General features: G+C 42.6%; 4 protein-coding genes and 1 long non-coding RNA gene across 10 annotated transcripts in view; 4 read left to right on the top strand and 1 right to left on the bottom strand.

Moving 5' to 3' along the window:
- LOC128143342 (C-type lectin domain family 2 member A-like) overlaps positions 1–2,366 on the top strand; it is an 8,945-nt gene extending 6,579 nt beyond the window's left edge. For all 3 annotated transcript variants that reach the window (XM_052790443.1, XM_052790444.1, XM_052790442.1), the window contains exons 5-6: positions 672–775; positions 1,673–2,366. In XM_052790443.1, coding sequence (XP_052646403.1) covers positions 672–775; positions 1,673–1,778 — 210 coding nt within the window. In that variant the 3' untranslated portion in view covers positions 1,779–2,366. The remainder of the gene's footprint in view (positions 1–671; positions 776–1,672) is intronic.
- Positions 2,367–17,835: 15,469 nt separating this feature from the next.
- Positions 17,836–27,828, top strand: LOC128143432 (killer cell lectin-like receptor subfamily F member 1). 2 transcript variants are annotated; one of them, XM_052790633.1, is made up of 6 exons: positions 17,836–18,017; positions 22,179–22,277; positions 23,680–23,811; positions 24,405–24,556; positions 25,459–25,574; positions 26,035–27,828. In XM_052790633.1, the coding sequence occupies exons 1-6, from the start codon at positions 17,954–17,956 to the stop codon at positions 26,162–26,164; spliced, it is 693 nt and encodes a 230-aa protein (XP_052646593.1). In that variant the 5' UTR covers positions 17,836–17,953; the 3' UTR covers positions 26,165–27,828. The 2 variants fall into 2 exon arrangements, with proteins under 2 accessions (XP_052646593.1, XP_052646594.1); XM_052790634.1 differs by lacking the exon at positions 22,179–22,277.
- Positions 27,829–39,497: 11,669 nt separating this feature from the next.
- Positions 39,498–52,184, top strand: LOC128142806 (killer cell lectin-like receptor subfamily F member 1). Its single transcript, XM_052789370.1, has 7 exons — positions 39,498–39,609; positions 45,558–45,635; positions 46,753–46,851; positions 47,669–47,809; positions 48,831–48,982; positions 50,340–50,452; positions 51,121–52,184. Exons 1-7 carry the CDS (start codon positions 39,528–39,530, stop codon positions 51,251–51,253), a joined length of 798 nt encoding a protein of 265 aa, XP_052645330.1. The 5' UTR covers positions 39,498–39,527; the 3' UTR covers positions 51,254–52,184.
- Positions 52,185–55,267: 3,083 nt separating this feature from the next.
- Positions 55,268–62,198, bottom strand: LOC128142807 (C-type lectin domain family 2 member L-like). The gene is given in 6 exon segments (XM_052789371.1): positions 55,268–57,177; positions 58,849–58,949; positions 60,059–60,243; positions 60,949–61,032; positions 62,013–62,075; positions 62,078–62,198. Coding segments are annotated over 6 exon segments (657 nt in total). The 5' UTR covers positions 62,184–62,198; the 3' UTR covers positions 55,268–57,059.
- Positions 62,199–62,522: 324 nt separating this feature from the next.
- LOC128142796 (uncharacterized) lies at positions 62,523–70,516 on the top strand. 3 transcript variants are annotated; one of them, XR_008235507.1, is made up of 2 exons: positions 62,523–63,911; positions 66,316–70,516. It is a non-coding gene; the product is annotated as an uncharacterized LOC128142796 (long non-coding RNA). The 3 variants fall into 3 exon arrangements; XR_008235508.1 differs by lacking the exon at positions 62,523–63,911 and adding an exon at positions 63,926–64,537; XR_008235509.1 differs by lacking the exon at positions 62,523–63,911 and adding an exon at positions 64,545–65,047.
- Positions 70,517–70,763: the final 247 nt, after the last annotated feature.

The following is a 70,763-nucleotide window of genomic DNA, read 5'->3' as shown; positions in this document are numbered from 1 at the left end:
GCTAGAGGAGGGTGGAGGAGTATAAGGGTGCACTCTCTCAATGTCCATTAGAGTCCATGCTGACAGCTAATATTTATCTCATTTTTAAGTTCACTGAGTCTACTGATAGCTTGTCACAGGGAATTCTGTAATACTAACCCATTGCAATTACTGTTTCTGTTCTCTTCCATCATTCTTTGCTGTGTTTGATACAAGTTGTTGGAAACTTCTGGAGCAGTGAACTGTCTTTTGCTCTTTTTATCTGTACATCCACAGATAAAAAACTATAAATTACTTAATAATTGGGAAGGGGAGGAGTTCCCGTATGCCCACCTGAAATGCAGGAAACACCTGTATGTACCAGCCTATTTAGACCAAGCTGCATATGTAGAGATTGATAAACATATATAGACAGACATGACCAATACATGGTTTTGGGGTATTTTTGTGTGTAGTGAACAGTAATAATTTTCAAGGGTATAGAACTGAATAACTTCACTGAAGTTTATGATACTACAAGGGTCAGTTCAAAGGCAGAATTAGGCTCTTAACTCTCAGTGAAATGCTTATGAAAGTGTTATAGATGACAGTGATGAACTAGTCCTCAGAAGTCACAGGAGGAATTTGCTTCTTGTTGTGAAAGCTCATGTTGACAAAAAAAAAAAAAGGGTATATGTTGGTTTTTTTTTTAGCGTTCTTTAACTAAGCGTTTGAAAATAGATGACTCCTGGATTGGATTGCGCAAGAAAGGTGAAAGCTTCTACTGGGAGAATGGTATTGCCTTGAAGGTGGACTCGTAAGTTCCTTGTGATTGTCTAACACATACTTAAGCGATTGTAGAATTATGGTTTGCAGCACAATGTTATTTCTATCAGGATTCTTTTTTTTCCTATGATTTATAACTATGACTTTGAAAATGAACTCTTGCAGTTATTACTGATCTAACTCCAATAGCATCAATGTAGAGAAATCCCTGATTCAAGAAGGGGTTTTTGGTAGCTCAGCACATCAAGTTAATGTTATTGATCATCCCTATTTACCTTAATTTATACATATTTTTCAGTACATAGTATAGACATTTCAGTCTCTTTTTCAGATCTTCAGAATGTTTGGTTTCCAGTGTGATCCTTTGTGCTCGTCTTCCTGAAATACACAATATCTAGCAAATATACATACATTTTTTAGGGATGAAAGAGAATGAAATGACAGGTGTGAGGGAATAATCATCTTCAGATGTGTTAAGCAGCTTCATAAGAAAAATCGTACCTGCTTTAGCGAGTTTGTCACAACCTGCAGACAACCCAGATTTTTCCCTCTATTTATATTAGAAAATGTGTGGGCTACATCAGCTCTGCATCAGGCGCATCAAACAGCAGTTCCCCTTGTCTTGCTCTATGTCCTAGGCAGGATATATCATAAGCTGTCTTTTGTCTTTCCTTCTGTTATTGTATGATACCTGGTACGGACCATTCATAGAAACGGAGGTTCATGCAACACTGCGTGAGCTAAACAGGCTTTTCAAATGTGATTTAGCACTCACCTTGCTTTTAGCAGCTGAAACTACCATATCACAGGGGACCAAAATCAACTGGAAACTACTTTAGCAGAAGTTTTGTTTTAAAGCAGGCTAGAATATTTGACTCAGTAGTAGGAATTATTTAGTAATCACTATTTTCTTCCTGTATTTTTTCAGGTTCCAGATACGGAATCACTCTGAGTGTGCCTACTTGGATGCCTTCACTGTTTCTACATCAGCATGCTCTTTGCCCAGGCGCTGGATCTGTGTCAAACTTCCCTGAAGCGAGGACTTCAATCTTCATTTGATATGGGCGGTTAAAACACATCCATTGTACAGTCACTTTGGATTGTGCAGCCACACTGTGTCAGACCATCTGGAAGCCTAAATCTGAGAGAAGAGCTTTTGTCTTGTCTTCCAAAATGTACTTCTAGGTATTCTCTCCTAGGACAGAAGAGGAATGCGTTTAGTCCAGTTTACAGATAACCTACAATGGAGTCTACCAGTGTTGGCTGACAAAGCTGAAGGTTCAGTGGGATTCCTGCCAGTCTCTTCTGTGTTCTGCTGCTTCTCAGCATGTGACCTTGGGGATACACAGCAGCCAGGGACAACAGTCAGCCAGCACACCTACAGAAACAGTTCAATGAGGGCTCTTCAGTTTCTCCAAAAATGCCTTGTGCTCTTTGCTGAACTTGGTACTGACTGACTATTTCAGTACAACATTTCCCTATCTGCTGGTGTTCTGACCTCACCTTCAGCCCCCATTTGTCCCTCTTACCTCCTTTTGTTTCTGCCCTGACTTATTAATCTTACGGTTTTCCATAAAACTTTTGTTCTTTTAAGTAAACAAATATACTCAGTCTGTACCCTGGCCAATCTGCGGCCATCACTGTCATCAACAATTCCTATGGCCGGAGTGACAGGAAATTCAGTACTTATCAAAGAAAGGGACTCACAAAGTCTTTCCTGCTCCGCCTGGCTTTTCCGTGGGCTTTCATACTAATGGTTACCAGGTTTGTTCGTGCTAAGACTTGAGCTTGTTCAAAAAAGCAACGGGCACCCCCCACCCGAACACAGCATTAGTGGCCAGTTGCATTATCTGCACATCTAGTGCACAGTAATCTGAGGAAAAGGGCATGTTCAGATTTTTTTTGTACCCCCTGGAAGCAGTCTATGCAAAAATCTCCTGCCACTCAAAGGAGAGTGTGGCGTTTACTGATCACAGAGTACAGGAAAAAATTGTTCTGAGCAGACAGCTGTGGCAGACTGGGACTTGAGAGCTGGCACCGTTTGCTGGTGCCCCTCTGCCAAAGCTTCCCAGGCATCATCAGCACAAGCCCTCAGCTGCTCCATTCCTGGGGTGGGTGTGAGGGGTCCACATTAGCTTCTCACAGTTGTTCTATCTTGCAGAAATCTCCAGCAGGCAGGTAGAGCAGATAGCTGGGGGCCAGTAATTTCTGTTGCCTCAGCGAGATGTGCTGGAATTTCTGTTGGAGCCTTTAGCTGGCTGGTTACTGAAAGGACGTCAGCAGAGGGTTGTGTGTTTCCCATCACTTGGATCATACCTGCTAATGATGATAGAGTCATAGAATCATAGAATCATTTAGGTTGGAAAAGACCCTTAAGATCATAAAGTCCAACTGTAAATGATGTAGCAGCCTGGTAAGAAATTCCTGTAAAATATATGTGGTGCTAAAGGTGGCAGGCTGTGTCACTGAATTACTTCTTGAGATGCTGTATGTAGGGATGCTAGTCCTGAATCAGGTCCCACTGATGCCAACTTCACACCCAAGTGCTTCCACAGTCAATTGCACTAAGGTTATCCCTGCTTTACAGGGGTGCAACTGAAGTCAGAACTTATGCTCATTTCAAAAGCTGTGCAGGTCGTTATGGCCTTTATAATTTATTTTGATACAAACAGGATACTAAAAGGAATGTACTGAGTCTCAAGGAGTTGCAATATGGAAGGCTCCCTTACTGACTTCCTGGGAAGGGACTGTCTGCAAGAGGAGGAGGAGGAGGTGTAAGACAGTTTGGGGCTCTTAGCTGCTATAACTTGCATGTTCCTTCTGGGATTCTGAGAAAGAAACTGTCTTCAATAAATTGCACTGGATACAACTACAGATTTTGAGTTTTGTTTGTCTAGGCTGAACTAAGCTATTTTCTGGTACCGAAGGCCTTCCTCATGTTGGCACTTTTCAGGGATCATTTTTATTGTTAAAGGTTTGACTTGAGATCAGCAGCTTTCAGGCAGCACAAACAACTGGTATGCCAGTCAGTGATACTTGCACACAGACACTCTTCTTCAGTTTGTTCTTCTGAAATTAGTGTTCAGGATCAGGTGCTGAGGATGTATAATACACATACACAGACAACTGCCAAGGGAGGGAATTATCCAAGAGCGACTGATAAAGCAACAGTGACACACTCACACAAGCCTGTGTTAAATAAACAAGCATTGCGATAACTGATTCAAACATTTCTAAACAGAAATGGGAAGGTGTGAATGTATAGTCATGCGTGATTCCTTGAAGTCCAGCAGAATTGTCATTTTTCTCATAGGTTCATTCCTAAGCTGCATAAGAACTTGCTAAACAGAACCCTTCCTTCCTGCAAATATCCCAGTTTCAGCTATTTTCCAGCCATGCATGGTAAACTTAAAAATAGAAGACACTTCAGAGAGATATCAGTCTCAAAGCCAGTAGTCTTTAGTCTCCGAATAATTTCTATTCAGAGGTCGTTGGACATCAAGGTCCTTATTTTTTTGCCCACATTTGAATTTTGCCTCTCCAAAATTATAGATCCTCTTCTATTTGGGGAAAGGGGAATCTCTCCAACCTGTGTGCATTCTGCAGCATCTTTAAGTAGCAGGTACGGTACTGTATTGTCATTAGAAAGAGTAGTACTGCAGTGGGAGTATATGAATCCAGAGTGATTGAGAGAAATTCTACTTCCGCCACTTACAGATAGATGAACAGAGAGCACGATCCACTGCAAAATCACTGGCACTTCCCAAAGACCAATTTTTGCAGGTTACAGAGGCTCACTGAATTGTTTTTTTCTATCAGAATCAAAGCTGATGTGCTGCTGAAGACCAGTTTCAAGGAAACAAATGGCTCTGTCCCCAGAAGGAGGGCATTTTCACCATGTGAATTACAAATTCTCGGTATCAAATGAAAGTAAAGGCACTTGCAGAAAAGTGTCAATACTTGGACTGGGGAAGAAAACACAGGGAGAGGACTACTTGAGCATCTGACGTTCTTAAGTTGTATTTTATTCCTATGTTCTGAAGCCTGTGTATTCTATATCCTACCTTATAATCTGTATCATATCTGTATTTTAAATTTCTGTTCCTGAGCTTTCTGTAGTCTGCCTTATCAGAACCTCAGGACCAGCAAGTGTAAAGGCAGAAAAGTGGACTTCTTCTGGAAAGTAGGAAGTGGTGGTTTATATTTTGGGGATGAGAGATTAGCAATGAGAGTGGTGGCAAGAGGGAAGGAAAAGCATAGTTTACACAGTATGGTCCAACCAACAGGTCAGAAGTAGCCTGTAGGAGCAGCTACTTTCTCCTTGAAGAAGACAAAGAACAACTGTTAGATATCTCCTTCCATGTCTGGGTAAAAGAAGCGGTGGGAACAGAGGTAGAGGCCATATGACTATAACCTTGACATTCAGCCATAGGCTGGTTCGAAGGACATTTAGTAGGGAAAACAGAACAGACATGAGGCAAAAAGTAATGAATGGTGAGGTTTCATTTTATCTGTATGTTGAGATGGCTGGGAAGCTGATGAAATACAGTTGTCTTGATTTTCTTGTGGCATTAGATGGGCTTGATTTTTCTTGTGTTAATAAAAGGAAAAATGACATCTCAGTCATTTTCTCATAATCTGCTCCCCTGGCGAGTCCCATTACGGCCAAGGAGGCTGAAGCCATGAAGGTGAATGTCCTGTACAATCCATGTGCATATATATGGAGCTGAGGCTGACCTGAAAAGAGATGGTCTTCGTCAGTGAGACCTAAGTGATGTACACAGGCACCTCCGTGAAACCATCAGTGCTACCCTGTCGCTCAGTGGGCTCTGAAGTGTGAGGAGCAGCAGGGACACCCTGAATGCGGACAAAGGAGTCAGCAGGAGGCAGAGTTAGGAAACACAGAGGAACGGGAACAGAGTGGGACATACTATGGCATATAGCAATGGCTTTTGCACTGGTAGAGGATAAGGAGCTGCCCTGCCTAGCCACCAAAAATTTGAGAGGAAAATTCACCCCAGATATCTTAGTATGGGATACTTGGTCCTTGGAGGGTCTGGCTTCTGATTACTGCTTACAGGGGAAGCCTAGACATAAAACTTAGACTACATGCCTGCTTTTCTGGCACTTGTAATGTTAAGTGAGATAAATGTAACTCTATTTGATGAACTCCCACTTTCTGAAAAACTGTCCTGTCTCACTGAAAACCTGATAGCAACCACTACGTTTAGTTTATCTGGCAACCGCTGATGTCACATGCAATAATCCTGTTTCTGCTAGCACTAACTGAAAACTCTCTAGGTTGTGTGGTTATAGGGATCCCACTGGACCTAGAGGTTTTAGGGTTCAGAAACCGCAGTGACTGTAGCACCCAGCAATGCTGCACACTACTTCTGAGGTTTGATGTTCTCACACCTGAATGGGGTGAACATCACAGCCCTCCCGACAAGGCGGGTCAGCCAGGACTCACAGCCCCCGTCACTCCGAGAGGGGAAAAAGAGGGGGTGAAGTAGAAACGGTCTGATGTGCGGCACCACAGCAGCCAGGCTGTCTCATTGCCATACACAATGATGTAGCGGCTGCTGGGGCAGGGCTCTGACAAAAGCAGCTACAGGAGTTTTTCCCCCTGTGTCAGGGCTGAGGGCTATTTACACCCACAGACACCTTCCTTCCTTCCTTCCCTTGTTGACCCCAATATCCGTGGGGGGTCCCTGGAGTCCCCCGACAGGGGCACACATCCCAGTACCCCTGACGGTCCCCTGGGGGGGCATAACATTTAGTGCAGGAACAAGAACACGTGTGAGAATTATGCCTGGGTTCTGATTCTCCAACTTTCTATCCCCTTTGTAGGGATTCCTGCAGTAACAAAGAGAGCACCAGCTGGAAATAAATTGTGGGTTAAAGAACTTGTGCTGACCGTGACATGGTAGGTGCTGCAACTGGAAAGCATAGAGAAGAGATGGGTGATTTATCAAGACCGTAGACATTTCTAACCCCGACTCCCAAGGCTTCACCTCCGACTTTGTACCAATGCATCTGCCAGCCAGCCCTGATGCAGCTGTAAGTGGATGTGACAGGCGGTGCTCACCTCAGCCCTGGCAAGGAGAGGATGGAAACTGCCCCTATGTAGACACTACCTCCACTTCCTGCAGCAGCCATTTTCGTATTACTCGGAGAGTTAAAGGTTGCTGAAACCACAGTGGTATTTGCTGGTAGCTCAAATCAGGTCATCTAAAAGCTTCCTCGGACACTATTTGCACTGTTTTTCTTAAAAATCATTCACCAGTAAGAGCAAGGCTACTAAATCCAGACCTATTTCCCAGGATGAAACAGCTTTACTTTGCTTAGGAAATGTAACACATTAGTCCAGGCTGCATTGGAGAGGGCAAAATTAAGAAGGAAACTGCAGAAGCAATCCGAAGGCAGAGTAAGGGTCTTTATGGAAAAAGGATGTCAACCTCCGGCTTCTTCTGACATGGCGAGATCTGCTCGTGATCATAGTGCTAGCAGACAAGAATGGTTTTGAACTTGTGAACACAAGGCCACAAAAGCACGTGTAACCCAATAAGAACTGCTCTGGGAACTAGTAATTTGAAACATTTGCAAAATTCGTTTGCTCATGTTTTTCTTTTGACTGTATGAGAGCGTCGACATTCTATTAAAGCACCTTTACTGTCCTTTGATCTGTATCATAAAATCTCTAGGTAGCTTCCTGCTTCTTTACATGGCGTCAATGTTATTTACAGGATTTTGACCTTAATTTACACGAAACATGTTTTGAAGTGGAATTTTGAGAAATGTGGTTTTTCTACATGTTACACTGTAACAATGTTCGCAATACCGTTAAAATGTTTACAAAAATAAATGTTACTGTGTTGCAGAGTTAAATGAGTTTATTTTCCCAACACATCTGAGTGATAGCAAACCACTCAGATCTGCTAAAAACACAGTTGGCTTTAGGCATGTAAAGATATTTCTCAGACATAAAGCCCAAACACTGCAAAAAGTCTCCACCAATTGTGTAATCAGAAACTCTGAGTTCTTGTGGTTCAGGATTTTCATAGCATTTTTATAGCTTATGGGAAGCATCATTGACCTAACAGAATATTATAGCATAGAATCATAGAATCATTTAGGTTGGAAAAGACCTTCAAGATCATCGAGTCAAACCATCAACCATGCGCACTAAACCATGTCCTGCAGTACCCCGTCTACTTGCTTTTTGAATACCTCCAGGGATGGTGACTCAACCACTTCCCTGGGCAGCCTATTCCAATGTCTGACAACCCTCTCAGTAAAAAAATTTTCCTAATATCTAACCTAAATCTCCCTTGCCTCAACTTGAGGCCATTTCCTCTTGTCCTATCTCCAGCCACCTGACAGAAGAGACCAGCACCCACAAGCCAGCGACCAGCTCTGGCTTCAGAGCTAGGAGAACAAAATAGGATGTCAGAAGGATTTACTCAAAGTAACAGCAGAGCTTGTGACCACCAGTTCCTAGCTCTTCCCATCACTGCTGAACATCTACAGTTCCCACTGGTCTGAGAGAAAAGCTGTAGGCGGCCACCAACGTGAGCAGAGCTTTCCTCAGTTTCTCTACACCATGTTTTAAATTTACTGGCTATCTGTGCTGCTTCCTTGCTCAAGCCAAAGACATTGTGGAGCATCCCAGCCATTACAGAAGAGAAAACCACAGCTGTGTCTTTTACTTCAGGGCTCAGATGAGTGCCCCGTTCATAGCTGCACCGTTGTGTCTTCCCTGTCTTTCCTATTACATGACAATGTTATCCCAAACATACATCCCAGAAAGACCCTAAGGTAGTCTGCCGCAGAGCAGAATTGGGAAATGCAGGCAGCCTGAACTCACATGCACAGCGTGGGCACACCAAGCCTGCTTTGGGCTTCAGGCTATTCACAAAGCCTGCCAGTCCAGCTGCCATAGGGGGTCTGTTCTTAGTTCTCAACATAGTTGGAAAGAAAATATGTAATCTGATGAGGAAATTGTAAGAAAGATCTCTCTCGTTTGTGCTTTGTCCAAAGCTAGATCTGAAGATGCTTTGCTCGTGTGCTGAGGCTTCTTCTCTCAACCGTACAAAAACATTACATGGGACGTGCAAGGCTCCCTCTCTTCAAAGACATCAAGAGCAAAGGCACATCTGACTGTAGCCTCAAACCTCAAAATCACATCAGGAATCTCACCTCCCCAGCTGGAAAGAAATACAGAGATTTAACAGTCTGCAGTCAGTGTTTAGGAGAGGGAAGCGCATAACTTACCAGAAGTCACGTCCCATCACCGATCTGATGCTTCAGACCTCTGTGTAAACACAGGAACAGTGCATCTGCACATTGTGTTAACTGTTGCCAAAACCAGAAGAAACACTTTACTCTTCAAAGAAATCTGCAGTGTAGAACGATAGCCTCAAAACAACAGAACTGAGACTGGCTTTGTTTTACAGGAGGCCTAACGTAAATTTGATTCCATGAAGAGCAATTAAGTGAGGCATAAATTCAGTATAGGCAATATATTCTCAGAGAACTGACAACTTATGTGTGCTGCCAGTGGTGCTGCGAAGCCAAAAAAGAATTTCTTATTTTAAATGTCCTTTTCATTTTCCTTAAGTCAAATCTAGAAGCACTTATTATCCTTCCTCAGGTATTTCTTAATATAATTGCTGAATTTCAAAGATGAGATACAAACATTATAAGCCCATGAACAAACACACAAATCACATTTATAATGGAAACTTATTGTAAATCTCAGCAGAGGATTTGTGAATTCCTATGTGAAGCTTCATTCTACATGCTAACCACAGTAACACATGCTGGGGAACTCACTTGTGTTTGTGGTGGTGGTGGTAATGTGAAAAGAGAACACACTTGTCTGAGACTTCAGCTAATGACCAAAGCTCACTGAATTAGAAGGGAAAAAGGGCAATTTTGGAAGTGTCCATGGAAAGTTACCTTTCTAAAAAATTTACTTTCCAACCAGCTCTATTAGCCATATTTCTGAATAGTTTTGCATAGAAGCAATCTCTTAGGCCCTAACTCAGTAAGACAATTAATGAAATACAAAGCATTACACAGCAGGCTTGTTAAGTAGCAAACCTTGGGTTTTGCTGAGAATTTCTATGTTGGGCAAATTCCTCTTTGAATGAAATGTCAATATGTTGTAGTAACATTTTAGTGTGTGACCAAGTCTCATTGAGCATAAGCATTTCTAGTCTGTCATTTGTGATAATTTTAATAATAAATGAAGGAGCATTTTAATTCCAGGCTGAGGTCACTGCTACTAGCTGCCTATATGAGAGGCTGAGATGCAGAAAGATGAGAGCTGACAACACTCAGGGGAACAATCTCTCATAGTTTCATGGAGGAGTTGTATGGATGGGGACAGAGCTTGAAGGGTTTGCTTCTCTTACAAAAAACTATGGAAGTGTACAAAAGCGTAAAAAGAATCCTAGCCAGTGTTGAGAAATTTGCACATAGAAGATTGGAAAATTTAGAATTAAGCTTGCCTTCAAACTCTTAATGCAGATCTTTTGAGTGTATGTGTACTTTCACATGATTACACACTGCTTTCTGCATGCTGAATAAGTAGTGCAGGTAACATTTCCTCCCTTAATTTTTTTCTGAAAAAACTGCAACTGGATATCATGGCTCATTACACAGAAATACTCTATTGGTAATTATAAATAGAAAATTCTGAACTACTATGAAACTATCATTAAAACCTCATTAATATTTATCTTCTGATAATAGGAAAAGCTAAACAAATAGTGACATTTTGCCGAGAATCTTAAATCTAACCAGCCTAAGCCTATTTACAATATAACAGGACATAATTTTTTTCTTAGTATACTATGCAACATGTACATTTGTTTATTCTTATTCCTTTTAGATATAATGGCAACACTGACTTCGAGCATACTTCTGTTCTGGTCTCTAAGAGCTGCAACGATAGACCTCAACCAGCTCACAACCTTCTGATGAAGAAGAAACTTTCTGATGAAGAAAAAAAACCCTCTTTCATCATCACTGCTGAAGTTTCATTGATACAAATCAAGAAGTCATTAGCATCTCAAGGTCAAAGTGGTTGGCTTCTCAGTTTGTTGCCAAAGAATATCTGCTTGATCTCCCTGGACACGCTCTGGGAGCTGCAGTCTAGACAACTCATGTCCCTGTTCTCCCTTGGCCGATGTTTGTCTCACCAGAGTCAGAGTGATCCCCTGGGTTGCAGCTTGCCATTGCTCTTTCTGGAAGTCCTATGACCATGGACAATTTGAGCAAAAAAAATCAGATCGCTCTTGCAACTAGCTACATGTTTTACATACAATTTTTGTTTCTTTATTAAAAAATATAACTGTGTGGTAAGTGGAACAAGAAAAGGCTGAGAAGGCAGACAAGAAGCCATGAAGACTCAGAAGGCTGCTACAGTATTTGCTAATAGGAGATCCAAATTAATACCATTCATCATACAATTAATATAATATATATTATACAGCTGTAGTGTCATGCAAACTGATTCAATCAACCCTTTATTTGGAAAGAAGGCTAAATTAATACCTTGCCCTCACAGACAGTATTCAATTCTGTTTTCATATGTAATTTCCCTGCAAAAGAGAAAGGATTTTAAAATCAGATTCTTCTTTTGCAAGTGTAGTGGGTTAAGGAAAGCACAAAATGGATAACGATTAAAAAAATCATGTGCTTTCATTATGGAAAAAAAAATCCTCTATTAATAGTTGTGGTCTCAAGAACACCTTACAGAAAGTCAGTACCTTGGAGTGCATGCACAAAAGAAAAGTCGATCAAGACAAAAAGCATAACTGTAACTCCAAAGGTCTGGACTGGGAGATTGTTTCATTGTTTTCTTGGTGGAGGCAGAATACTATTAGAGCAGGTCTATAACTTTTCATTTTAGAAGATGGTGTATGCAGTGGGGTTTGGAACCTTTTGCAAATGGAGCAAGTGAGACAGAAAACTGGAAGTTGCTGCAACGTCCATTTTTACAGTGAAGCTATTTTAGATTCTTGGAAGAAGTCATGTCTTTTCAAGTCAAAACTGATCATCACTAAAATCTCATGCTATGGAGATTTTCCTTTGCAGAGAGAAAATAATTGAACTTTTGGAGTTCGGAATTATTCTTCAAGAAATTCCCTTGGATGTGTGAGACATGATTTCCCTCTAAATATCTTTCACTAGTGAACATATTTAACCACATGACGACAAATTCTTTTCTTTATTTGAGTTTGGATTTTTGGGTGGGTTTCTGGTATAAAGATCAGATTTACTGATTGGAAGCATTCCAGATCTCCTTTGAGACCCTTAAAAACTAGACTCACCTTCTGACATGAGGAAATTCCTAAGCAAGTTGCATACCACTCTTGGCAGCTTGGCTGTCTGTTTGGTGAGTTGCTTTAGAAGTCTTGGATGAATAGCATCTGACCTTACCCATTTGGGCCCATTAATTTTGCTGGTTTGTTTCATAACCTCTTGCACTGACCTTCTGAATTGAGACACAGCCTCTTGTGCTGTCCATGAAGAAGATTCTAGTATGGGAACCTCCCCAAGTTCCTCCACAGCAAATACACATGAAAAAAAGCACTGATACCCTCCCCACCTACCCTCCTACCCCCCGCCCCACTGTGTGCCCTTATCTATAAGCTGATCATCTATTGCCTTACAGACCTTTTGGCAGGTTCCCTGCTCCTGAAGAAGGGGGGATTTGTTATTTTTATGTTTCTTGCAAGCTGCTGCTTAGTCTCTTTCTTGTTTTGCTTTATTGTGTTTTCATATTGAATTTTATAGAATTTATGGTCCTCTCCTTTTGCTTCATTTCAACACCTACCTTTCTGGGTTGGCTTCTTGCTCTTCATAGCTTTTCCTGCCTATTTGTTTAGGTCTGCCAGCATCGTCCAGATCTATCATCTCAGTAAAAGGAATATAAATATCCTTCCAAAATAAAGAAAAAACCCAAGTGGTTTTGACTTGGATTCACAACACCATGTTGCCAAGAAAGGATGCTTGTTTGCCTTTCCCAGAATTCAATTTGAAGGCTCTTGTTTTCAGTTAGAAGCATAGATTGGACTTCACAAAAGAAAAGGAAATGATACAGCATTTTATATATGCATGTAAGTGGTAGCTTTGAAGTTTTCTTTTTGCTGAAATAAAATGCGAAATGTGAAGTCTGTTTGAGAAACAAGAGGCAGGATGAAAGAAAGACAAAGCCAGTTCTCTGAGCTTGCAAAAATAAGAGGAACTAGTTTTGCGATCTTGTAAAATACTGTGCACCTCAACTGTAAGTACACATATACTCAAAAAAATCCATGTGGACACTCATGATTAAATATAACTGTGCCTACATTTTCCTGGATTGCTGCCCTGGCTTGATGTTTGGAGCCAAGTTGCATGCTTCATCCTTCTGTTGAGACAGTGATCTACATTTTCAAGGCTGTCTCTTACCTTCATCCCTGCAACATCGGTATTGGGTTCTACTGCCAACCTGCGAACAACCTTGAGCTTAACTTAACTTACTAACTTATTTAATAAGCAGCTCTGTGTTTTCCCCTCTGGCCTCTGCCACAGCTGGAAGACACTTCCTGTAAATGTCTTACTCCTTGACTTTCTTCTGGTACTTTCCCAAAGCTCTCCTCTACTACCGTGGAACTAAAACCTCAGTAACAGCTTAGCTTAACTTTTATGGGATCACCACCCATCATTCACAGCATTATTGGCTTACACTTCTTGTGTTCTCCATGCTCCCCCATATTCCTTCTGTATCGATCTCATTGGCATATCTTTTTGTAGAAGTAGCTAATAAGCTTTGACAAGGTAAAATCACCATCTTGTCATACATTTGTATGGTACTCACTGTTCCAGGACAGTGTTGCTCCAGTACACAAAACTAATAATAATGCCACCCTTGGCAGAATGATGTCAAAAACCCAGATCCTTGAAAATACTGTAGCAAGAAGGGCTGCTCGAAGATTAATATTTTGCTGCTACATAGGATTTATTATGCATGTTAATTGGCTGTATCATTATTGACTGTGTACTGCATATATGCATCAATTGCTTGGTTAATTTTTGAGGGGGGATGTTATTCTTTTTAGCCTGAAAGACTGTTTTTCTGTTTTTCCTTTCCTTGGGTGGGTTTTCTGCAATCTTTATGTGTAGATATACTTCTACTCCAAACTTTAAAAAACTAGTTTAAGAGTGTAAAGGGGATTTAGTACAAGTGAAACAAAAGACTATAATATTCAAACAGTGTATTTACCAGATACTTGACTTTTTAAAACTGGTTTGTTCCTATGCAGGAGGATAATCCACCTAGGAATCAATTTCTGTCATTATTTCCATGGGTACTCCCTTGCTATTCTTTTTAAGAGCTTCCTGAGACAACCACAGGATCCACTGCCTTTGATTTACTAGAGTTTTACATAGCTTTGCAAATATACAAGAAAAAAAGGAAAAACAAAAATAATATATACTGGTAAGATGATTGTGGTGGGTTGACCTTGGCTGGCTGCCAGATGGTCACCCAGCCACTCTCTCATTCCCTCTCCTTGAAAGGACAGGGGACAAAATAAGACAAAAAAGCTTGTGGGTCCTGATAAAGGCAGAGAGATCGCTTACCAGTTACCATCATGGGCAAAACAGACTTGACTTGGGGAAAGTTGATTTACTGCAAATTGAACTAGATTTGGATAGTTAGAAATGAAGACAAAAAGATTAAAGCAACACTTTCCTCCTGCTCCCTCTTCCCAGGCTCAACTTCACTGCTTTATTCCTGACTCCACTATCGCTGCCAGCCACCACCCTGAGTGGCACAGGGGGATGGGGAATGGTGGGTTATGGGGTCAGTCCATAACAGCTTCTCTCTGCCTCTCCTTCCTCCTCACACTGTTCTGCTCCTCCAGCGTGGGTCCTTCCACGGGCTGCAGTCCTTCAGGATAAACCTGCTCCAGCGTGAGTCCTCCATAGACCACGATTCCCGTCATGAGAACCTGCTCCAGCATGGAGTCTCCATGGGCTGCAGTTCCTTCAGGAAATATCCACCTGCTCTGGCGTGGGGTCTTCCATAGGTTGCAGTGTGGATGTCTGCTCTGGCATGGGTCCTCTCCAGGGGTTGCAGGGAAACACCTGCTCCAGCGTGGGCTCTCCAGGGGCTTCAGGGGAATCTCTGCTCGGGCACCTAGAACACCTCCTCCGCCTCCTCCTGCTCTCCCCTTGGTGTCTGCAGCGCTGTTTCTCACACTTTTTTCTCACTCCTCTCTGCCTGCGTGGCATTTTTGCCCTTCCTTATATATGTTTTCCCCCAGGAGCCACCACCTTGGCCGAGGGGCTCGGCCGTGCCCTGCGGTGGGTGGGTTGGAGCCGGCTGGACCGGGCCGTGTCCGGCACGGGGCAGCCCCGGCTGCTCCTCACAGAGGCCGCCCCTGCAGCCACCGCTGCCGGCACCTGGGCACCAAAACCCAAGACAGCAATAAACAAATATAATCCTTCAAAAAGCGCCATTGCCAGCAGAACGACCCTTGTGTCAGGGTGCTGCAGAGGGGTCAGGGACCGGGAGCGGTGGTGGCAGGGAAGGGCCTGGCAGCCTGGGCCTGGGGCAGCCCCAGCCCCGGGCATGGGGCACCCCCCTGGGGCCACGACGTGGGCCTGCAGGTGGGCCCAGCTTGGCGGAGCCGCTGGCCGGGCAGGCCATGACGTGGGCCTGCTACGGCATGGCTGGGGCAGGGGCTGACGGCCCTGGGGGGCTGACATGGCGTCCTGGGCCTTGGGCAGGCAGGGGGAATCCTGGGGGGGCTGACATGGGGTCCCGGGCTGTGGGCAGGGTGGGGGGAGCCCCGGGGACTGGGACGGGGACAGGCAGGGCTGGTGGTGCCCTCGGGGTCTCAGGGCAGCTTTTTTGTAGTCTTCATACGTCCCTTTATCCTTCCTTAAACACTGGAAGCAAAGGGCTTGGGAGAATATATTTCTGCGTAGCCAGATGATATAGCTGCGTCTAGATGCTTGTTAGCGAGGAAGGGGGTGTGCATAAAGAAAGCAGTGGTCTGCACCTTAATAGACAAGTATTCATGACAGAGTCTTATTCCAGAAATCTGCCCAATGAGAATGAAAAGGGAGAAAACTTCCTTTGAGCTTTTCTTTGCTGATGAAGTGTGTGAAGATTCATCTTGTGTTTCTTCTTATTTCATATTGGGTTTTATTTTAGTTTAAAACCAGTAATACCTCCTCAAACATAGATTTGGAAATAGATATTTACAAAATAATTGTAATCTAGAACTTGCGAATATGAAATGTTGTTTGCGGAAGAAGTTTTGGGGTTTTAGAGGCTCCACCTTCCTGTTAGAAATGAGTTCCCAAAAAGCTTTGGGTTAAAAATGACTGATATGTGCATGTAATTCCAGTGCAGTTGAAGCCATGCATTTAAAAAACCACTGCACAGGTCCTGAAACCATGACAGGGAAAAAAAAAAAGCATCATATAAAGAAATATATCAGGTTGTGAACCCTTAGTTTCTGTGTTGTTCCTGTTTACTTTACAGTAAGTTCCATATATCTGTTGTGGGGCTGGATGCAGAAGAATCTAAGCATGTTAAGTGAAGTAAGACTTGTTTGGAGTTGTATCTTTTTTTAGACCAACTGTTGCATCTGGTGGACGTAAAAGCTATAGCATGTACATCATTCGAGTGCTGTTCTAGAAACAGTTAAAAACTGCATATTCAAACTTTGTCCTCCAAGCATCTTCTGAGAAAATGATTCAGAAAGCTGGTAACACTGCAAGAGTTTGTCCGCACCGGATACAGGAGAGTTATTTAGCATTGTGATGCTGCATGGTAAGTTCTACCACTTTGTGGAAACAGAGATTATATCTGTTGGTCACTCAGTACCTTTGTTTCATACTGATCTATCAGCCTCAAGTAGTATGTTTGTGTTTGAAAGACTTCTCTGGAGATCACTTTTTTTTTTGAGGTATGTGATTGTACTGCATACAGCTTGACCCTGGCTTTCAGGTACTAATCACAATACAGAAGCTGAGGTAAAGTTACTTTGGTTTCCAAGCTTAAATGACCATTGCTAATAATCACAGCTGTTCTGTTTAAGCAATCAGTGAATAATTTGTCTAATGCTCTGGATGCATTTATATTCCTCCAAACTGAGAGAAGTGTTTAGGACACTAGTATTTAATTGCCTGCTACAGCTAATGACATAATGGTCTATGTCTCCCATGATGTATCACCACTAGACACTATATGGACACATTAAAGGTGAAGCCAGGATGTAGTCCTGACCCAGAAAACCCCTTGGTTAAAACCTGGTGAATTTGACAACAGCCAGAAATCATTATAACCATTTTGGAGAAAAAAACCCCCAACTTTTCAACTTTCTGCTGAATCCTCAATTTCCAGAAAGAAAGATTCCAGACTAGCACTTCAAAGAGCACCAAGAACTTGCTAGAATCCCCAGCTTGGAAAAGACCTTGCACAGTAATTTAAAAGTAAACACCTCCTTGCTGATACATAAAGCCCAGGCTTTCCCTTTTGAAGTGCAACAGGAACATTGCAAACTGTGATGTTTGAACAGATCTGCTTCAGTCTCCTTTTAAAGAAAGTCATAAGTTGCTCAGTCTATGAACAGTTGCTCAAGTGGACAGGCACAAAGCAGAACCAAAGATGAATACATGTATTTAAATGCTATTTCCATCTATTTAATGAGACATACACACACAATCTTCCTTTGGTAAAGCAAGATTAATTCTCAGCATTTGAGAAAAACACAGAAACTGAAACAGCTGATTTTAATATAAAGTAAATGAGAAAAGTCTATCAGTCCAGTGAAATAGGCTTGAGGGACTCAAATCTATTCTCTCATGCAAGAGTGTGCGTGCATCGAAAGACTGCATTGGAGGACTGGGATATTGCATTGGAGAAAATGGGGTGTTAGTATCTGTTAGAAGGGGCTGGAATTTGTCAGAGAAAGAGGAACTGAAAAAGAAGAGAAAAAGAGTTCACTTGTCTGTGCAGTTTATACTGTTAAGTTCCTTTTCATAGTCCTGCTACTGCATGGCTTCAGCTAAAAGCACAAATGGCTATCCGCTGTCCCCTTCCTGTTTACCACACTCATTTGAAGCATTTCTCATAACCTACTTTGACACTAACAGTCAAATAGTCTTCAACAGGAAGAAGTGATAAAAAGACCTTGAGATGGAGAATGAAGAGGGTTACACAGAACTTCATTTCAAAGGAAGGAAGAAAAGCTCCAATGCAGGTGAGCATATAAGCATTTATGGTATGCCTTCAGGCTTATTCTGTAAATGACAAATCTCATATTTGACTTATCATAAAAAAACCCACAAATCTGCCAAAATTTTAGTTGGTGCTACTAAAGTTGCCAATGATACATGGCAGTATACAGAGAAATATGATGGACAGTAGATAAAATGCAGTACTAATAGTACCAACAGACCTGAAGTACTGGTGCTGACAGTCCCAGTTACAAAATTGAGACTAAAAGACAGAGGCATTTAAGAAAAACATGAGGCAGTAGCTGGCAGCAAGTTTGGCAGTGGTCTCAGCTCATTGGCCATTTAAGTTTTCTCTGGGGCTTTTGGTTGGGTTCTTTTTGTTTTGTTTTCAGGAATCACAGCTAAGACGAATTTAAGAATAATTTAGATGAAAACTGTAAGACAGTAACTTACTGTCTGGTAAGCTTTTGCAACAACTTCTGGGGATTTTGTCAAAAGTGTCAGGAACAGCATGGGAGAAAGTACAATGATGTATGCTGGAAGTCTTTGAAGCTCACCCTTGCTAACCTTTATTTCTTTTAAGAGTCCCAGGGAAGAGCTTCTCAGATCATAAATAGCAAGTCTTCAGAGCAATTAGACATCCAGTTTCCAAAGAGTTAATTAGCTATGATGATCAGTTCCTGAGAAATCCTGGCTGCACATTTATGTGAGAACAATTTTTAATAGAAAAAAAGCAAGAGCCAACTTCAGTTACTCAGTATGGCAGGATAAACTGTGTGCAATTTTATTGACGTAAATTGTGCCGGTTTGTCTATTATTACAACTTAGCTGAGAGCCTGTTCCCAACTGTAGTCAAAGCACAGAACCAGCAATATTAAAAAAAAAAAAACCAAACAGAAAACTGATCATAAAAGCTAATATTTATTTAACTAAGAATTTTCAATGATCTTTAAAATATTTGTCAAATTGCACAAAAACATTGCTGTAATGGAGTAGACTGAATATTTCCATAAGTCAGACAAAGCGTATTGCGGCACATACACAGAATGGTATGTGAGCACAAACATGCAGAGCACACAGTGACAAAGCCAGGTTTAAAATGCTCTGTCTTCATTGTCTACCTGCATGATTGGGTAGCACGACACGACAGGGCAGCAGAAGAGAACAGTGCTTTAATTTAGGTTGTTAAAGAATGTACTGCAAGCTGAGTCTCTGCTTGTAGTGAAAGGTGTGCGAGCTAGCTTTACACCAGACACACATACATCATGGTAGCATGATATACATATGGACTACAGAAGCGTATTTGCTGGAGTGGTTAGAAATGGTTGCAATGCCTCATTGGCGTAATCTAGTGCAGTATCTGTGCCAGTTCATGTGGTACAGAAGGAAGACCACAATGCAGAGCTCCCCTTCCACCTTGCAGTCCCATCCGGTCTTGCCAGTGGTGCAAGCTGCAGAGCTGTCTTGGGAAGCTGGGCAAACGCTGAGCTATTACCCCATGCTGCGTTGTCAGCTCTGTGGTTATTGCTGCTACCAGAGCTCACCCTGGGTAGCTGAGTGCTAATCTGAGTATTTACAGGAGTCACTGTTACCGTCTTGCCTGCAGTCTAGCCATTGTGCAAATCATGGTAGAGTTACGATTAGACCCCAGATATCCTAATTGCCTTTTTTATGTCAAAATCACTGCATAGCACCCAAAGGAAGAAGGAAATGCACACAGATGCTTAACCATAACATGTTGCATAGCTAGCGAAAAGTACTGCATTCTGTTTACATATACTTACATAATACTTAGCAACATCTAAAACATTGGTGTGTTATCAGTATTATTGTCACACTAAATCCAAAACACACTGTACCAGCTACTAAGAAGAAAATTAACTCTATCCCAGTTGAAACCAAGTCAATATGAATAGGGTGGCGATATAAAAACAGTGGTGATTAGCTGTTTGAATATTTAAAGATGACTAGTCACAGATACAGCATTTCCCAAGTAAGTATGATTGAATAGACAAATGAGGAAAAAAGACGTTTGACCTCTGTGCAAAACAGTGATAGCTAGAAACAAGACATGAAGTGAAATTGTTAGTGGAAATGAGTTTATCACGTAGCACAAAGTTCAAGTCATTTCATGATTTGAAATACAGATCCATGCATTACATTTTTGAAATAACAGTGTTAAAAGCAGAGAAAATAACAGTGTTAAAAGCAGAGAACTTTTCAAACAGCTGATTCACATCTGATCTGGACCACCAGCATTTGAAATGTAATGGCTTTTAAAGGATACTTCCATGGGGTACTTCCTGATATTATTAACTAGTCAGAGAACAAGTTCTCAACAAGGTATAACAGTTTGGCACCCTGTTTTCTCTTCCAAGAATGGCCATTTGCATGAAATGGAAAATCATTCTTCTGTTATTCTCTGACTTTATTCCTGGGTCCTAATTCATGGAAGGTTTGCATGTAAAATCTTTTTTCCCATGAAGTTAAGTTTGGACAAAGAGAACAGTGTGTTATGCCTTGGTCTTTCTAGAAGAACATTCACAAAGTATTTCCTGAAAACACTAATGTTAGAAAGCTAGGAAGAAAAATTAACATGACATTTCCTGCATAGCTGGGCAACTTCCATCTGTTCTTCCTGCTCCAAGGAATCATTTGAGGTATCACAGAACATCTTTTATGCCTCAGTTATTTTAAAAAGCTTTGCTGTATTGCAGCCTACATTAACTATATCACTACCCCTTCCAAAAGCACACTGACAACCTGCTGGAATGAGTCCAGTGGAGGGCTGCTGAGATAGTGAGTGAGTTGGAGAAGTGACACAGGAGAGGCTGAGACAGTTGGCTTTGTGCAGCCCTAAGCGGAGAAGGCTGAAGGGAGTCTTACCTTTCTGTTTAACTGCTGAATGGGAAGGTGTAGAGAAGACAGAACCAAACTATTCTTGAAAGTGCACATTGAAAGACACAAGTTGGAACATGGAAAACTACAATTCGATACAAGAAAATTTTTCTTACTGTGGTGGTGGTCAAATACTAGGGCAGGAGCCTGGAAAGGCTGTGAAATCCCTATCCTTGGAGATATTTAGAAATTGGCTGGACAAAGCCTTGAGAAACCTGCTGTAAACTGACCCACCCTAAGCAGGAGTCTGGACTAGATGGCCTCCTGACATTCTTTCCAGCCTACATAGTTCTGTGATTCTATGTCAAGATATGTAGAAATCCTGAAATAAAGTGAGTGAGCAAACGGAAGCAGTGGGTTTCACTAGGAGGTGGTATGGCAGGAGTGTGGCAATCCTACAAGAATAAATTTTAAGACCATTGGGTAATACTGAGAAGGAAGATTCACCATAACTGCACGCCCAGGCTTTTCTGATTCTAATTAAAAGTCATTTTCTTTGAGTTGCAAGGAAGCTTATTTTTGCATTGCTATTCACTGACCTTAATCAAGCATCCAGTCTGCAAAGAAGCCCTGTTTAATGCACTGCTACTTAATTTTTCAAACATTTTGTAGTAATTTTCCAGGTGGGATTAGCTGAACATCAAGGACTCAATAAAAAAAAAGATCTCCAAATTATAGTGTGAACTTTGCTAAGGCCTTTGACTTGGCATCTAGTGTACAGGTGATAAAACTAATTAGCGGGTCCTGGAGTTACAGAGTTTAATTCTCAGAGAATCTACTGGTCCTTTCTTGATTCATAGTGTTGGTATTCATAGCCCTAGAACCTCATTTTTGTTCTTACATGTTATATACACCTCTTTCTCTGCAACTGTTAGGAACTTCAGTTCTTCCTTTTTCACTAAGTTTGTGAGGTTTTCTTTTGCAATGTTTGTTAAGTGGTTGCTGTGATAACTAACGGTCTTCAGGATATCTGCAAATGACATCCCCCTGCTATGAAGAAGCAGAAACTGTTCAGTAGCCACTCAAAACTTCAGGTGAACTGGCAAACAGTGAAGACAGCATGAGAAAATTCAAGCCCCCCAAAAGTTTTCATAAATGAAAGTTTATTAGAAGCAAGAACCCCTTGGTATGCAGGAGGCAACCAGAAGGGAAAAAGCAACTGAGACAAAGCACATGGCAAAGTGACAGTGATGGACGTTCTGCCTGAAAGATGTCTAGAGAAACCCAGTTTTATGTCCTGGGTAACAAATCATGCTGTGTTTGTAAAACCCTCTTATTTCTTTCAGAACTTCCCTCTAATTCTTCAGGCTTGCGGTATCTTGCTGCTTTCTCAGGATTTCTGAATGTTGTATTTCTGGGAGCTGTGATCACATTAATTCAGCAATGTGAGTGACCAAGTGAAATGTTTTGCTTTAATTCCTGCGAAACCAACATGTATCAATCCTTAACTTAAACAAGTTTTGCAAACAAACTGTTTTGATAAGGTGACAAGACCAGTCATGCTTTCTGTTATTGTGTTTCTGATGAAGGTGGGAGGGAGTCAGTGGCATTTTGGGGCTGTGGATCTGCAGAAGGTCAGTGGCTTTCAGAGAACCGTTGCATGTTTGGGGTGTATGAAGAGCGCTGGAGTCTTTCTCATTTTCCAGTCCCCCAATCTGAAAGTCCCTCCTATTCCTTTCCAAAACTAAACAAACCACCAAGGTTTCTAGCCAAAGAATCCATCTATCCATCAATTTGGAAAAACTCTTTTAGTAATGAATCAGAACTCACTCCAGGTATAATGGTACAACTGGAACCCCTGCTATCTCCGCCTCCCCTCATCCTCACAGCCGGTCTTTACGTCCTGATGCCCTGCGTTGCTTACCTTAAGTCTCAGCCAGTCCTCCCTGGCATGTACAATGGGAATGTGAGCCAGACTTCAGGGATGGGTGAGATAGGAGGCTGGAAGACAGCACACATAGTTGGAAAAGACCTCTCTGAACAGAAATAAAAATGTATGCCTCTGAGTTTATAAAAGTGGCCTTTGCATTGTCCACAGAATTTGTGCAGAAGCCCTGGGTCACTGCCAGCATTGATCATGTGTGTACAGATCTTACCTATCCAGCACAGACCTGTACCATTATCCCTGAGCATCTAAACTTAGACATCAGAGAGAAATGGTTGCAGTTGCCCTGGTCAAGCAAATTGAACAAGTTTTTAGGTTGCCATCAACAAGCATCTGAATATTGATCAAGGAGTCTAATTTTAGTTTCCTCCTTTAGAAAATCTTGGCCTGGTAGTCCCAATGTTAAGCCTGCTTCTGGACGTCCAAATCACTTTGCACATCAAAATCACTTGAGAACACAGGAGAAAATGAGAATTCAGAAGCACTTCTGGGCATAACTATTCTGCAGAGTCAGCTGCTCTCCCTTTCTCTGGATGCGAATCCTGCCCTCTCACATCAACCCATTCTTTTCTGAAATAAGCTCAATGCAAATTTTGGGAACTGGAAAATCAAAGGCACAACCATGTTATTTGAAAGACAACTGTTGCATACCATGTTGTCAAAAGTGTGATGATAATGGACTCTTCACTGTCTTTGTGAAGTCAGTCACCTCATGTATTTGTTTAATGTATATGATTTGGATGCTCAACTCTCCACCTCCATTTACAGGAGAGTTGGAAGGACAAAAGAGCAATCTGAGTTTCCACTTAAAGCTCCTATTATTATCCATGGAAAAATACTATGGGGTTTCTATACAGTTTGCTTGTGAGCTTTACATTAAAATGTTGGAGATTCTTGTCCAGGTGACTTGCTATCAAGTGACATGTGGAAGCCCAGAGAAAATCTTTCTGAAAGTGACAGTACCTTTGAGGAAGATCTTAATGAAAACAGCTTACTGACTACATTAAAGGAGAGCTTATGCATGCATACAAATGGTAAGGAGATAAAGTCTCGCTCATAGTAGTATAAATGGTTTGAAGCTCTTGAAAAGATTAATATGAAAATAAACACCTGCACAAAGGAATTGACCTTTAGATACCAAAATAAGCATGTTTATATTGATAAAGATGTATAAAGTGATCTCTTTTAGAGTTCCATCCTTGAAAATTTTAGTTAAAGCAAAGAATAAAAGCGGAGCAGTGTTACTGAAGGTCTTTGTTATTTCTCCATGGATGCCATTGAATTGTGCTATTCCCGATGATTTCAGCAGAGCTGGGATTTTATCCATGGCTTTTACCCCAATTATTATGCAAAATATTTAGCACAATTATCTAGAGTTCTGAAATATTTAAAGGCACAGAGTGATCCCTAATCAAAGAATGACTATCCTTATTATCACTGTACAGCAGGGACAACGTGCTTTCTTAAAATGAGCTATACCATCACAATTTCTGCCCTGCCCCTGGTTTAAAGCTTCTTTACTCACTTATTCAAAAGCTGCAGAAAAAGCAGGAGGCAATAATAATGATACCGGTTGTTTAAAAAAAAAAAAAATGACAAAAATCCCTTCACCCCAAACTCTTCACAGACTCCAGATGTGAACTCTGCCCCATTGGCTGGAAGCTGCATTGCGGGAGATGTTATTTCTACTCAGAAACTCGTGACACCTGGGAAAATAGTAGAAAGTATTGCTCAGGAAAAAAATCTGAGCTCCTGGTTATAGAGGATGAGACTGAAATGGTAAGCTTGTAAGGCACTCTGTGGTTTAAATATTCTTTTTACTTATACCTTGTGAATCCACATATCAAAGTATAGCTTCCCACGTATTGTTAGAAGCCATTTCTAATCCAGATACGCTCATAAAAGGCATTGTCAGTGGAAAGTGCTCTGATGATTAGCTTCTGCATGTTAAGAAACATTTGTGTCAAACAGAAGACCAACAGCCTACATTTCATTTAAATAGATGCAATGGTATGCCTAGGGATTATCTCCAGCAAGAAGCAGCTGGCATTTGAAGGATTCTTAGTTCAGAACTAAGCTGTCATAAAGGCTGTTGCCTTTCTTTGGGGGATGGAGCTGCTTCTCTGTACTTTGTACATTTTTAAATGTCAGTGCCAGGTCTGTGGCAATAGAAAAAGCAGTTCTGTGGACCAAATCCTAACCTGTAGTGTGTCTCTTTTGTGCTCCTGATTTTCCTTAAACATGACCAGGTTCAGACAGTCACTTCTACAGCACCCAGGAGGGTGAGGTGGCAAGAAAAGAGGAAATAGCTTCAGCTCCTGTAATTCAGATCAGCCTGATCCTCATCTAAAATAAATGTGCTAGTGGAATGGGCCTGGGGCCAGCAAGGTGCCAAAGGTTAGCTCCTTGGTTGCTCCACTTACCATCATTAGCCACAGTAGTGGTTGCAATTGAGAATCTGAGTGAGTTTCCATGTCGTTTTGGATTTGGTGTTTTCTTTTTTTTTTTTTTTGGGGGGGGGGGGGGGGAGTGTCTCCTCAATTTCTTGGAAACATTCTCTGGAATCTTTGGGCATGAAAGCCTTGCTGGTTGTAAAATATTAATTACCACTATACATTACTGATGCTGGAGTTTTATGAAGTGTCATTATTATAAGAGTTCAAAGACATACCTCTCTCCAGGATTTCTTAAACAAAATGAAGGATAAAGACATTGGCTTTGTTTGGACTGGATTAAGCTTTGATGAGAGGGAAGGAAGATGGGTATGGCTCAATGATCCCAAACATCCAGGGCACAGGTAGGTTCATTCTGGAGTGAATCTATGTTGGCTTCTGTGATGTGTTCTGCACTCGCTGTGCCTGGGCTGTTCAGCCATTAGACCACGAGAAAGAAGTAGTAAGGTATCAGGGCCCATACTCCAGTTAGGCAGCTCAGCCTATTCTAATTTTTCTCAGTACAGAATTCTGATCAAAACATGCAGTTGAAAAATGAAATTCCTTGACAGCTCTCAGAAAAGGAAGTAATTTTATTAGGAGGTGCCTATGCTGTGTAAGTTTTATACTTACAGCTGCATAAGAAGTAGGGAAACAGAGAAAGGGTGAAGCTTACTAAACAAATAAAACCTGTCTGTATGTCAGAGAATCGAAAGAATGACAGCATAAAGACAAAAATAGCCAGTCTTGCTGGTATCACTCTTTGTATATGCAAACAAATTTTTTCAATGGTCCTCATGCCTGTCTGTTGTTTGGCTCTTGCAGTTTTACAATAAAAGGAAGGAAGAAAGAAGAAAAATGTGCTGCCTACAAGTTGACAGAAATGCATGCTGATAACTGTCACTCCCTGTACAAGTGGATTTGCAAGAAGAGTGCAGTCCTTCTGGGTATCTAAGATATTGTAAAGTGAAAGTGAATAGCATCTTTGAAGGGTCTTTGAAGGTTTACACCGCTTTACAATGGGTAGGATATCTGATGTAAAATGAAGGGGAAATTGTTGACCTGAATTGTGATGAATCAATGCATTGTGATTCAGGGTTGTGTCTCTCTCCTTTTCAGGATGAAGGTATAAAATCTGTCTTTGTGCACACTGATTGCCCCTTACAGCTATTAAAATAAGCAGCTTACTAATTTTAAGTAACTTATAGTGTCTGAGAGTTGTGTAAACCACAGGTAGAATGAGGGGCTTTTTACCAGCCTGGCAACTAGATCATACAGCAGACAAAAAGTTGCTGTTGCTACTTCCTTCAGGTGAAGAGGTGATAATCAGTGCTATGCACTTAAATGAGCCTGCAGATCTCGCCACTGGAGATCCAATACGGGAAGACAGCATAGCTGTACACAACAGAAAGTCAAGGTCTGGTATTTTTTAAAAAAAGTTTAATTTCATGTATGTCATTCAGTGTTACAGAACCTGGTACTTAAAAAACCCCCACCCATAAATACTTCTTCATTTCGGACATGAGATTTAGTTGCCTGATATGATGTCTTTGCTCTATTAGCATGCTAGAAATGGCAAAATCATACTTATGGGGCTACAGGGCTATAATCCTTCCTTTTGTTAGTCCACTTCACAGACACTTTTTGCAATTCAAAAATGGATGTTGCAACCCTTCTACATCTTAAGGCTACTGATCAGGATGACGCAGCAGACCTTAGAGACATTTGCTCTTTTCTGTCTGATCTTACCTTGAGATAACTTGTACAGGTCTGAGAGTAATCTGTAGTTCTTCATTGTTATGTATATCCATAACATACTTAACATTTGATTTTTATAGCTAAGAAAAATCAGTATAATGATTGAAATGATGGCTCTAGGATGTAAAGCCAAGTTCCAAACTCTTCTAGGTGAGGAAGATCACTCCGAGAGGCACTTCCACTGCATTTTGGACTGTGGTAGTAATGTAGTTTATTTGGTGATTTTCTCAGTGTACAGTACCCTCTCTCTTTATGGCTTCTATACCATGTCAGACTTCAGTGTAAGAGTGGGGTGTTAGAGCATTTCTGGCAATTGGTTGAAAATTGTTGAAAATTGCTTGGCAATTCCAAAAGACATTGAGCCTAACATAGCATAGAATCTCAATGATTCCTGTGAGATGAGTGTTGCTTCTATAGGTATGATGTAATTAAAACCACATCCTTCAGTAGACGTTACTTTACTTATGCATATATTATCAGATAAATTATACACAATGAGATAATTTGCAACAATTTGTAGGCACTTGATGAACACACAATTGCAATGGTGTTATACATTTCTAAGATTATCTGGCTAGCTCCTTGATAACAAAAAGTCTTTTTCATAAAATCGGTGCATGGTTGTATGTCATACTTGTGTGTAGTTTTTTATATCTCTGTAAGTGAGGAAATTCTGGTTTCCACCATGATCTGTTTTCTACCTAGCCCAGAAGCATCCACTTTTAGATAGCTGTTTTATATCTCTGGCATCATATATAACACTACACAAACATGCAGTCTTCCCAGTCCCAATGTTGCAAATGTACATGTAATAGCATACATTCTTCTAAAATAAAATTTACCATTGCAATTATTTCTGTACTTAATTGATTAAACTTTCCTTTTTGTAGCACTTAAATTATTATGTTTTATAAACACACAGGATCACATCCATGTATGTTTATGCTGCAAATACAAACATCATATATTAGTCATCACGATCACTGTTATTAATGGGAGGTATGTGTATCCTCATTGAGAGAAACAGGGTTTCCCTTGCTTGGAGATGGGAACACCTTACAATTGGTTCCATTTTTCCCCATTATTCATAGATGAATATGATGGTCTTGATTTTAACTTCAGTCATGGGAATTGACTAAGAAACCCCAGTATTGTATCTTTTCCACTTCATATATACATATACAACAAAAAAAAAGAAAGCAAAACCAGCTAAACCAAATCAATGCACCCTATAAGTAGCAATACCCTTATGGTTGAAATGGATTATTCGTTCTTCTGTACTACTCTTTTTTTATCCTTCCTTGCTTTTCCATATGCAAGGTGCATGCAACATTGGGCGCTCCTACTAGCACCCTGCTTCAGGCTTACCCTCCTTCTCCAGTTCCACTGCTGCAGTCCCCTGTTAGCAAATGTTACAGGCTGGACTAATGCCAGTGTGTTATTAACCCCTTTTCTCATTTCTCATAATTCTCCTTGCTTGCTGGATCTCTTTTGCTAATTCTATCCAAGCAATAGTTGATCCCACTGCTCAGTCTGATTCACTGTTTGTTTGTTGCTCAGGCTAGATACTTATCTGTCAAGCATGGGACTTTTCTTTTGTTTAACCACCCCTTCAATGCAGTATCATAATTTAGGGGCCTTATCATCTGCATTATACTAATCTGTTCTGAGTCTAATGTGATAGTGATTTGCTCTGTTCTGTTCTTGACCATTTCTCTGTCCCTTTGTGTTTTTACAATGGCTTCAAAAACTAAAGGTTCTTACAGTTTCTCAGCTGGCTCTCTATTGTGGAGCTCTTTTTGCAATGGGGCAGATGGTAGTGGATAATCAGGCTCCTCCAGACTCTTCCTAGCACAACTGTTATAATTCCGTGTCTTGGGTGGATGCCAGTGTTGTCTAAGTTCCCCTGAAGATCCCTTCCCTGCTTTATAGCTGTGTTTAATGTCCTGGGGCTAGGCCATACACAAGTGTTCAAATGCAACCTGGTCATAACTTGGGACTTGTCTGCCTCTATTGTTTAGAAGACTATGGGCAGAGGCTGACAACTTTTTCCATGCCAAATACATTTCTACTGTTATGTGTGGCTTGCGCTAATACGTGTAATACAATGTGATGTACCCACTTATAATGATCATTTACTACTGCAAAGATTGCATCTCTATCAGTTATTCTGTGAGTCTACCCAGAAGCTGTAGCAGATGCTCAAGAGGAATTCTCTTCGTTAGTCATGGTTAAACCAGTATTAGCATCTAACTTAAGAAGCCATTTAATACACAGGTCTTTTGTTTGAAGGATCTGCTTTTGGGGCCAAGGCTCTTAATTATTCTGGAATCTGATGAGCAGTAATCATTATTTCTTCCCTAACAACTCAGTCTGACTCTGGTTGTGTTTTTCTCCTTTCCCTTCTGTGTAACCATCTTCTGTTTTTACAGTAACCCAGGTAGTGGTGGGTGATACAGGAGTCACTCTGAACACTGGCAGCACTTCAGCATCAGAGGCATGTGGACTTTTAGCTTTATACTTCTGTGTGGAAGGGTCACTATCTCAATCAAACCATTAATCATTATCCGCTAAGTCAGCATCATCACAAGAGGGTGCTTCGGCAAGAGCTGTGTCCATGCCTTGCTTTGCACATAATGTTGCTCTACAGCTTCAGTCTCTTCTAAGGTTTCACTTTCTCAGTTTTTTAACTCAGCAGGCTCCTATTTCAGCTTTTAATTTCTTGCCTTTGCTTTTGAAATCTGAATTTCCTGATCTAGCCTACGTGTCACTGACCACATTGCCCATATGCTGTCTCACTTGATCTCTTTACAGGAGAGTTTTGGTGTTAACACTTTAAAGTTTGCAAACTCTTGGTCAGTATCTGTGTTATGAAAATTGGGCTCTGAGTGCTTGAGCAACCCCGTTCCCCAATTCTAACACTTCCTATAAAATGGAGATGGAGTATAAGCAAGATGCTTGCCAGGACCACAGGAACACATTAGTTGCATTCTTGGTCTTCTGTGATCACTGGAAACTGCCATCCACAGAAAGGCTTTCACAGAAAAGCTGCTTGCAGTCTTTGTTACACTCAGTCTTATTAGGGTCCAAAGGGGAATGCACACCTTATACACAAAGTCAAGAAAACATTGTTTGGCTAGCTAAGGCTGTAACAGTCTAATCAGACTATAACAAAAAAATTATTAGTCCAGTTACAATAATACTGTCCAAATTATCAGAAAAAGCCTCATTAATATTGCATTAAAATTGCTGACATATACTTCCTAGTAGAGTTCTCTTCACCACTGCAATGCCCCACAAGTCCCATGTCCATGGTACCTGTCTTCCACGAGAAGAACGGGGTGTGTGGAGTCATCGACTGGTGTCCACCAAGTTGTTTCTCAGGAGGGCTATGTTGTTGATGGAGATAAGTTTTTTCTTTCTCATTCTTGGGTTGAGCCGGAGTTCCCTTTTCTTTGGTTGCTAACATAGTCTGCTTAGTTGCTCTTTTTTCACTGGTTTCCAACTAGAAGTTGACTATCTTTGTTTGACTGTCTTAGTTAAAGATACACAATAGCCTCTGTAGCCCGTCTATGGGGGTCAGCAACACCTTTACTGTACGTGGTATTCACAGAGCTAACTAAAAACAAGTTATACAATTGTTCCCTGGCTGCTAGACAGCTGCTATCACAGCTAAACCAAGCTGAAATCAGCTCAGGCCAAGACAAGTGCAGAAAAATCCTGCATGGACGGATCAAAGCCTGTCACTTTTCCTAGTAATGTGAAAATCATATTTACTGGGTTACAGGGCTGCCTTCTGGTTCTTTTCCATGTTCTCTCACAGCCTTTCTGCAGAACAGTGACTAAGCCTTTCCTATGGATGTAATCTGAATATTGTATGGGTATCAGTAGAAAGTGGTTCATTCAAAGACACATGGAGAATTGTAATCTGAATGTTTGCTCTTGCTATTTCTGCATCATGTGCCTTAACTTCCTGAATGCCATTCAAGTTTTCTGTGAAATACAAATTCATCAGTATTTCTAAGTGTAGTGTCAACTGACTGGTATACTTGCAAAGTGAAAGAATAGTTATATCAGGATATCCAGCCAAGCCTGGAGAGCTCAGCAGCTTCTTTGCTTTCACTGCTGTGCCAATTTTGCTGGAGCCCAGCAGGCACACAGATGTACAATGAAACATGCTGAATAAATGTGCTGCAGCCAGAAGGAAATATTATGTTGCCTGCCAACAGAAAAGTTCATGTAGCTGATCAAATATTACTGTTAAAGGTGCAAAATAAACAAGCTAAATAACAGATAAATGAAAGATTATCAACTCAGGATATGGTTTGTTCCTATTACATACTTTTGATCACATTATGTACGCAGGATTTCAGACAGAAATTCAACCAGTTTGGCTGTGCCTAGTAAACCAGAAGAATACAAAAGAGCTTTCCCATACACGTGGGGTAATTGAGATCCCGCTGACCACTAGATTTTTATGCTGAAACCACAAGGGCAGTCTAAGCAGGCCTGATTCTTTAGGACTTTAGCCCTGTGAGCTGTACTTCCCTGTGAAACACCATGTGCTTTTTCCCCAGCCACCAATTTCTAGCTCTAGAAGCCATGCGGTCAGCCTCCTAGTTCATAGCAAACTGTTAGTCTGTTAGCTTGCTGGGTTTGTTCCCCTACAAAGTTTTACACGGTGTTTTTGTAGGGAGCGAACCTTGTGTCGAAAACCAACCAAGATCCAGGCTTTACTGCTGAAACTTCTCCAGGGGCTGAGTTCAGCCTCTCCTCCCTGTTCTGTGCCTCCCCAGGCAGCACACTGTAGTTCTGCTGAGTTTGACCCTCTGCAACTGAGAACTGGGCCACTACCTCATATTGGATGTGGTAAGGTCATGTATTATATTCCTCTTCTTTAAGGCATTTTATCACCATTTATATTTTGGGATTTAAGCTGTTTCCTTCTGTTAGACAAAAATATATTTACTTAAACTTTATATAGTACATTATGAAAAATATCAAAGGCATGGTCTTCTTAATGGATTCCTAGCTAGTCCTTATAAAAAATTCTATAAATACTGAAGCACAGCGTCCAGTTCCCACAGAATGACTCAAGTGAAAGCTGAGAACAAATCCCTTAGCTTCATGTAAGTTGGCCCCAGGATGAACAAGCACTGGTGATCTAGAGAGCTGTAACTGAAAGAATTAGCTTTTGAATTGTGAAATTATATGTTCAAGAAAAATTCACTCGTGGTTGTATTTCTGCCTCCTGGGGAAAAATGTGAAGAATCTGCATACTTGTAGTTGTAAAGAAAAAACGCTAGAGAGCACTGGAAGTTTTGCAGAAGGGAGTGCTCTTGGTACTCTCATTTGTTCCCTAAACTGGTCTGAAAAACACGTAGTAAGGGCTGGAGACCCCCAAAAAGGACCTCCTGGTCTGAGGTTGGCCATATGCCTCTGTGCTCCTTTAAACTACTGGGGGGGGGGGGGGGGGATTAGAGTCATAAAACCAAACCATCAAATATATTGGGGAAGAAGGGACCTCTGGAAGTCTCTAGTCCATAGCAGGGCTGACTTCAAAACTAGACGATGTCACTGAGGGCAGCTCTCTTGTCCCTGTGGGGTTTAGCCAAGGACAGCCATCACGCAGCTTCTCTGGGCACCCGTTCCAGTGCTGCACCGCTCTCATGAAGGAAGCAATTTTTCCTTCCGCAGCACTGCAGCATGTGCCTGTTGCCTGTTTTGCAGATCTGAGGAGGGTCTGGCTCCAACTTCTGTATACCCCCCTCCCCATTAAGTGGTGGATGGTGGCAAACGAGACCCTCTGCCCCTTAATCTTCCCTTCTGCAGGCTTTCTGGACCCTGATTCTGGCACTCCCTTGCCACCTTAGTGGCCCTCCACTGGGTTTGCACCAGATTGTCAACATGTCTCTTGAAATAGGATGCTGAAAAGGAGACACAGTGCTCCAGCTGTGGCTTTATGCCTATGTTGAACAAAGTGAAATAAGCACTTGACAGCTATGCTCTTTTTTTGCCAGTGCAGCTTTTCCTTAAGCACCTAGCTTTCCTTGCCATAAGGGCACACTGCTTATTCATTGCTCAGCATGTTTTCCTGCACGGCATATGGTGCTTGTTTCCTGTGTTCAGATATCTAGTCACAGGCTTTTTCTGTGTTCTTGTATTTGTTCTAGGCTTAATACTACTATGTGTTATATATGTATATATGTATATACACTTTTATACTCTTTCTAAGAGATTTTTGAGCACTAATAGCCCATTTCCTGGTTTGCTGGTGCAGAACTATCCCATCACAGTCAGATCTCATCTCAGTTCCAGATCTCTGCCTTAACGATTGCAGCATATCCAGAGATACTTGCAGAGGGGGGAAATGCTCATCTGTCCTACCTTTGAATTTATATTGTAAGCTGATTCTGCCTTTGTAGCTGATGGAGAGAGAGGCTGTTCCAGGGGGCTCGGATAAGGACACAAAATTAGAATGTGGTAAATCTCCTCCTGGACTTCCAAGCTGCTTTCACTTAACTGCAGGAGGCATTAACACAGTTACTCTAACCAAGGCTTAACTCACTAGACTTAGGTGAGATGCTCCCGTACAGTCTTGCTCATTGCTGCAGTCTGGGGAAGGTTAGCATATACACCACTGACACTGCGCATGTTGTGATTCAAAAATGCTGTTACTGCTTGTAGATACATTTGTCCCTATCATCCGCAGATATTAGGAATATTAAATTAAATGTAGCTCAGTGGCAAATCTAAAATGGTTGTAAAGCTGCTCAATGCGTATTAATTCCAATATCTTCTGGAAGAATTGTAAGCTGTGTGTGATGTAGCCACCTTTTGTCCATTCAATCCACACAATTCATAGATGCTCAGGCTTTTACAACAGCTTTGCTTCCAATTTCATAAGCAGAAAGAAAATTATTGCCAAAAAGCACTGTGACAGTAAATAAATACATTAAATGCCAAAGAATGTCTAATTCTACATGTGAGTGCATTTACAGAAAGAGCTCTGGAATACATGGGAAGAAGGAAACTGATGTATATGGATTCAGGTCTTACAGTTTGTGAAACAACAACCCGCAAATACATGATGCATCAATAATCAGCCTGGCCTACTGAAAAGGCGGCTGTGCTGAGGGACAGGAGCGCTGAGCAGTCTTCCAGCCTCTGCCACTGGCCTGCTGCGTGAGCTTGGGCAAGTCCTTGTACTTTTGCCCTTCAACTGCATCCTGGGAATAGTGACATGCCCTTCTTTGCTAAGTGCGCTCAGACCTACAGGTTAAAATACTACCCAAAAGACAACACTTTATCATAGATGAGGGTCAGACACAGGAGTTCTGCTAGACCTGAAGGAAGGCAGGCTGTGTCTGTATGGCAGAACAGAGCACATTGTGGAAGGCCTAAACAAATAAGACTTCAAGCTGTAAGTCCACATGGTGCAGTGCTGCACTGTGCTGTAGGGACGTATCCGGCACACTGCGTTACGGTGTATTTGCATCGAACCAGGACGTGTTCACTCCGCTGCAGTGCTGTGATCACGCCAGGGTGAACTGCAACTGTACCAGCACCTCTGCTATGTCTCACCTTGCAGAGACATCCTCTTGTCCAAAACACTAGATGCTGTTGTGTAGATGTACGGTCTGCAGAGAGATACACCACTTTTTCCGCACCAGCCATTCTCCAAGTCACAGATACAGGGTTCCAGAAGACCAGAACATACCTTATAACATCACCAAGAACATGCTACCTGTGGAATCGGTCCCAGCAGGCTCACTGCTTCAATCCTTTGAAGGAAAACTAACTCAGTAAGCGAGAGTGCAGGAAAGGAGAGAAGCAATATGGAAGGGTGCTGGAAGGGGTGTTCACTAGCTCCTTCCTGACATGCCATCACCAAACTGCTCAGAAGACTGAGCACATTCTCCCACCCACATATTCACCCCACCACTGCTTAGCATTGAAAAATGCATCCAAGGGAATATGTGGCACTCAGAATAAATAATCTGCACAGCAACACCTTTGGGAATTTACCTGAAGTTCAAAAAGACTGTACATGCCCCAATATGCCTCAAAACCCTGCATAGGCAAGAAACCCATCCTACAGGCTTCTAACCCTGTTTGCCTCCCACCTACTCCAAGTCCTACCTGCTGAACATGAAGCTGCCAACATGGAAATATTCAGCTTGCAGTCAGCAGGCACTGCTGGTTCACTGAGCTCTGGGTTGTTTTTTTTATTTCTTTTTCTTGGTAAATTCATGGGTTTGCTCTGTTTAGGTGACATCTTTTTTGCTGTAGTGTGGGATAACAGACTTTCATTTATGGCAGGAAGTGTCTTTGGTTGTAGCCCCAGCTCTGATAATTTCTTCTGGGTGCTGCTACTGCACCTCATTGTATGACACGGGGTTTAGAATCGAAACCCAAACTGGAGATTTACTCATGGGATGCACTCAATTTAGCTTGGAAGTCTCTGTGTTGCAGCTCAGCCTTCGGGTAGTGGGAAGGTCCATTTTGTTGTCAGAGCAGCAGTTCAAGTTCTTCAAAATGTGCACCACGAGGCAGCTGGAGCCCTGGGCTGAGCTGCCTGTTCTGTGGCAGAGGGTGCTGAATTCTGCTTTACAGCCCACGTCACTGTTTTCAGTCTACTTTTGCCTTCGCACGCAATGAAGGACACACTGTCACACCCACAGAAGGGGTGTCATCTGCAGTTGTTATCACATTTACTCTGTGCATGACTGGAACTGATAACTGTGCTAACACCAGGACATTACTAAGTGACGTTACTCAGGCATGATGGTTAGAAGTGGAGACTCCATGTGCAATCATCAGGAGCACATGCCAAGATGGGGAAGAACGCGAGCTCGTATTCATTTGCCTACCTCAACAGAGCTACTGAAGCTCCTTACTGCCAAACTCTAAATGATGTGCAGAGGAATCCTACACAACAACCCCATCATCTTTCCTTGCAGATGCTCCGAGAGAGTCTGAACCGCCAGCTATCTCCATGCTCTGGCAAACAGTCTGAGAACTCAAGGCTAAAAAATCACTCCCCCGTCCCTGACATGTGGCTGACTGATACATAGCAAGCCCTGCTGTTTCACTGGCCTCGCCAGCGTTCGTGTACTGTAAGCTAAGCATACTGCTCAGGTGGCTGAGAGGAAAGAAGAGGGTGAGGCAAGGCTCTACCTGGTGAATCCAAAAGACAGGAGGTGATTCTGGATCCTGGGAGAAGTTAAGCCACATGAATGCCCAACCCAGATTACAGCTTGTGAAGAAGCATTTTGATATTTGAGTGACTTTTTTCCCCAGGAGTAACAAACCAACAAGACTATGACATCTAAATGTGAAAAGATGACAGTGGGGGAATGACGAGGCTGAACCAGGCTCTGCTTCTGAAGCATTTATTCTGCAAAATACACCAGTAGACAGCAGCGCGTTGTCACAAGCAAAAGGCATGTTCATATTCTGGAGATACTCATATCATAAAAGTGCAGCTGTGACACTGTCTAAAGAAACCAGAAGAACTCCGTTTAGCAGAATTTACAAGAAACGCCAACAATTTATTTTAAGACACATGGCACATAGTGAAAGAGGTTTGCTTTATGAAATTTAACATTAGCCTGTTAGCCTCCCTGAAATATTCTGTTAGATCACATACAAGGAGAGGGTTACGGAGAAGCCAGAGGCAGTCTATTCTCAAAGGAGCACAGCAAAAGGACAAGAAGCAGTGGGTACAAGTTGCAGCCCACAGATTGTGACCAGGCAGAAGGAAAAATTTTCGTCCTTCATAAGAGTGGTGCAGCACTGCAACAGGTGCCCAGGGAGGCCATGGGATCTCTGTCCACGGAGATTTCCAAAACCTGCCTGGAGAAAGCCCTGAGCAACCTGGGCTAGCTGTGGAATCAGCCCTGCTTTGAGCAGGGGTTGGACTAGAGCCCTCCAGAGCTCCGCTTCTCCCCAGATGACTCCACGGTCCTGCGGTACGCAGGCTGGCAATGCTGCTCAGCCCTGGAGACCTGGCTCGTTGATCTGAGTGGAACTGCCATGCCCAGACACATGGGCAAGAAAGAGGGGGCTTTCCATCATCTTTACAACCAGCGGGTCATTTTGCTAACAAATTTCTCTTTGTTCTTCAATGGCCTTTTCCTACAACAGCCTGGATTTTTTCTTCTGGAAGTGCTATTGGCGCTGAGAGATCAGTGGGTCAGGCTTGGTGACCTACATCTGGGTATTCATAAATAAAGCTAGAATTTAAAATGAAAGCAAAGAAAATAATGAAAATACTTACAGAGCTAAAATTATAAACACTAAAGAAAATACTTACCAAATAAAAATTCTGTAGCAGTGCAACATCCATTTTAAAAGTAAGAAAAAAATCATAGTTTTCCAGTAGGATAGAGAGAATTTAAGAAAAATGTCTTGCAAAAGGCTTCTACTCACCTATTCCTTCTAGAAATTAAAAGTTACCTTCCTTTTCATTATCAGTCCTTACAGTGAGCACAGCATGTAGACTTCAAATCCAAAATGAGAACCACAACCGCTTATGGCTATTTTGTAAGTTTGATCTGGAAAATAACTGCATGCATTCATCATTTTCTTCAGGCAAATAAGAATCTCCTAGCTCACAAAGGATGTTATTGCCTGGTCTGCACTGCATACTTACTGAGATTGCTCTTGTGTCTGAAAATGTGTTTTTCAGAGGAGAGAGGAGAGGAGAGGAGAGGAGAGGAGAGACATGTTCCCTTAAAATAGAAACAGCGTTTTTTTCCACTAGCTCAAAAAGACCCATGCTTACACCGACTATACATGATTACATCTTGATGGGTTTGAATCATTTAGGAAGGAGTGATGTGAAAAAAGACTGCTTAGGTGTATATGCAGTGATGGAAAGAGAGACTGAGAGTTCAAGCAACCCGTTTGGCCTTCTAGCTCTCCTTTATGGACTAAAGTTTTAAAAAAAACCAAATAAGGAAAGTGGGGTTTGGTTTTTTTGTTTGTTTTGTTTTGTTTTTTTTTTCCATTTCAGAGCCTAAATATCCTGCTGTGAAGGATGGTGAGAAGTTCAAGGGGAAGCAATGGAAACTGATTCAATCAGAGGACAAACGTTTTGTTTCACATTAGGACCAGTCATATTGCTGGTATGTAGGTTGCAATGAAACACACCTTATCAGTATCCAGTTAACAGTATCCACATCTGCATACTGATCACTTTGTGGCTGATGATGGAGCAATAATGATTTAGATATGTTGCATATAAATTGTACCTGAGCGACACTTCTGAGTAATCTGTTCCAAGACTATCAAAGGTTCATTTTTTTTCCCTAAACCTTTTTGTTTTGCACTTAACACTGTTACCAATGTTGAAAGTAGGAAGGGAAAAGATCAGTAATATAAGATCACAAAACCAAAATTTTTTCATTTTAATCTAGAGCGTTGTAGTCTTGTAGACAGAAAAGGCGAAGAGGCTATATCACAGAACAGAAACATTATCTTCAATTGACCAATTTAGGTTTGTAAAGCCTATCTGTGTGGAACTCTAAAGGAACTTTCTAAAAGTGTGAATAAAGCACAAAACTAATAGCATAGCTCTTAGCAGGAAATGTCAGGACTCTGCATGCACAGGACTTCGTGTCTGTGCATTCTGAAAAGTATTTTTAGGTTTTGGAAGGGCTTTAAGTTTCAATTCAAATCTGTGGGGCTTTTTTTTTTTTTTTTTTTTTCCAAAATAGAAGACAAAACCACTGTCATCAAAATATCCTGCAGCAAACACATGGACCATGAACAAAGAGTTAAAGGCGACTCAGGCTTTCTGCCTGTGGAGTTGCTGGGTCAAGCAGGGAATAGCTCAAGCAATTTAGGAACAGCAGCGCTGGTCCTCCTAACTACTGTTACAGTGAAGTATTGAAACATTCACTTAAAAGGCATTGATCACATTACTTTTAATTTTATTTTGAGTTAAATTTAATGCATCATTAATATAATCTAAATTCAGTTGTTAAACCATTATAGTACTTGGTCGATGGAGCAGGTTAGAATTTCAGTTACATTTTTATAGCTCTAAGTGGGGTTACAGTTACATTAGCTCCAAAACATCTTATACCGATATATACCTTGATTATCTTCCTCTAAAGTGGATAGGCTGTGTAAGGTCATGCACATGAGCATAATACATCCACAACACAGATCATAGTGCTTTAGCTATTCTCACGAGAACCAGCAAGGCTTTTTTACCTGTGTAAGTCCATTTTTGGGTATTCCTTGGAAACTTTGCTCTCTTTGGCCAAAAAGAATTTTTTTATATTAACAAAAAGAATGTTTTTTAATCTTCATTTTCTCCTGTGTTCTGAAGGGCAAGAGATCACACAAGAAGAGACAGAATGGTGGCTGAAAATAGGCTTTGAAGCTGTATTGAAAGAAGTAACTTCCTTCCTTTTATCTGTTTCTCAGCCTTCCTCAAAGCCATAGCACAGCGTATGTATACTTCTGGAGGCAGGCAAAGCTAATACAGGATGCAACCCACTGTATTAAACCAGCTCTTTCCATAACTCAGAGGGACTTGCTCATCAATGGCAGGTGATATCACATATGCGGACGTGGCAATGCTACCGAGGGAAAGATCACACGTTCCTTCTCGGACATCAGTTCCAGGTAAAACATCTAACCAGCTCTTGGGCATACACTGTTTTCTCTCTTGTGCTCTTTCTCTCTCCCTCTCTTTCATTTTTTAAATTTTCACTGGATAATAGTAGAAGGTTCGCTATAAAATGCTGCATGCAGAAATCACGGGAAGGGTGAAAAGTTGCAAATGGTGCAAGAGTTCCTCACGAGATACAAATCAACAAAGCTACTCCTAAGTCAGTATCACTATGGAGTAGTGTCTCAGTTCTAGCCCCTTGTTTTAAGTAACAGAATGAGAAACAAAAATTGTTCATTTTTGAATGAGCGTAATCTTTTTTTTTATATGAACAACATGATCAAAATTCTGTCAGAATAGGCTCCACCAAATTACTACCTAGTCCAAAAATCAGATCAATGCATTTTATGATGTATTCATGGAAAAGGAGTAGTAAATTAACTAGTAAATCAGAAAACTGGTGGCGGTTGAAAGTGCAGTCACTGTCACTGAAGGAAGTACTGAATGACTCCTAAAACCCTCCTGCTCTTCCTCTTTAATTTTCCAGTAGCAATTTTCCCAGAACTACATTACCAATCTGTGATCACTTCATGTATTTGTAAGAAAAGACAAAGAATTAAGTCAATATTCAGTGTAAGGAGATGATTTAAACTAAATTTTTTTCAGAAACAAAATTTCCCCTACTTGGAAAAAAATGTAATTCATTTATGAAAGCATTTTGTTAAAATTCTGGGTCACAGGTAATATGAATGACAACTTCTTACTATGAGCAAATAGGAAATGCTTGTGGTCAGAGTAAGATGATATTTTCATGCTTTCAAGGTTCATTAGTAATTAATGTATTTAATTCCTTACAGAAACAACGTTGTGTAATGAGCATTTTTAGAAGATGCTCTACTTACAATGTAGATTAATAGTGATGATGGTGCTCCGAATGCATGTACTTAAATGATGGAAAAAAATATATTTTTTATGTTTTTACAAGACCTGTATCTAAAACATAAAAATTATTTCACTTTCTTATATATCTAACAGAAAATACTACCTTAGACTGCATGTTCATGCATCCATGGATGTTGTTTGTACTACTGTCACTTGTAGAACACGAAGCACAGAGGGTTTGCCTGGAATTTTACCCAGTTTCTAAGGTGATATAATTTATTTGCAAAGGGAGACAGACATCAAATCTTGATTTGAAGACATCCAAAAATGTCCCTTGATCATGCTGTCTAAAGGAAAACTTGAATTCGAATAGGCCAGGCTTTAATTTCCAATGAAAGTTCTCATTAACATCTAGATGGTTCTTGTTAAACCTTTGTCGAACGGATTTTAGCACTCAGTATTTTCTCACATGAAGTTGCTGGCCGCAGGAATCAAGTAATTTCTCAGTATCCTTTTGCCTTTAAATCTTTCACTCTAACTTTCCAAAGAACTCTAATTATTTTTGTGGATGTTTTTCTTTTCATTCCCCAGTGTTTCCATCTCCTTTAAAAAATATGGGCACCAGAGATGCACCCAGTATTACTATAAGTCTCAGTTATGCTGTCTCAATTATACAGAGACAAAAATCTCTTAAATAATCTTTCCTTCACTGTTTATAACTCCCAGTATTACTTCCCCCCCCACCCTTATATCTGGTTGTACTCAAACACATTTTGTTTGACTGGGTTTGAACTTACAGGGCTGTCATTATGGCTGTCTATTTACTGTTTTGTTAACCTTTCTGTTGTTTTCAGATTTTATCAGCAATTATTTTCCACTTACTTTGACACAAATGGAAAAAGCACCAAATAGTATTAAGCAATATTGGACCTCATATCAGTATAGAACCTGCTAGAAGTATCTCCCTGATGACAATTATTTCTCTGTCTTCATCATTAACATATACTAACATGGGTTTTATTGCTATTAAAATAGACAAGAACTTGAGCCATATTACCATGCTTTAAAAATTCAAATGAACAATTTCAGTTGCTTGTTCCTTCCTCGAAGTTTTAATGCTCTGACCAAAATCCATACATACTCACCCAGCTAGCGAGTGTTCTTTTATTACAAGAAATTCTTCAAAAAGTAAGGAATCAATTTTACCATAGGAAGAATAGGAGAAAATGCAATTTTTCCACAGAATTAGTTCTGTAATTTTTAAGAACTTGGTAGGAAATTCAGGAAAAAAAATCCTGAAATGTGATGGCCATGTTGAGCAGAAACAGACTTAAGCTCAGTGTAAGTATAGCAACGCTTAGTGTCAAGGTTCCCCACTGCACAGTGGACCCTCGCTGAGGTGCCCTGCATTTCTTTACAGCTAATGGAGGAGAGTGTGGGATCCTAGCATGGTGAGCTAGGAACTGCCCAAAGTAGCTAATAGGATAGAGCAATGACACAAGGTGCTGCTCAGTCAGCTGTTTCTGGGAGTTAGATTCTTCTCGGCAAGCTAGAAGGAGCTCTCTCCTACGTGGACTGGGCTCAAGGCTGCTTCAGACAGGACAGCTTCTGCCTACCAAACACGCTTACAGCATGTCCCACTCTACAGGAAGAGGTTTCAAGGCTTCCTCCAGTTTGGAGCAGGAGTTCGAAGCTGATTCTCAAAGTGAGGGTCTCAGCTCCAAGGTGATGGGACTCTCTGTGGCAAGCATCACTAGCTCTCCCTTTGGCACTATCCCGACTCTGTGAAATGTCGGCTGGAGGATGGCTAGTACCCACATCCCTCCCTTTGCCAGATTTTATACTGGTCTTGCTCTTGGCCAGGGATGCCTGACTATCCTGCAGAAAAAGCAGCAGCTTCAAGATGGGCATGATGGAAAGCACTGCATGGTTAAAACTCTCACTACGGAGGAGGGAGAGCTGGATTTAATCACCACTGCAAATTCCTCAGATGAATGCTGCGAGTGGCAGATTCCCAGACTTTAGGCACGACTTCAAATCACTAGGCTATGGGAAAGTGGAACATGTCCACCTCCTCCTGGCTGCATTTTGTGCAAGTTTCAGACCATTAGATGCAATTTACTGGAGTAGATACTAAAAAACATGAGGGGGGGGGGCATAGGTAATTTGGCCTGCTGAAGTATAGCTGCTGTCAAGATCTGGTGCACACGAAAGGTAAACATGCGGGGAGCTGTACTTCTGCCAAGGTTCTCTAGTAGTTGAGTAGGTGTTTTAAATAATATGTAAAATTTGGATTTGAGAATGAAAGTGCCTTTACAGATCCAGCGCCCACGCCTTTTTTTTAGCTTTTCCTCATCCATGAGAAAGGGATTTGGCTTGGTCAAATCATGCAGAGTTTCCTGGACTTCTCCCAAATACTGTTCTTATCTCAAAATCTGTTCAATGTCTTTTATGAGGATAAAGAAAAAGATATAAAAATCACTGGTGGCACAGTTGCAAAGAATGCATTATAAGTTTGCAGTCTAATGATAAGGAAAGTTCACTCATTGAAAACTATTGTGATACACTTGATAGACTGGACAAACTGTTAAATAATGTTTAACACAATGTAGCAATAGAAAATGTCTGCAGCTGTAAGTTTGGGAGGCTGCACCCAGAAAAGTGATTTAAAGGGATTTGTTGTGATCCTGTTCCAACAGGAAAGTCAATACCAGGTTGTTACACAATCACTTGGACTTCAGCTGTCAGTTGGGTGCTCTGAATTACAAGGTGACTCTTGGATGCTCTAGCAGAGCATGTTGAGGAGGAGTTGGTAGGTGGTACTATCTGTGCACAAGCTTTGGTGGGCTAGCAGGTGCTATTATGGTGCATATGCTTCAGAACAGATGTTCAAAAGTAGAAAAGTGTTCCAAAAATAGAAGCAAGGATAAATACAGCCTGGAAATCTATTTTCTAATAAAAGGCTCAGACAGTTTTCGCTTCCTAGTTTACTCAAGAATAATTTGAGTCACCTGATCGTGGTTCATAAATGATTAAATAGAAGACCTTTCCTCTAGCAAAAAAAAACCAAACCAAAAAGAGTTCAACTCCATCATCAAACCAGCCTACAAGTAGTTGTAGGCTAGTATTAGTTCTCCCCTTAGCTTCGTGTTCCCCTCCTTAGCCTCCTCGGCCCCTCCAGGTCCTGAGCAGCTCCACCCTTTGCTGGACCCTCTCCAGCTTCCCCCAATCCCCCCTGAATGGGGTGGCCTGCATCTGGACACGGTGTTCCAGGGGTGGCCGCAGCATCAGCAAGTGGAGAAGCACAGGAACTTCCCCTGCTCTGCAGGCCAGGGCTCTCCTAACGCAGCTTGCGTGAGCTGTGATGATGAGGGTGCACTGTGGGCTCACGCTCAACCTGGCGTCCAGTTGATCACAAGAGCCCGATGGCTGTAAAGCCCGACTCTTTGGAGTGCATCACCTGCCAGAAGCACTCCCTGTCTGCGCATTCACCAAGTAGAAGCTTCCGGAAAACAGAGATGTCTTTCTGCACTTGACAATTTTCATACAGAAATGAAGTGAAATTTCAGTTTTAGTAAGTGTCAGAGGTCTCCATCTAGTACCAGGGCTCCTTGTTGCTAAACGAGGTGAGGGTGCATAAGCATCCGGCAAAATTAAGGTTACGTGGTATTTTAAAGCCACTTGCTGAATTCTGAGGACTTCACATTCAAATGATCATGCGCCAATACACACCGTAATAGAAGTAATCCTTTTTTTTTTAATATTCAATTTGAGGGGATAATATTTTTTTTTTTCATACAGTCTGAGAGAGATTCTTTAACGGACTGGACCTTTATTGAGAGAGAAAATATTTAGTAATAGTAGCAGATTTTCTAAAGTAAGTATTTTAGAAGAAGTGTCTCCATTTATAAGGCTAGTGCATTTAAAAGTTTAAAAGTCCTGACTGTTCTTCTTTGAAAAATATTTACATTCTAAGAAGAAAAACTCTTATGGGCATTTCTTTCTGCGAACAGTTACTCATCTGTACAGATAAACATATTTCACAAATTTTCTGTAGTTCATTGAACTAATAAATTGTAATAAAGCAAACAGCAAAGTGCATTATGTCAGGTTCTCTAAAGCACAGAATATCTTACCTGTATAAATAAACCTTAATTGCCAGTTAGGTCCTCAGTATTTTTCTTACTGTAAAACCTCCCACACTTCAGCAATTCTCATATCAAATGCTACCTCATTTTAGCCTAATGACACTCTCTTCTTCTGCCAAGTTTTCCCCTGATCAGTGAGATTTTATACAACATAAATTGCCTACGTCTTTTTAAAAGCCCCAGTGATCACAAACTAAGGCTGTAGCACAGAAGCTTATTCTTGATTCAGATTGATAAAATCTCACCATTTATGGAAAGAAGATCAGTCTACCAAAGGTCCAAATATCTTTTCTAAAACTAGCCAGTAGCTCTACAAAATACCCCGCAGAAACAAAATTGAAAATATGTTCAGAAAGGATCCATGCGCATCTAACTCACACCACGCTATTTTAATGGCTTTTTTGTTTTGTTTTGGCAACGTGCCTCTGCAAAGGGGTGTCTTCAGCCATCAGGTCCATTCCTCTGCTATTACAGGCATCATGTAATACCCTGGCATAAACACTGACGTAAGAGGAATGCCCCCAAGAATCATCTCCCTGCTCCATAAAGAGGTCACGGCTCTGATGCCCCTTAAGCCCCTATGAAACCTCCTGAGATGTCTTAGCAACAAACGAGAGGTTTGCTACAGATAGTACCCAGGTCTTACCCATCCTTCAGTCTATCTGTCTGCCTCCTGGTCCAGCCACACAGGACCCAAGTAGTTCAGGCAAAGATTATGGAGGAGGCTTTTAGTTACTTCCTGACAGCAGCAGGAAATGATAAGTCATCATCTTGCCTGCTCTTTCTTAAAAAAGAAAAAAAAAGCTGAACTAGCAGCTCTGGAAACACATGCCCCTTTTTATACAGACTCGGTCTTCTGTGTAATTCTTTATTGTTTCTCCACTTAATGGCTTGCACAACCACAAATGTCAGCATTTCCCTACTTCTTACAGGAAACATGATCACGTACGCTGAGCTGCGCGTGAAGCCGAACCCCAACAGGAGCAGCAGATCAGAGACTTCCGCTTCTGGTAGTGTGCTATTTTGTTTGATTGTTGGTTACTAATTATAGATTTAGTCTTTCCTATTACCCAACAGTAAAACCTGTTATCAAGAGTCTTTATGTAGAATCTCTCAATAAAGATTTATCACCCCATATGTTTTTTTCACTGGGTTCTCAGATTATACACTTTCCTTGTAAAAATAACATTGAAAGAGATTTTAAAAATAATTTTTAAAAATGCCTTTGTGCCCTACATTGAAAATTTAGCAAAGGAAAGTAAAATTCTGCATTTTTTTCAGAACCCTCCTGTAAGTGTCTCTGCAGGAACAGTCACAGGGACACGCTTGGCTTTGGAAGTAGCATGATACCCAGTTCTCTATTTGCATTTTGTGCACTGATGATTGCCACTCTCCCTGTATTGAAGGACATGTGCCAGACAAGGTCAGGCCCACAGAACTTTGTGAGCTGAAAGGGAACATTACAAAATACATCTCAGGCAGCTGGAGAATGGAGCAGTTGCTCATCTCACGCAGGCAAGGTCAGGAAAACAGCAGTTATGAAAGTGCAACTCTGTGGCTTGTGGAAATGGCACCCTGACCCCAAATTTCCTCGGGTCCTGCCTCTTCCTGAGTCACTCTCACAGGCTGATGAACGCCAAACGGCTGGAGAGGTGCTTGGCCAGATGTACGTCACTGTGCTGTGGTGTCAGTATGGGATTTTTCGCCTTTTCTGTGCGTTCAGGCAAGTTAGCACATTAACACAGGAGAGTGTGACCAGAGAGGAGGAACGTACCACAGACCATCCCTGCTGCTTCCCCTGAATTGCTCTGCAGGGTCTGGGTGGATGGGTGGGAGGAGGTAACGCTTGAAAATATTAAAGGAGAAAGGGAGAATTCTCAATGGAATGATTGATTGAAAATCACTTGCTCTAGCTGCGAAAATGATCTTTCAACTTCATTTTCATGTATGCAAAATGGATGCAAATTTTTTAATAAGTAAAATGTCCCCGCATGCTTCAAACAGCAGACTGATTTTAGGCAGATGATTTCTCTGTTGTTTCCACCTAAGAAACTGGCATACATAAAGGCACTGTTAATTTTAATAGTGCAAAGACCTTAAGCCGCTCTTCCTCCTGCCTCCCTCCAGGCTGCCGACACGGGTGCTCAGCCTGGTTCTACGTGGCGCTGGTCCTGGGAGTCCTTGTGCTCGCCCTGCTAGGCATCACAGCCGTACTAGCCACGCAATGTGAGTAGATCCTACCATCCGCTTCATCTATTTGTTGCAGACATGGTTAAACCTCACAAGCAGAGGGATGCCAAAAGAAAAATTCCCATAGTGTCGCGTTAAAGGTGTCAAGTTATACACAAATACAGGAAAATAAATGTAGCGTTCCAAAGGGAACGTTCGCTGCCTGTCATTTAACATATATAGCGCAGATGAAGGGGAGCTGCTGCAGTCTACCTTGTCATCAGTGATGCTGAAAGGCTGTAGAAGCAGATTTCAAATCATTATGACAATCAAAACATTTGGCCTTCCTGACTTACAAGTTAAAAGTTGTATCCATGATGCTACTTTGAGACCATTTAACTTAATTACTTTGTAGGTTTGAACAAATAAAATAAAAATCGGACTTCAGATAATTTCATTTAATCAGACTTCCCTGGTACTAGTAGTATCATAATCCACAGCATGTTCCAGTTACACAAGAACTGTTCCAGAGAAGATACTCATTTCCTGAGAGAAAAGTCTTGAAAAACTTCAGAAAAAATACATACCTCCCAACCCTCCCTAAAATCTCACCAAAATATTACATATTCTTTATATATCCAATGAACAAAAATGACAAGCTTATTTTATTTTCCTGTACTGTCTGTATTATTCAGCAACTACACCCTTTGCCAGACAGTTACACTCATTGAGTATGGCCACAACTGAATGTGTATACGCCTGCAATGTATACACACACCTCCTCACACTCAGAGTATAACACTGGCTATAGAGACTACATTTCCTTGGCCCTGTTGTTAACCATAATATCTTTTTTTTTTTTTTTCACCCCAAGTTTTGAAGGATGGAGCAGGAAAATCAGAAGGTTTGTCCCAGTATGGTCTCAATAGCACTGGCAATGACATTTTTTCAGAGAAGACTGTCTCGGCGGTGCTCCTGAAACAGCTCGTGGAGGAACTGTGTGAAGATGGACAGGGTGAGGAAAGTTAGTCCTCTCACAGCACGGAGGTCGTGTTGTGTGCGCACTTCTGTTGTCTCTGTTCCCTTTTCTGTGACACCCTGCAGTTTATGGGAACTCACTGGTACTACCCAGGGAGCATGGTGTTCCTGCATAGAAGCGATGATGGGATCTAAACTAAGATTTTAATGACAATAGTTTTGCTCCTCTTCTGGTATAAATAGTTGTGGTACTTTCTTTACATTTCTTTTGGCCAGGAGCTGCTGTCAGAAATGCCATATATTGTAGATCCTCCCCTTGTCCTGGACAACACTTTCCAGACAATAATTGTTCACAAATAGTGGGAGGGAATTTAGCTTTCCTATCCTTTGGCAAGGATCAGGCAGGGGAAGACCTTCCTGATCTTTTTACTGTGGATGTATTATTTGTTGGCAAATACTAACGCTTTTCTAAGGACTGATTGTAATGACGTTACTTTGAAACATTAGAGTAAGCCAAGACAGAAAATGTGGGGGACATTCCACCCAGATGCTCTGCGTGAAATGGAAAGTAGACCTGGGAATAGCAGTGTTCCCCTTATTTAACACAGTTCCTTCTCCAGCTCCGTGGACGTAGGTTGGACATCACCTAAGTGCCTGTGCTTTCCGGTTACATCATGCGTCCAATCCACACAGTGCACATCAAGTCACATCGCATGGTGTCTCCTCACAAGGGTTGCATGTGGGAGGACCAAAAGTGTCTTTGCAGCCATCTCGGTCCTCCCGGTGCTCTCCACTGGGCAGCTGCACAGGGACGTGGGGAGCACGATGCTGGGCGGTGGGAGTGCAGAAGCGCATAGCACCAAGGCAAGGGAGTGGGAAGCTGAGGAAAAGAGTGGCACTGGAGCCTTCAAACCTCTCTCGGCACTGAGCGAACCCATGCTTGCGAGTGGGGACTGGCTGCTTTTGGACCAGCCAGCCAGGCTCATGAACGTAAAACGCTACAATGCGGCTGGAACAAGTCACGGTACGAGCTAACGATTCCCTCTCTCCACCCACAGGAGCAACATGCGAGCTCTGTCCTCCTGGGTGGCAACTACACAGGGGGAGATGTTACTACTTCTCCGAGGAGGCTGTAAGCTGGGATGACAGCCAGAGAAACTGTCTGGCCAGGAAATCCCAGCTTCTTGTCATTGAAGATGAAATTGAGATGGTGAGTCTTGCAGCAGCCCTAAAATTGTGTGACAGGCATTTGCCTTAGCCAGACATTTCTTTAAGTCAACATAGCCCAGATGTCAAGTGTGCAGGCAGGCAAGCAAGAGCCCCATCAAGTGCAGAGCATCTGACTCTCCACAGGCAGGATCTTGTTTTGAGACTGTCAACACAGTAGAGCTGAAGAGGAGAAGCACAAGAGATGCAAGAGCCAGCAATGTGCGCTTGCAGCCTGGAAAGCCAACCGTATTCTGGGCTGCATCAAAAGAAGTGTGGCCAGCAGGTCGAGGGAGGTGATTCTCCCCCCTCTACTCCACTCTCATGAGACCCCACCTGCAGTACTGTGTTCAGCTCTGGGGCCCCCAACATAAGAAGGACATGGACCTGTTAGAGAGGGTCCAGAAGAGAGCCACGAAGATGATCAGGGGGCTGGAGCACCTCTCCTATGAGGACAGGCTGAGAGAGTTGAGGGTCTTCAGCCTGGAGAAGAGAAGGCTCCAGGGAGACCTTATAGTGGCCTTCCAGTACTTAAAGGGGGCCTACAGGAAAGATGGGGACGGACCTTAACAGGGAGTGTAGTAACAGGACAAGGGGTAACAGTTTTAAACTGAAAGAGGGTAGATTTAGATTAGATATTAGGAAAAAATTCTTTACTGAGAGAATGGTGAGACACCGGAACATGTTGCCCAGAGAAGCTGTGGATGCCCCATCCCTGGAAGTGTTCAAGGCCAGGTTGGCTGGGGCTTTGAGCAACCTGGTCTAGTGGAAGGTGTCCCTGCCCATGGCAGCAGGGTTGGAACTAGATGATCTTTAAGGTCCTTTCCAACCCAAACCATTCTATGATTCTAAGTGTGGAAGCCAGAGTAGTTTTGACTGGGAGAAGGAAATGCTGAGGACTTCCCACCCATTTCCACCACTTGGTTCTGGGAAGAGAGGTCTGATTCAACCACTAAATGGAAATTCAAACAGCCAAACCTCCTTCTCGTTTTCCTTTGGGAAAACGAATAGCAAGGTATCACCGAATGGCTCTTCTGAGAAACTCATCATTCCCTGAGGAACAGGTCTTTTACCTTAAAGACCAGGCTTTGCAACCTGGCTCATTAGAGTGAGGAGCATCACTGAGGGTTTTTTTGACAGCTGACAGGAAGCTAGTCAGCCTGAGCACCAGCCTCAATTGAACTCTGTGGCTGGTCACAGGCATATGGGCTGTTGTAATGGGCTGCTTTGCCACGGCTGGATCCCTGCCCTTGCTCTCCATGTGAGGGACTACACGAAAAGCTGTGCCTGAGACAGGACAGTGACCTGAGCACAGCAGAAAAGCTCTGCTGTTGGGTAACATGCTTCTACTTGTTTCACAGGAATTTATAGACAATAAAGAGAAAGACACCAAATATATCTGGATTGGGTTGAAGACTCAAGACATGAAGAAACAATGGAGTTCAGTTGAAGATACTGGAGTAAAAGAAAACAGGTGATGATTTGTGGGGGGAGGGTGTCTTCGGCAATAGCAAAGGTATGGTACTCTGCACGGCAATACAACTCTGAGTCCAAGCTAATTTCCCAAAGCACAGATCTAGTCCTGCAGCCTCAGGCACCTATTCAGGGTCTATTTCATGGCCAGTTCCAGGTTAACTAGTTCCTACCGGGCACCTTTGGAAACAGATTTGTTTTCTGCCTGCAAGACCAACCACAGTCACAGTTCAGGTATGCATTAATGCAGAGGGACATTAATACACACTTCTCCCCCTGAAATCACTGTCAACAAACTCTCTCACTTTACAGACCATGTGTTGACTGCCTCCGTTGAATGTGATGCCTGTCACATAGCATGGATGCTGGGATCTGTGCAGCTGAAGGGTCCTTCCCCTCCTTCTTACCATTACAGTTCAGTGTTGTGGCTGCACGTGGAGGTTTTCTCATCCTTCTTACACTAATATTCCTGAGCATCCGTCCCTCAGCAGCCAGCAGTCTCTGCTGTGGGTACCCATCCCACCTGTGCATGGCTGTTGAGGAACTGTGCTTCAGTGGGCTACTGAATAGGCATCACCGAAACCCCTCGCTCAGGATATTATCAATGTTTTTATCGAGTACTGAATTTAAAGCTGACAACTCATTGCATTCCTTTTGTTCTCTCACCAGGATAGCTATAAATAGAATTGAGCATGACAAGAACTGTGCTGTTTACAGGAGAAAAAACATGATCCAAAGAGATAACTGCCAGACTTTAAAGAAGTGGATCTGTAAGAAGAACGCAACTCTGTTGGTGCTCTGAGCCAAATTGTCAGACAACAGGCAGAGCTTTTTGTCAGAAGACCCATTTTACTGATAAAACATGTGATGTAAATAATTTTATGAGACTTGCACAGAAATTTGCATTTCGCTGTTCTGTGCTCCCTAAGGCTTTGTCTGGTGCAAACAGGGAACTCTGAAGTTGCCAGGTATCAGCCTGAAGGTCACGCAACAGGACTGCAAGTCAGCACGTGTGGATTTGGGGGTGCTGAGCCTCCCCACGGACAGACGTTGGCAGCAGCTGCCTCAAGGAAAGGGCAGGGGAGAAGAGGTACTCCTGTGGGGATGACCACTGGGCACATGAACCGCGTGATGTGCAGGAAAGATGCCATCTGCGGGGGCTAAAGAGTGCGTCGGAGCCCACTGCTGTCATATAGATCCCCTCAGGCAGCCGCTGCTGAGGCACTGTTTATTTGGGTTTCAGTATTTTAGTGTTTTCTGAAGTTTGTGGGTTTTTTTCCTTACAGCCCAATTGCAACTTACAGAAGCTACTTGAGGGCTGGGAAAAAATGCATTTATTAGTGTCTTCTACTTACTCAGAGCTGATCTGCACAGCTACTGGGTATACAGACACCAAACCAGGCATGAAGTGACTCATAACACTTGTGGTTAATAAGCTGATGGCTCCCATCTTCTTCTGATGCTGAACCTTGGGATCTGAAAGAAAGCTCTTAACTAGGGAGGGGGCTTGGACCATAAGACAGCATTGCAGTGCAAGGAAATGAAGATGATAGCCTGCCTTTCCACTTAAATTTTGTCCCTTTACATTGCAAATTCTTTAATGTGGAACCCTAGCTACTGCCTGGAAGTTATGATGAAGAGGTACTGAAGCTAACAGGTGGTGAAATTAATGCCTGCGGGTGCACTCAGTAAATACATTACTTGGGCATTCAAGTGTCATGGATACATGCTATTTCTGGATCTAGAATACAAAAATGCTAAGAGCAGTCTGACTTAGTGCCTTAATTAGATTCATATATTTGAAAAAAAAATTAACAAATGTCATGACCTGTTTTTTAAGAAATCAGACATGTCATTTGTGCTTTTAAAACACCTTAGTCTAATAAAGGTAGTAACTCCTCTAGATCTGTAGCTAGCATGTGCCTTTGCAATCAGAGTGACAAAATGCAAGGCAGATATGTGCACCATTGTTGAGATATTTCCAGCGACTTGTGTTGCAACAGTGAGGAAATTAAGTCATGTGTAAAGAGGGAAATTAAAAAAAATAACGGGACAACAGAAGTGGAGATGTAACAATAATGTTTTCCTCCTGTTTGCGAATCACGTACCTCCTTTTGGGTATTGCCAGGGCCCTGAGTGCTCTAATAGGACTTAAGGGTCCTCACCAGCCTCTCCTCCTGAGGACCTCTGGGTCTTCAGCCTCTGCGTGAGCTCTGTTAAAGACGTACCTGCCTCAGCCCGGATGGGACAGCTCAGTCCTACCTACACGACAGGTGGGACAATTCAACTGGTAACTGAACCAACTTCTTCTTTGAATAAAGTATCAAACACTTCTGATGCAAAAGCTAATATTCAGAAAGCTCAAAGGTTAGTCCCCTTTCTAAACTGTGAATCTCTAGTCTCGTATCCTCAGGCTGAGGGGCAAAGCAGCTGAGGCACTCTCATACTTACATACTGCTGTCTTGCAAAGGTGTAAAATCTACTTCTCTGTGCTTACAGACAGGGTTGCTTAAGTAAATTTTCATTTTACCCGCCATAATTCAATTTCAGGCAGGATCTCTTCAAATGCCCCTGAAGTTAACTCTACTGTGTTGTGCTTTCCACAATAAGCAGCTGAATTCTTACCTCATTTCATAGAATTATGCAATAATTTATAGCAGAAGGGACCTCAAGGCCCTTTCGGGGCCAATCAGGGGAAGATTCTAAGTTCCCAGAGTTTTACTATAATTTAATGTACTTTTACTCTAGCCATGTGGGGTTAGCTATGTTTGGAGAAAAAAAAAAAACAAAAAACAAAACAAAACCTAACATTAAAATCCAAGGTACTACTCTAACAAAAAACGCACAGACTGGAATTAAAGTCCTCTCATTAAAGCAATGAGAGAGAGAAACAAGTCCAACGTGGCTTTTGAAATGTAGAGCCTTTAGCTCATCTTTGCTATAATACACATAATTAAAGGCAGCTGCAGTTTCCCAGGTACGTTGTCTCATACCTGCACTAGATAACTACTGACCCTATGAAGGGCTGTGGTTAACATCTAGCAACTCGTGATGAGTCACCAACAGATACGCTTGCACAGGAGCTCTTGGTGTAAAGTACCACGGCTTCAGCACACACATGACTGCAGCTGTGGAACAAAATGCTCACGAGCAACACGGTAACACCAACAGACTGACAGCCCTCCACCTACGGACGCTGACGGGTAACACCTCACTTAATGGTGGACAGAGATGCCAGGAAAGTAGTAGGTGCGTGTAAGTGAGAGTTGAAAAGGCAGAGAGGTCTTCAGTGGAAGGAGACACCAAGCACGTAATGCAGTCTGCTGCATTCCGCAGGCACAGCACGATGGCTCTTCAGGACTTTGGGGCTACAGATGAAAAAGTGAACTGTACCTTCAGCGTGGCTGACTTCCTTTCGAACAAAAAAACAACACAGATTTACGCTACAGAATGCAGCATCAGCAGCTAAAGACTCATTTGAAAAACTGCTTTTATTCTCATGTTAGAAAAACAAGAACAAAAAAAATCCCCCAAACTCAGTGCAGCACGCATGTAGGGAACAGGATTGGTTTGTTTATTCTAGGCAGAGAAGCAAAGAGTATGAAATGAGTAAGATAAATCTGTCTGTCTATATCTATAATATATGTATCCCTGTATCTCTATAATATCTATATTTTTATATAGATATATATTCACCATTGAGAAAATGTAACTTCAGGGTACTTAAAGCATAACCTTCTCCATGCATTGGAGATGACTGCTGAATTGCTGTTTTTATGGCACATGTTTCTTGAGCCACGCCGAATTTAACAAGAAAAACTTGAACTCCTGAGTTGTCTTCTCTAAAATTGGTTGTGGTGTTTAGGTTTTAACAATATTCGTGAAACATCTAGTATTTGAGCATTCTCACTATTACTAATATAATTAAACATGGTTTTGCAGGGCCTTATTGAAGCTCTTACCTACATTTTAAGCAGCCACTAAATCTTGAGCAATTACACCGATTTAAAAAAAAAAAAAGAAAAAAGAAATGGCTGTTGAAGTGAAGTACTTCATCAAACCCCGCTCCGAGCAAAGTGGGTTCACAGCTTGACCATTTCTTAGCATGACAGACTCTGGATACTAAAGAAGATGCTAATTGCACCCCTTAAGAGTCAGATTACAAAAGAACTTTCATTATAACCTACTGTGCTCACAGTTTCTCCAAAACCTCCTTTAAGAATGAAAATTTCCCAATTTTGGACTCTATCCATAGATGACACTGATGGGAAAAAACCCTAAGAGCGAAGTTATTTTGTAGTTAAAGGAAACATTCAGGTAAATCGGCTCATTAAGAAACACTAAGACACAACACAGTACGCAAATACTCCTTACCCCTTACCATTTCTACCAAATTTGTGGAATGTACCTCTAGTAATTCTAATCTAATGCAAATACTTGGAAAACTTTGCAAAAGTGAACTGCGGAGAATTCCACGTTCCCTCCAAAGTTACTGTATTGAGTGTGTTTCACTACGTGCATTTCAGCATTTCTACAGAAGTACTTCAGCATTTCAGTTAAATGCTTTTTTTAAAAGTCTGACACATTTTGAAGTGTGAAAATGTGTCAGAAGTGTTAGAAAGTGAAGTGCATTCTTTTTTGGGTCAAATGTCTTGTTTCATGTTAACCCCAACATTATGATTAAAGATCTTTTCATATTTGAAACCTGAAAATTTTATTTTGCTTCAGTCTGGTGATTATTTTTTTTTCCCCCTAAATGGGGCCTGAGCTGAAAAATACTTTTAATGGCACAATATTAAGACACAAACCACTGCAATTCAGAGGCTCTGTAAAGGTATTTAGCGAGTATCTTTTCAGGACTATTGCACATAACCATATCCTTCCGAGCCAGTTAATTTAAAAACATTGCAGAATAATCTCCCCCCACAACTAGTTACATATAAATTAACACATAGATTATTAGGCTATTCATATTGTAGAGTCCTGTTACTGTGCCTATAAAGAATACAAGCAGTTAAAAAAAGTGTAGTTCAGCAAAATTAGTGCTCATATACAAATAAACGTCTTAAAGTCACAAGTTGTTAACAATATCCATACTGCACGGTCCTGTTACAGAAAAGTCCTATTGTCACAGAAAATAATGAAGGCATAAACAAGGTGCTGAACAAAACTAGACAGCAATTAAATTTGCATAAAAACACAGTGAAGGCAAAAATAATTACAAATAGGACAAAAAACCCTAACGAACCAACAACACTCCAAATAACCTGTCAAACATAGTGCAATTTTACATTCTTAAAAAATGAGAAGACACAGTTCTCTTCCTTTCCCTGGAACTACAGTGCACTCTAGTGACTGCTCCAAAAATGGCTCCACTTGCTTCTTCAAGAAGTCCCACGGAGTCCATAGGCTGCTCTGTAGCACCCAGATCACAAGAAAACTAATTTTCCAGATTTTATTCCAAGCAGAGGAGTATTTTGCCCTGTTACACATGCGAATTTCCAACAGTCCTTCCAGGAAAATAAGCCGCTTTGCTTCCTCTGGGTCAAACAGCACTTTAATCTCCAGGTTACCTGCTAGACATGAGTGGACAGAGTTCAGCTGGATTGCCCCCTAATTCTGTTCAGGCTAACAGCAATTCAACAGCACTGGGTGTTGCTGCTGAAAATGATACATACATGGAAGAAAACACTGATTGTGCATCCAGAAATGTTACCACTTGCTCAGAAGCCTCACGCTCCGACAGGCATAGGACATGAGGAAACCATGGAGAAACATCCTTTGCTGTTAATTCTCTTATTCTCTACTCATGATTTTGCCTATTTGCACTGAGGACTATTTCTAACTTTACAACATTAATGCCTGCAGCTTCACTATTACTTTTTCCATTCAAACGCTTTCCCCATCAGTGCAGATCCTCAGGTCAATAAATACTCTATCTATTCTGACTTTTTTTTGCTAAGTCCTGTGGAAAGGAGAACTTGAGATGCAGTGCAGCTACATAAATCCCAATGATAATACTGTCAAGTTAATTTAACAAGATTCATGTAAAATAACAGTAAGAAAACATTGGATACAATGCAGAGTCACACAAGACGTACCCCATCAAACCAGGAGAGTGAAATCTGCAATGATCCTGTCTAGAAGAACGGTGCTTATTTCTGCATCACCCTGTATCTGAGAGGCACTGGCCAACCTTCCGGCAGACCCACTTCACAACCCACCCCTGCACACAGAGCTCGGCTAAGGGAAAAGCTGAACGAATACCTCCAACTGCACACCAAAAGGGAAAAGAAAGAGCAGCTGCTTAGGATCCTACAAAAGAAGAGTTAATGGAAGAAATACACAACAAAAAGAAACTACAGCCTGAGCAGCAGCTAGAAAAATGGGGCAAGGAAATGACTTATCAAGATGCTGAAGCAAGCCTTTTAAATGGTATCTTTAAAAAACAGAGGTTTCCTCCATGGGTGGAGAATTCTGGCTACCAGAAAAGTCATTCACCTCCAGGTAGGAGCTGAGACGCGTTCCCAGGTCCCAGAGCATAGCCATAGCCTGTGCAGACATCGGATCAGAGCGCTAAGTGTCAGGGGTGGTGGCTTCGGCCACCTTTATTGTGCTAAGCTAGTATTCAAGCTACAGACCCACTTCCTGGTTAAATAACATCCAGAGGCCGAGACTCCTTTTGACTCAAGATAGGCACAGTTTCCAGAGCCTTTTACTTCAATCCTGTAAGGGAGAATGAAAGACATGATTACTTTGACGCCCACAATCAAATAATGCAATAGAGCAAAGGGAACTACGGGGATCACAGGTTCTCTTTGTACAAAGTCTGATTTACCACAGGCAAGGCATCGCAGGAGAATGATAGCTTGCGCTTTGAAGAGAACATCACAAAGATTGTCTTTTTTTAATGGGACCTGGCCCCCAGAACACAAAATCTAGGACTCGCAGTACTCCGGCATCTTGTCTAGTGCTCCTTCATGTGAAATACGGCCTTAGAGCGGAGACTGGAATTCAGGTTTGCCCTTCTCAAGGATGCTGTGCGATCAAGACTGGCTCTGCCTTTGACTTCCACATCCTTCTATACAGCTAAAACGTTGCAACAGAAGCTGTGAAACAAATGCCTCTCTCATTTCCCTCTTCCTCAGCACCGAACACGGCACTACGGTTAAGGGGGTGGCGGGAAACAGGAAGCGATCCTCAGTTTCCACACCGTAGGTGTCCCTATGTAAGACGTAAGGGTCTCCTTCACCAACTCTGTTTTCAAATAAAGTGTTACAGCGTTCTGTGAATAGGCCAACCGAACCAGTACGGTCTCTGGAAAAGCCAAGGGACAAATCCCCACCAGGGTTCACAGGACTCTTAAGAGCAGCTGAGCTTAGACATCAAGGTGTTCACCCTTCTGAAGACAGGAGGGGCAGTTTGAGGAAGCACAGAGGCAGAGGTCTAAGAATATGAAGAACTTCATCACTGAAAATAAAAGCATCAGTGGATGTCTGTATCGCAGTCAGGGAATAAGCAAGAGCAGGAAGGACTGCAGTTTTCAACTTGAGATCCCTACGTGCTGCTCACATCTCATTAAATGCGCAAGGTCTTTATCAGATCAAGCCCTCAAGTCTTCGGGATGAACTGGATAGAGTCATGCACCACTAGTTAATGTCACAAACTTAAGAGTATTTAAATTTTCCACTTCTTAAGTTAATTTCAGCCTTGTGAAATCTCAATGCTTATTACTGTCACCGGTAATTCCACCAGTTCCTGCCAGCAGCTGCCCCAGGACAAGAAGCAGCAGTCTCTGAGAAGATGGGACAGCTGTCGGTGGGAAGAACAAACTGTCCCACACTTGACACCGGTGGGATAGAACACAGGGCCATGAGCACAGAGCAGCTCTTGCAACATAAATTCGCAGCTTCACCTTTCCCTCCAGCAGCCTTTTTTGTAGGCACGTTCTATAAGAAGTATGAAAACATCTCTTAGAAGCCTTCCAAATATCTCTGCTATAAACCTCATGCAGGTTGCATGCAGGTTTGCACTTTTGCAAAATATATTCTATAATGAGGAATTTGTGTTATTGTAATCTTCCATTCCTCCCCCCATTGCTTTGGTATCTTGATGATCTCTTGTTTAGCTTTCACTTTGCTATACTGTCTGTTACCACAAGCTCCTGTCTCATATTGCTTCAGAACCTGGCATTACAGATTTATCTCCTAACTTTCGCCCATCAGTTTTAACAATGCTATGTGAAATCTTCACTGTATTCCATGCTCTCTCCATAGTCATCCCTTCAACATCACTATAGATACTTCTTTCAAGTCACTGTCTATATCTGTATTAGTTATCCTTTCTTACTCCCCTATAATCTAGTATCACCAGCAAAACCCCTCAACATCGACTTACAGTTTATTGTCTAATGCCTTCCCATTTACCCAAAAGAACTCTTCATTTCTTTTATAGAGTCCAATCCACGGGTCTTGCTTTGTTATCTTCACCATAAAACTCTGTAGGAATAAACCCGTATGAGAAAAGAAATTTTGCATGTTCAGTCCAGTTATCAAAATACAAAGTCTTTGATCCAGGGCTAGAAAGCAAAACAATGATCTTGCCTTTCTCCCAGAAGAAACAAGATTAAAAATTAAATCTACAGAGTACTGCAGCGTCTGGATCTTGTGCGATCCACCTAACTGAAAGAGAACTTACAACTCGATCAGAAATCAAATGGACTCATTCTGAGACAGGATCCCTGCAGCACTCAGATATTGTAGTGACAGAAATGCCAACTATGAGAACGCAAGTATACTACTGAATATTAAGAACTGCTATGGAACTGCAAATGCATCATTTTACTGTCTCTCCACAAGAAAGTCTTCAAAGAACGATGAATGCCTTTGCAGCTAACGCATTTCTCCATCGCTGATACGTCTTCATCGCACTGAGTTTTTCTTATGAGCTAGCAAGGACTTGTGGAAGACATTTTAGGGATTAGTTAAGGAAGATCCTTGCCCCAGTGTGTGCAACAGAACAGACATCTGCACCCAGTACGCCCATTATACTGGTGTCTGTGATAGGGCTGACTGACCTAGAAAGAGGCTGTTTTAAAATATCAAGGTCTCTAACAGATGTGGAAGAATATGTTCTCCTAGGTCTCTGCATTAGGTGGAATCTTTCCTAACATTGTAGTATAATACAGAAAAGCTGTGGTTAGCATAACCATCTCCTGACTCCAAAGGTCAAGACTAACGTATCTACCAACTTGGTTGTCATTAGCCTACCTTGCTAAGAGAGAACTGTTGTCTAATTAAAGATAAATAAGATGCAACAGTGTTTACCCTGGTAGTTGCCTTCAATGTGAGTATTTATAGCTGTGAGCAGCACCAAATTTAACTCAGATAGGCCTCGGGCATTTTCGAAAACATCAACTGCTAAAACTGATGTTTGCTGTTTGCAGGGAGAGGAGGCACGCAGCTTTCTGCAAGCTGTGACTCGTCATGCTCTTTGCATCAGCTTCCAAACCATTCAGCTTAAGAGGCTGGAAGAACACACTGGTTCATTGTGCAGCCCCCTAGAAGTGAGATGGGGTGAAACCAGGACCCCCCCTTTGTTCCCTTACCAGTTCCTGATCATTTTCGATCACCAGGAGGGAAGCATTGTGCGAAGAGCAGAGGCTCTGACTGGAGTTCCAGTTGGCTTCGCTCTCCGAGAGGTAGTAGCATTTCCTCTGGAAATACAGCCAACCTGATGGACAGAGTTCCAGGGAGGGACAGACAGGAAAACCTTTGGCCGAGGAACGGTTTACTGCGAAAAGATAAAAAACAATCTACCTATTTCTTCCAGCTGGAAAGGGTTTCTGGAGCTTTTTAGCTTGCTTTCTGACTGCATCATCGAAATCATCAGAGTCTACCTATAGCATTAGTACTCCTGCCCAGCAGAAATAATTATTGTAAACTAATTATATACTCTGGCTCCTGCACCCTTATGGCTGCTGACGTACCTTTAAAGTGACGATCAGGGGCAGGTTGGTAGAAGTAGCTGAGAAGGTGATAATAACGTATCCTCCAAGGATTCTTCTACAACTTATATATTTCTGACAACTATAGTTTTTGCATGTGTTGCTTCCTTGCAGATGAATTAATAGCTTTGTTTATTATAGTGTCATTTTTTTGAAGGACTGATTAGAAGATTAGTTGCAAAGAACAATCTTCCATTTGTTGTTTGTTTTCTTGAACTTGGATTAAGACCAACAGTGAGGTTATAAACTTGAATGCCAGAAGTACACCAAGACTAAACTGAGCACTCCCTAACGCCACTGCAACTAGTGGAGTAATTTCTCCAGCACTTGCTCACAATTTTAAACAATGTGTCATGAGACATCTATTTAACTTTGAGATAAGGTAAGCTTTGAATAAGCCTTTTGAGGTCTTGAGGGACTTCTGACAACCCAAAACTCTGGTTATTTCTAAGGCTAATTATATTTTCTTTTTAAATTATTTACACACTTACCAAACTGAATACACAAAATCAAAATGACGGCAGCAGTAAGGACTCCAGCAACACCTCGCCATAACCAGATATTTGAGAATAGACCTGAAAAAAGAAATGTCAGGAATTTAACAAAAAAAAACCCCAAACCCAACAACCAGCTGTCAGGGGAGTAAAGCCCAGGACCCATGAAGCTGTTCCAAAAAAAGTTGCACTCCGTGGAAAGCAGGCTGGGAGCAGAGCTGAAGACTAGAAAGCGTGTGACGTTGAGCTTGTTATCACAAAGCTACTTCGCTAAGAAGAACTCTGAATTTTAGTTACATCATCCAGAACTTAACCTAATAGTGAGGTAGTTCCCAACACTCCAAAGTGATCAAAAAAGGAAGAAATGAGCATGGAACAAATGAGGGTGAAGACAGTTAAGTCTGAGGTTGACCTCATACCGAAACACAGCACAGATAAGAGAAATAAGCCATCAGCTCCGGAGCCCAAAACCTCTCTGGCGGAACATCCAGCCTTATCCCGCAGTGACAGCCGTTCGGAGTCTCCTTTTCTCCCCGTCTCCCTTCCAGGAGCCAGCCGCCGGCCGGGTTTGGCGGTGGGAAGGACCCACCGACTTGCCACCGCCGCGTCCCGCGTCCCACTTCGCGGGCGGCAGCGGGGGCCGAGGCGTCCCCGAAAGGCGGCGGAGGGGGGGTCCCCCCTCACGGGCGGTCGCTCCGCCGCCAGCACAGGCCTCTGCCCGGCCAGCCTCCGGCCTCTGCGAAGAGCCGCGGCTCCCGGCTGGGTTTACCTGGCCTCCACGCCCGAGGCGAGCCCCCGGGGGATGCCGGTTCCCAGCCGGCCCCACGCCCGGCACCTCCGGGCATTTCTCGGGTGGGTCTCGCAGCCCGCAAGCTCCGGCGCCGTCCGCCTCCCCGCCAGCCCAAGGGCTGTCCCGGCGGTACCCCCACCGGATCGGCCCCTCCACGCCGGCCGGGCACCGCGGGTGGGTTCCAGCGGCCCGGCGGCCCCACGGGAGGTCGCAGGGCAGCGGCAGCCGCCGCCTCCCCCCCCCCGGGGCCGCGGCCTGCAGGGCGGCTCACCCCCGCTCTCGGCCCCTCTCTCCGGCGGGGCTCTGCGGGCCCCACGGGACCCCCCCGCGGCGTCTGTCGTCCCGTCCCGGGCTCCTCTCCCTTCGCCCCTTCACCTTTGCGGGCCCCCGACCCCCGCTCCGGGGAGCCGCCGCCGCCGCCGCCGAGCCCTCGGCCTCCCATGGGTGCGGAGCGGGCTGCTCCGCGGGTGGGGAGGGAGATCACGGGGCCGGAACCGCCGGAGGGGCCGGACTCGGCGCGGGGGGTGTGTGTGTGGGGGCAGGCGGCCGGGATCCGCTTCTGTTTTTGGAGAAGCCGGCCAGTGCTCTGCCTCACCCGGGGGAGCACAGCGGCCGGTGGTTCGGGCTGCGGGGCCGAGGTGCAGCAGGAGCCGCGGCGTTGCTTGTAAGGCGGGGCCGCCCGCGTCGGGAGGGTTGGCAGGCGGCGCGGGCGGTTCATGTGGCGCCTCACGCACAGTGACTGGTTTACCGACCGCGGATCTTGGCGGCGTGGCCTGTTCAAACGGCCGGAGGAACGGGGCTCTCTTCAAGGCAACGGGCGGGCTCTGCGCGAGGCTGACGAGGAATTCCGTGACGGTTTATCCAAAACAGGCGTCCGTCCGTACCTGAGGAGAACGCCTTAAATAGAAAACCAAGAGAAGGGAGGGTTACGCTTTATGCTTTCATTGCAGCCTCCAACTACTTTGATCGTCAAGGACTTTGAGCGGTAGTCAGGTGCTGAAAATTATCTCCAGGTGTTTATATTTACAGCTCACAAAGAGCCATATAAACTTTGTATGTCCATAAATATAAATTGACTTGCGGTGGATTTTAGCCTTTGTCTGCGGCAGATGCTCATTTAAGGAATGGACTGGGCGAGCTGGACAGGCCAGCACGTCTGGGGTGACACTTGAGAAGAAACAGAAAGGCAAAAGGGTGAAGAAGAACCCAAAACCTATGTGCCAGCAAGGCTTAAAGCACGCTGGCTTCAGGGAAATTGGGGAACTGAAGATGCCTAGGAGAGGGAGAGTGGGAGAGGGAAGAGGTGATGGGTCCAGAGAGCACAAGCTGTAGACACTTCAGGAGGTTTTGCCAGACCTGAGTCCGGAGGGGCAGAGAACGAAAGTGGGCTGTGGAACTAGGGCAGCAGGGAGGTTCGATACGTGTTGCATGTAGAGCAGATTTTGCATACAAGGTGTCGTGGTTTAACCCCAGCCAGCAACCAGGACACAAGGATATAGTGGAATACAAATGTTTGCACAGCTGTTAATTCTAAGAACAGGTTATTCAGCATTTATTCACTCCGAAGAAGTGGCTCGCTCTCTTGCCATTCGGTCCTGCCTGTCACTGAGGTAAAAAATAACTCACTGTGGCTTATAACCGCAGAGCATTCACGGATACTCTTTTCACGCTTACTCACCCACTAATACAGAAGATTCTTTCGACAGTTGCAGGCCATTCTCCGGGCTGACACAAAAACCTGAGGACCTGTCACATATTCAGTTGTGAATCATCTGATGCTCCGAAACTACTCTAGTTATCAACCCCAGATGCTTATAACTGAGGCACTCGACCTTTACTTTCCCTGGCTGGTTTGGCTAAGACCCCTGCAGACTGACGAGCAAGCAAGCAGCCTGCTGCTGTTATTGAGGACGTGTGTGGTTTGGCAGGCTCCCACCGCCTCAGCCGAGCGCTTCAGTGAGGGAGGGCTGCTGCTGAACCACCGATAGCCTAGTTGAGCATTTGTACTGACCGTTCAGGTCAATCTTGGGGGCAGCGGGTTCGTCCTCATACCGGAGCAGAATGCAGCGTACAGACCGAGCGTAAGAGGGACGCTTGTCCCACCCACGCTCAGCTGCCGGCTCTCCTTTCTTGTGCCTCACCAGCTTGAGGCACGTGGGCCTCTGCGAAGGTAGGTCTGCAAATTCCTCTGCACAGGTAACTCCCACGGACATCACTGGAGGCTGTTGGAGTGCTGAGGACAGCTGTTCAGAAAAGGGAAGTGTTTATTTTTGTGGGGAAAAAATGTCTCCCATAAGATACTGCAAGGGCCGTATATTTATTTTTTTATACGCGTATTTGGTTTCATGGAATGTTCCCACATTTTATAAAGTGACGATTGAAAAAGAAGATAGGAATTTCTTAAAGGAAAAAGGCAAAAGACAAACCGAAACACTGGAAAATGACTTTAAAGTATTGCCATCATTTAGGGAGAAAATGCAAACATGCTAAGTAAAAAGCACGGCATTTTACAAAAGAAATTGTTTTTTCTGGAGAAAATTTGGCCCCTGCAATACTAGGAGTCTCATGGGACTGACTCATAAAGTTACAGTTGGTTTCTGTGGTGCCACCTCCTGCACCCTGCTACCACAAATAATCTTTGATTACCTTTTTTCACCCACTAACATGCTACCTCTAACTTTTCTGAAGGATTGAATTCAAGTTATGCAAGGGGCAATCACTGCATGTCAGAAATCTAGAGGCAAAGTATACACGTAGGAAACATCTGTGCTGTGGTCACGGCAGCCTGCTGCAGAGGTGCCCGAGTTCGACTGCCACTAAACAGCTCCCACGCGAGTAGCAATCTCGCTGTGGTTGCCCAGACTGGGGTGGACGAATTTACCCTGCTTTTGGTTGACTTTGTCAGTTCATCTTTATCTCCCTCCCCAGTCAATGGAAGAACTCTTAGCGAGTTCAGAATCTTTAGTTAGACCTTGAGGCATTTGTACCCCAAACAAGACATTGACTTCTGATATTTTGGGATGCTTTGGAAACTTGTAAAGTCTACATATATCAGACAAGCGTTAGTTTCTTAAGGTCCCACTGAACTGGGCCAATCCATTTATTAGAAAAGGAGCTGACTTACTCTTGCGTTTCTTTTTACGTTTTTTAAAGCTAGTAACCCTCCACTGATCCATTGATAAGTATCTCTCATACAGCAAAAAGCACGGCTTATTTGTAATGTTTTGACTGTACTCCCCCAAAGCCTCCTGATCTCAGTATGCCTCTGTACCACAGGAATCCTGCCAGTAAATAAGGAGGAGGAAGGTACTGAAACATTTGCTTTTTGCTTACTATTCCTGAAGTTTATTCTTCATCAGTCCTGTGTTCAGCTGAACAAAACCACATTTCTTTCTTAACGGTTATAAAATTTTTACTATTCTAGTGCCTGTTACTTTTTGAAGTGATCTATTTTCAGGATGATACTGAGAGGTTCCTCCAATTCCCAAAGTGAAATTGTTAGCCTGGAAAGACAAATGCATTTGCTTATCTTTAAGTTGCAAACATTTCTGTTGTATAACATGAAACTAGTCAGATGAGTAAAAGTAATATGGGAAATATCCATGTTTTAGACAGTAAAATGAAAGAAAAAGATGAAGGATGAATGTAGCAGAAATAACGTTGAGTGGCTTATGGGACATCATGTGTGCTTAGTAGTTTGGAACATTAAGAAAAGTTAGTCACCTTTAGAAAGTATTTGACAGAGGTATTAGCAGATTGTATTTACTGCAGAAGTTAAGTTAGTATTTGAGAAGTACTAAGCATTTTATGAAGTGCTGGGTTGAGAATGCTGCGTATGTCAGACAACTAGGTCTTTTACACCAAAAAAGCTCAGTCATTCAGCTGCAGAAGTCTAGCAAAACATTATTTTGGAATGTTTTGGAGTATGAGGCACAAGAGAAAGGAATCCAGCTACATTATCAGCTATGTTTGTATTTTTGGTGAGGCTAATATTCACTAGGACTGTTATTTACTCGTTTATAGCACTTGTGCATTGTTATTATGTAGTAGAAGACATAGCCCCCATCTTCAAAAACTGACAGTCTTACCACTGAAAATGACCTGGGGAAGGATAGAAATAAGTAGGGAGGGTTTGAGTACAGAAGGGAAAGCACCACAGCATTATAACGACATAAAAACAATTAACACCAGTAAGCTGAATAAAACAGATAAAAATATAAAAATAAGCACAGCGGGGCGCTTAGGGGGGAAACCTCAGATGATAGGAAGAAGCTTTGGCTTTATCTGCAGAACCTGATGGTCTGGCCATCAATAACAACTAGTAGCTGTACTTCCTGGAAATGTTATCTTCCAGGAAAGTGCAGAATTTCTTTATAGATAATATGTGATTCACCATAGAGCAAATATCACATTTAAGACCTTGAAAACTCACTCACCATGTGAAGCCTTTGCAGCCACAAACCAAAAAAGGTTCCAAAAAAGTCCAATCGTAGTTTTTGCCAGTTGAGTTTGGGGTCGTCGTGTCTCCTGTATGGGTAGGAGGCGTCAGAAGCATCTCCCCAAAATGTCTGCAGGCTGAGCATCTGCACCAGGAAGCTCTTAAGAGGCCAGAACTGAAACAAGACCATGCAGCTACATCATCAGCCAGAGGCCTCCACTGCTTCTACTGATAGGTCCGTTCTCGACCAAAGAGGAGAAGAAAGAAGCACACGGAGCGATCACCTGTGACTTGTGAAGCGGTGAGTCATCTTGACATGGGCTTGACAGAGCTACTCGACTCGGTTTCCTGTTGAGCAGCATCCTGTGCAGTTGTCTCGTGGCTGCAGCTGGTGGAGCCGAGCACCTTCCATCAAAGGCACGTATAACATTTGGACTGCTCAAAATGGTTTCTTTTCCTTATCCGTATCAGTTTAACAGCTTTTCTTCCCAGCATTGCCTGCTGTAGTGCTGAAGGTGTTGTAGGAAGAGGTGCTGTCCTCCTTGGTGGACCAAGGCAAGGGAAGGATGTTGTGTGAGAAGTGCACTAAGAGACCGGCATCGGGTAGTGGCTCTGCAGAGAGATCAGACCATCTCACGGTATGACGAGTATGTGCTAAAAAGGAAACCCGTATGTCATTGATTTATGTGAGCATTGTAATATTGTCAGCGCTTTCCTTCGCCATATTCTTTATGTGTCCTATAAGCCTACTTGCGGTTTTGATAGCAGATCTACATTGGCAGTATGTCATCACTGAACCGTCCATCAGGCAGCAAAGTCCTTTTTGTGCATTGATACATTTATCATTTAGAACTATATAAATTTTTTTTTCAGGCACAATAGTGGATTAACTTCCTTTTTTTTTGACATAAAATGTCACTTGTCATTGTAAGGTCAATTCACGTGTCTTGTGTAGGCATCTGCATTTCTTCACTATCTGTTGAAGTCCTTGATCACCTAAATAATCCAGGGTAGCCTGAAATTTTGCTGTGTCAGTACTCTCTTCCAGCTCAGATAATATTACATTAGTATTAATATTAAATACTTTAGCAACATAACCAAATTAGGTCTGGTGGTGGATTAGACATATATGAAACTGAAAGTAATCCTTATGACATAAATATTCAAAATGAGAGTGAGATGGGGAAAAATAATTTGTGTGCATGGCATGTATGAGTACTACTTGACCTATTTCTGTTTAAAATACTTGTGTTCAATGAGAATGGCTGATGAGGTAGGGAAAAGATGCTATTGGTGGTTTGGAAACCAGGCATAACTATAAAACTAGAATATCTGTTTCTTTCACACTGAGGTCCTAGGCAAGATTCTGTCTGGTAAATACTTAGAGCAACAGGTATCTCTCCCAGGAAGAGCTTGCAGTCTAAATAGAAAAGGTCTGCATAAGGCCAAAGAGAGAAAGGATTGTTATCCACATTTTACGGCTGAGAATCAATGTGCAGAGGGCTACGGTCCTCATGGCTACATAGGAATCTACAGGCAGGAGAAAGAAAGGGAAAGACCCAGTCTTGTGTGTCATTCTTCCTGTCACGAGATAAATTTCAATAAACAGATGTCTCAATGAAAAGGAAACCATAGAACAAGTTGCTCAAAGTAGATTTGTTATTGAAGGACTGCAATCTCCTAGTCTGCAAGTCGTTTGAATACTTTTTCCTCTCTTAGTATAAAAATGCAGTTTAATGATATTTAAATTTCTTGGCTTGGGATGTTAAACAAACACTTCCCTACTGTTAATATCCTGTCCTTAATTAAATTCCTGTCCTTAATTTTTTTGAGTATTCTAAAGCAATCCAAGAGACTATGTTAGACAGCAAGTAAGAAATGTAACTAAATGACAACAAACTGTTCTTCCATCTCTTTCTTACGTACCAACTTAGACCCACAGAGAATGAGGTGGAAAGCAAACTGTACCAGAATATGGATGATTTCTTTAAATGTGGCACTCCTCAGGCGCATAGGAACATCCGTGCAGTGCAGTCGGAAGGACTGGTCTCCAGCAAGCCTGGAGTTAACACCAGCCCTCTGTCCAGCTCCTCTGGAGCCAGCGGAGCCAACTGCATCACATACATCTTTATGGTCTGCAGGAGAAAAGCTCCTGAGATAAATACTACCCTGTAAGGTCTAGGAGAGGGCTGAGAAATGTTTGGCAGTCAACTGCCTGGTGCAGAATAGTATCTCTTCATTGTAAGGACAGAGTAATACCCTTTTTTGTTTGCTGTTTTCTTAACTAAAAAAAAACAAAAATGAAAAAGAGGGGGAAGGGATCAAGAAGGACAAGGCACAGGGCAGTGTGGAGCATGTGCTTGGAGGGGACTCCGCTTTGTCCTTCCTTCTCTCAGTGCCAGTGTTTGTGGGGTGTGCTGTGGGGTATGGTGGAAAGGGGCAGCAACTCCCCACTCTGTAGGTGACGTGGGCCAAGGCGATAGTGTGTAGTTGTGACCCACGACTCTCACCGTGTGGGGTGACGGGGAGATCACCGTGAAGGTGCAGATGGGGATGGAGGCATGGGTTGTGGGACTAGCACGGCAGCTCCTGTGGTTGTAGTGAGGTTGTGGTGGTGACGGTAACTCTCCTGCTTCTGCTTCTGCTCATGCAGGGAGGAAGGTAGGTACCGGGAAATGAGCTTTCTAGGAGCAGGAGTGCATGCTCCTGCTACTGGAGCACCCAGCTGAATTGCCACCTACTGAATAGCAGAAAGTGTGGGGGGCCAGTCCTTCTTCATTTCCTGGCCACTCTCTCTACTGTTTATTTCCATCCATACGGGTGGTTTTTCCATCCGTAACAAAAATAAATGCTGCCTCCTGCCTCAAAAATGAGGTAAGAGCAAGAAAAAAAGAGAGCATGGAGAGAAACAATTGATTGCAGAAGAAAAACCATAAAAACAAAGTGAGGGCAAGGACCGCAGGGTTAAAAATAAGGAACTAGAGGAGAACACCAAGCAGAGCACTCCTCACTGCACCTTTTGGTCCTTGAAAGCACCCTAAGAGCCAGCAGACATTGTCCACTGATGCTCCCCCAGAGACATAATAGGGTGAGAGAACAGAAACAGGCCCCACTTTTGTCAGGACCCCACAACAACCTTCCTCCTGATAGAAGGCCAGCTTGTGCAGGACAGGAGGAGCTCAGAGCCATACTCATTTCTGCACAGATTTCCAAGTGCTAATGGTAATGAATGATGCCATTTTCTGCCAGGGGCCAGAAGGGGCAAGCCAGCTCCTAGCACAAGTGACCCAGGTCTTCATCACCTGTGGAGCTGCTCAGCATAATCTTTTCTTAAGTGCTGATGTTCTCAACTACATTTACTCCAAGCAGCACTCTGTGCTGGCTTCTTCTCAGGAGACCTACATGGCTCTGAGAGTTTTCCTTTTTTCTAGTGCCCTGCCATTTCAGCGCGGCACTCTGCATCAGACTAGAAGCTATCAGCTTTGAAAAGCCTCTCTGAAGCAGCAGAAGGCTCTGCCAGAAGACGTTATATTCTGGACAGTGGTTGTGGAAAGGTTGATCTGCAATGTAGAGATGTGGGGCTTGCCCTCCTACCTGCTATATGAGGCATTTGAGTGCCAGCAATCCACAGAATGGAGGTTGCTGACATTTCCTATCCTGAATGAGCATAACCCAGGTTTAAAACCAGAGCAAAAGCCTCCATGCATAAAGGTGCAAAGAAAAGACTGTCACTGTTGACAGTAAATACCAATACCACACAGGTTATACATTTTGAAATGCAGTGCCTGTACCTTTTACCCTGGCAAACCCCGAACTATGCTGCTGCAATTTTGGGGGTCATTTCTATATTCTGAGGCATTCTGACACAGTATTTCTTAATGAGGAGTGGTCCTATAATGTATTTCCAGTACCAAACAACCATGGAATTGCCACTGTAAATGTCACTTTCCCATTACATTAGGGCTCATGCATGAGGAAAAATGTTCTTTTCTGCCACTGTGAAGACACAGCTTCAAAGAGATTTTGAGGAGCTGGTATTTGAGAGCTGGGCCATGAAGAGAGCTACACACACTATTCTAGCAGCATGCATGGCATTGTTCTTGGAGTACAGTTGTTGCTGTTATTGGTTGTTGCTATACAATTGATTGTTGCCATACTATTGATTGATATTATACTATTGAATGCTGATACTAATTTGTAATAGCTTGAGAGATATAAATATTCGCTTTCTTAACCATAGGTATACTTGCTGGAGGTGGTTTTTTGTGGTAGTTTACTTGCTAGTGGTGATTTGTGTGGCATTTGTGGTAATCTGTAATAAAGCAAAGAAATTTAAAGGATAAAAGCCTCCATGTCCTTGCGTATTACGGACTCCTGCGAACTCATGGTCGCGCTCTCGAAAACACCTGCAGGCTGGGTAACCCTTCGGGTTGGGACAAGGTGTCAGCTCACAGGCATGTCAGAAGTTACTGAAACTCTAAAGAAAAGTCTGTGGTGTCTCAAAATCTGCACGATAAGTATGATGTTACAATGACTGTGATCTGACCCGACCGAGGGTGTCTGCCCAGAGGTCTGACTCCTCTG

The sequence above is a fragment of the Harpia harpyja genome, chromosome 6 (genome assembly GCF_026419915.1).
Source record: "Harpia harpyja isolate bHarHar1 chromosome 6, bHarHar1 primary haplotype, whole genome shotgun sequence".
NCBI classification, from domain to species: domain Eukaryota; kingdom Metazoa; phylum Chordata; class Aves; order Accipitriformes; family Accipitridae; genus Harpia; species Harpia harpyja.
Note: the sequence above shows the minus strand (reverse complement) of the source record. Positions and strands in the feature narration are given on the sequence as shown.

Bases quoted from the DNA above. Each gene is read 5' to 3' on its own strand.
- LOC128143432 (XM_052790633.1), top strand. From the start codon at position 17,954: ATGGAGAATGAAGAGGGTTACACAGAACTTCATTTCAAAGGAAGGAAG. The intron at 22,278-23,679 runs GTGAGTGACCAA...ATTCTTGTCCAG, and splicing joins GATCACATTAATTCAGCAAT to GTGACTTGCTATCAAGTGAC. The intron at 25,575-26,034 runs GTAGGTTCATTC...TGGCTCTTGCAG, and splicing joins CCCAAACATCCAGGGCACAG to TTTTACAATAAAAGGAAGGA.
- LOC128142806 (XM_052789370.1), top strand. From the start codon at position 39,528: ATGGCAGGTGATATCACATATGCGGACGTGGCAATGCTACCGAGGGAA. The intron at 46,852-47,668 runs GTGAGTAGATCC...TTTCACCCCAAG, and splicing joins AGCCGTACTAGCCACGCAAT to TTTTGAAGGATGGAGCAGGA. The intron at 48,983-50,339 runs GTGAGTCTTGCA...CTTGTTTCACAG, and splicing joins TTGAAGATGAAATTGAGATG to GAATTTATAGACAATAAAGA.